General features: G+C 39.6%; 2 pseudogenes; one reads left to right on the top strand and one right to left on the bottom strand.

Moving 5' to 3' along the window:
- Window positions 1-31796: 31796 nt before the first annotated feature.
- Window positions 31797-44225, bottom strand: LOC102958846 (annotated as a pseudogene).
- A 3621-nt stretch (window positions 44226-47846) lies between these two features.
- Window positions 47847-48335, top strand: LOC102962665 (annotated as a pseudogene).
- The last annotated feature ends 23754 nt before the right edge of the window (window positions 48336-72089 follow it).

Genomic DNA, 72089 nt, shown 5'->3' with positions numbered 1-72089 from the left:
AGCTGTGGTGAAGACCTGCAGCACGTGATGATGAGGTATGTCTGTGGTGATGTGCAGGGTGAGGTGGTACAGTAAGGAGAGATTCTGGAAGCATTGCAGAAACACCAGCAGAAACACCAGGCAGGCAGGGCAGGTGGCTGATGAAATTTGGATAAAACACGTTTATAATTCAAAGCTGACTCCTAGCCTGTAATAGTAGAGCACATGAGTATGTCATACTCAGCATGGTGATGGCCAGTGCATGTCATCTTCTTTTGTTTGGGGCACCAAGGGACCATGTGGAATTGGCCAGATTAAGAAGGTAGGAAGCTGTTGCCTCCTTAGTCAATCCGAGATGGTGCCATTTCCACAGATAGCTCTTCCTCCACCACCCCACCCAACTCTCTAGCCATGATTTGCATTAACATTCAAGAAGATTCTGAGAGGAAATAGTAAAGAATTTTTGCCATTTGCTTTAGACACACACACGTCTGCACACACACACACACACACACACACACACACACACCAGCATTCTCACCCTAGACAAATCACACAGAGAGGCCTCTGTAGGCAGGGTATTGATTTTCCAAGGAAAACCTCTACCTCTTGCTTCTGCCTCAACAGTGTCTCACACTGAAACTGACCAGGCTATCTCCCCGCCTCACAAAGGATAGAACTGTGTGTGATCAGTATCTCTCACGTTCAACGCAGGCGTGCATGCATGAGCATGTACACACATGCCTCAGACATCCGGCATTTATCATTGTGAAGAAGTATCCTACAAAGTGCAGGAGGCTTTTAATATCTGTGGTCCACACCCCCTAAATGCCAGCAGCAGCCCCAGTTGCTGTAATAATCAAAACCACCCTGTTTCGCGATGTCCCCCCCTGCAGGGCTGTACCGCCCCAGAATAAGGACCACGAGCTGGCTCTGTGTCGGGTATTTGCCTTCACTCCTTAGTCAGCTGCTCTCAACCTTGGGGCAATTTCAACACCCCTCGTGGCTGGTTGCCTCCTCCAGCGACTTTGATGTGATTGGTCTAAACTGCATCTTACGCATCAGCATTTTTAAAAGAGCACCAGGTAATTCTAATGTTAGTGAGGTCAACCTTAACAGGGCTATATCCGCAGGCCTGGGACTCTGTGCCAGCAGTCTTGGCCAGCATCTCCTACTTGGGTACAGAGGGTGGCACAACATGAACCAAAGCAGCTGCTTTGAGTCAGGCTAACATTCCACTTCCTTCACCAGGCCCCAACACTGGGTCTCACATCTGCTTGGCTATTCTGTACCATGTCCCCTGCCTTCAGAATGATATATGGGTCAGTGAGAAGCCAACTACAACCCCTGGCTTGTCTTCTCCATGAGACACTGTAAAAGGGGAAAGGAAATATGTGTGTGCACTGCTTGGCCCAGAGAAAGAGAGCAACAGGGATGTCTGGTTTGGGAGCAGGAGTCCTTCAGGCTAACCCAGGCCTTCTGGAAGGGACTGTCACCAATAATCTGCCAGTAAATGTCTCTAGGTAGGTTTGCTTAATTATAGTGGCATTTAGCTACCCCCCATTGGGTTCTTTAATGAATGTCTCTTCCTTCATGGGTCCTGGGAGACTGTTCTCAATTATATGGCTGGAGTTTCCTGGGAAGCTTGTTTAGTAGGGCAACAAAGATTATTTGTCTCAGAAAAAATATGTTTTGTTTTGTTTAAACCCCACTATCTAAAGGTTTTTCTGTTGTTGTTTTAGGAGGTAGAAAAGCTTGGATTCTATAGAAGTGAGCCAATCTTTCAAGAAGACAGCTTGAGACAGCATCCTTCTGATTTGCTTTTGACTCAGAGTTCTCTCTTATCTGTAATATGTACCAGGAATGCCAGAAAATGGCTGATTTCAAGCTACCAATATTTTAAGAACTGACTGTCTTATTTCCCTTCCCATCTTCTCAAACATATACATGATTGGAAGCTCCTTACAATTAACCAGTTTATATCTTGAAGTCACATTATTGAAATACTGGAAATGCACCCTGTGAAAGAGTGATGGAGTCTCTGACCACAAGTTGGGAAGAAAGATTCTCAGTTTCCCTGAGAAGAGGCCCTGGGAAGACTGGATATGGCGTGCCAGCCAGCCATGACCAAAGATGTGCCCAACAGAGACTCAAAGGAAGGCATGGAGAGGGAAATCAAGATGCCATCCACAGAGCAAGTCACCAAGCTCTGATAAGGTCCTCAGTTTAATTAGCCCTTTTCTTCTCATTAGATATCTAGGAGGTAGAGAACAACATATTTCAAAAATAATCCAGGGAAAGAATCATGAAACTGTAGACAGAAGGACTGGAGATGGTACTTGTTGAGTCCCTGAACACCATGGCATGACCATGGGGGACCCACCTGTTCAGCTGCATGGGTTCAGGGGCCATTTGCAAGGACTGGAGCAGCACAGAGAACTTTGGCCTTTGTATATAGATATAAGAATTATTCAATTTTGAGAGATAGAGAGACAGAGCATGAATAGGGGAGGGGCAGAGAGAGAGGGAGATACAGAATCCGAAGCAGGCTCCAGGCTCCGAGTTGTCAGCACAGAGCCCAATGGGGGGCTCGAGCTCACAGACCATGGGATCATGACTTGAGCCAAAGTTGGGTGCTCAACCAACTGAGCCACCCAGGTACCCCCTTTGTGTGCCAATATAAACATGATCCTTATTGAATGTTATTTCTAAAGGTCCACTGCAATGTTATTTAGATAGCACTCCGTTTACAAAATGAGAGAGAAAAAAGAGAGAAAACAAAAATTCAGACACTATTGCTTTAGAGAGTGAGGGTTCTATAGTATATAAAACAAGTAGATATACACAAAATACCAAAAGATAATGTTTACTATGCACCAGACAATATTCTATGCATTTTCACATATCAACATTTAATCTTTAGGACTGTTCTGTGAGGTAGGTGTCGTTATTAATCCCATTTTACAAATAAGAAAAATGGAGCACAGACTAAGTAACTCATACAAGTTCACATGCTAGTAAGTGGCAGAGTGAGACTGAAGCTGCTGGCAGTGTGGCTCAGAGTATGGGCTCTACTGTGGACGAGATCTCCCTTCTTAATTAGGTGTTCCTGGGATTGGGCATTCTGAGAAGGTGCATGTTTTCCTGGTTTTCTTTTTGACTGCAAGTTCCTCCAGGGTGTCTGGCTCATCAAGAGTGTCGGGAGAAGCCAATTCTGACTCACTATAGGGTACTGTGAGGCAGAGGTACTGTTCGGTTGGGACTTCTGGACACTGATTCTTCTTTCTCCTCCCAGAGGAAGGGAGTTCTTGCCAACAAGAACCAGGAGGCAGACATTTATAATAGCCTCTGAAAGGAAACCAAATAGATTGACAGTTCAAATTCTTGATAATGAGACAAAAAGGGTAGCAACATGGCAAATATAGAGGTTTCCAGATCAGTCCAGATTTGGGCAGACCATTTCCTTGCAGTCAGAGTATTCCACCACAACTCAGGGGCCAAGGGTGCTCTGCTGAGGAATGCTGCTTCTGTGTTTATTTGCATGACCATCTCTCTTCTGGAGAAAATAAAAGTATGACCTTAGCTAATTAAGTGAGAGACTTTATCTAAACCTACATACCCACCAGAATATTGAAGTCATAAGTATTTGTTGGTGAAGGAATAAATAAATGAATGAATGCTGGGCTCCCTCTGCTGCCTGGTACTGTTGGGGAAAGTCACTGGGAGTGACTCACACCAGAGAGAAGCTCTCTCCTAGAATACATATCCACTTCCTCCAGAGCCCTAGGTCTCCTCAGCCTGCTGCTGGGTACTCTTGAGACACTGGCTCCTTGAGACTTTATCCTGTGACTTCGTCCCTCTCTCTGACCAGTGCCTGCATGAGAGGGGCAGAAATGTCACAGGCAGAGTGTGGCTGGGCCTCTCTCACATCTTTGAGGTTCTTCATTCCCAGCCAGGTAGTCACACCCTCTCCCCCAGCACAGGAGAGGAAGGCAGCCCCTCCCTACCCCTCACCCTACAGTGCTTCATTCAGTAAGGTTGGATTTGACATAATTCAGACTCACAGCTAAGGATTCATTTTTTCATGTGTCACCTTTAAGTCCAAAACAATATGTTTCCCCTCTTTTCTATAAAAGAGAAACTACTGTCTTTTTTATGTCCTGATCTTGTTGTGTTTGATTTTCCGTCAAAAAGAAGAACTAAAATGTAAATCCTTTGTAATAATGTATGATCAAAAGGCTCAAAGAGCTCACGGACATATTTTCTGAAGAAATAAGAGACATTACTGCATAGCCAGAAGAATTCCTGACACACTGTAACAGAAGGAGCCTTGGGGTGTCCAAATGCGAAATTATTACTGTAGTTTTTCTACTATTTGGCTGAACTATTTCCTGCCTCTATATCAAGGAATCCCATTAGCCTCCCGGTGCACTCCACTATTGTTTCAAACAAGTGCAATATTGCCCAGCTCAGAATTTGAAGCTGTTAGCATGCACCGATGGTCCAGAGCACAGCCCTGGCTGGGGGTGGTGTGCAGAAACAAAAGTTGTGTGAAACAGCTTACAAGATACCACAGATGCATTTCTTAAACCTCTCCAGTGACTAGTTATAAGAAATGTCCACAGAGCTATGCTCATTCTAGGGAAAACTTTTTAATTAAAGAAGAGATTTTCAATAGCTCCCATCTTGGGAAGGTCCACTGAGTGTAGGAATGGAAAGTTACTGGGCTGCCTCAACACGGGAGAGAAAAGGTAAAAATGGCTAAAAGTTCAAAATATGGCTTTATGAAAGCAGGCCTTGTGATAGACCACTCTGCTTGTGTTTAATTGGTCAGCTGCTAGGTGTCTCTGATGCTGTTTTCCCATCTAGCACATGGCACTAGACCAGCACATTGCCTAGCACATCACAGATACTCAAGTAATGATTGTGGCTGGGAGGAAGGGAGGGAGAGAAGGGGGAAGGGAGGGAGAGAGGGGGAAGGGAGGGAGAGAAGGGGGAAGAGAGGGAGGGAGGGAAGAAGGAAGGAAGGAAGAAATGGATTCTCAAGCATGCTACAGACTCAAACTAAAATAACATATAACCTCTCCTCACCATACTCACTTTCTAAAGCCCCAATATCCTAATGTAAGCCCTCACAAGAAGGGATAAGCGCACTGCCCTGGGAACAGTAGCTACATTGTGGCCCTTCAATAAGTTGGGGATAGAAGTATCCCAGATCACAAACCACTTATGGGAAAAGTAATTTTGGGGGCATCTGGGTGGCTAAGTCAGCTAAGTGTCCAACTTTGGCTCAGATCATGATCTCATGGTTTGTTATTTCAAGCCCCACATTGGGCTCTAGCCTGTCAGCGTGGAACCCACTTGGATCCTCTGTCCACCTTGCTCTCTGCCCCTCGCCTACTTGTGTACACTCTCTTCCAAAAATAAACATGAAAACAAAGAGTAAATGCATAGTCTCTCCTTCCCCAGTTAGCATGATGGAACTTAAGGCTTCTTCCAAGTCCTTTTGCTTTACCCCAGGTTATGCAATATTACCCATAGCCCCAAACGTCAGGCTGAGCGTGTCCCCTGCCCTCCCTATTACTTCTGAGTCAGATCAGAGCTATTTCTTGAAGAGTCTTTGGTCACCAGGAAAGCAATGACCTTGCTTCCTAATGCTCAAGTTCATCCCCACTTAGGAGGAATTGCGAGACAGTCTTACAACCTTCATTCGGAAGCTCCCTTCCTCCACGAAGCAGCCCAGCAGAAAGAAGCATGTCTTAGATTTTACACCTTTGTCCTTCCTCCCTGGCATCCTTTTGATCCCCACAGTTCCTCTAAGATTGATTCATACATCTTCCTCCTCTCAACATGATGAGACAAGAGCAAAAATTATGAGTATATGAAAATTAACAGCCTTTTCCTCCCTCCCTCCTCTTCCCTTCAATTACATGAGAGTCTAGTGTTGCCAGCCAGACATCTTCCTCTATTTCTCCTCCCACTTTTTGTAAACATTGATGTTGTGAGTAGAAGAAGATATGTAAAAGATTGACATTGCAAAGGAAAAGGGAAGAAAAAAATTTAATAGAAAAAGAAAAAAGAAAAACAGATCTAAAAGCGATGGGTAATGTGGAAGAAAGAAGAGTCATGCAGGTTTTAGGAAGTGTGGGTTTAAGAGTCCAGGAGTAGAAAAGGGAGTTTCAGGGACTAACTGTATCCTGTGTAGGATTAGGTGAGAGTGGCTGAGAGAGAGGGAGAGAGGGGGAGTGTGCTGCATTAAGAATATATTTCCTCCTGGGGCACGTGGGTGGCTCAGTCGGTTAAGCATCCGACTTTGGCTCAGGTCACGATCTCATGGCTCATGGGTTCAAGCCCCGCATTGTGCTCTGTGCTGACAGCTCAGAGCCTGGAGCCTGCTTCGGATTCTGTGTCTCCCTCCCTCTCTGTCCCTCCCCTGCTCGGTCTCTCTCTCTCATATATAAGTAAACATGTTTTTAAAAAATTTTTAAAAAGGATATACTTCCTCCAGAGAATGAGTGAAGGTCTGAATTACTGTTCATGACTTTATGATGGCTGCAGTGTGTGTCTCTGAATATGATCTACCACCAAGATGGGTCACAGACAGATTTGCTCATATATTGAGGACAGTTACTTCCTCCAGTGTGGCCTTTTTCCCAGGCTGGTTTCCTCCATGTTCCACCCCTGCCCTTGACCTATACAAGCACTTGCTACTGATCCACTTCTCATCCCCAAAAATATAAACCTAAGTCATTTGACCTTTCCCCAGGCATACCAGAGTTTTGCAAAGTCCTCATTACTTGGGAAGATGGGTGTTCTTTCGTACTTTTGGAAATCTCCTTCCCTCCCATCCAGTCCCAAATTCCTACCCTAGCAACCAGCCAGGGGAAGGCATACTGGTAAAGGATCGTGTGGCAGGAGATGCTAGAGACCAGGGTGGGAAGGGAAGTAACTAAATTGTTTTGGGGAGATTTTCTCAGTGTCAACATCAGTATCTGTAAGTGGACAGACTCAGAAGATTGTTTTGTCTTTAAAGTTGGGATAAGCAAGGGCAAATGTCACTCTGTAAAAGACTGGTTGTCCCGGAAGCCACAGGAAGAAAAAAGGTTTGGTAAACATACAAGTATGTGGTGTTCCACATGCTGCAAAGCCCTATTTCAAAGCATTTCCTATCTGTGAGGTTCTCAAACTCTCTTCCAGTTCTTAGCCAGCAATGTCGATTAAGTGGATAACTTGAAGACAGGCAGTCCCACACAATTTCCGTCAAAAGGCAATTTTCTGCTTTCAAAACAGCAAGGATAGCTACTAGTAGTTAGAAAGGCAGAAGTGGCTCATCTATCTTTGGGGATAATTTATATGACTTGGATGACATGCAATTTAACACAGGCCACCCAAAAGGATGGTGATTTAATGCCCCAGGTTTTTTTAAATGCTTCTTTGTTGCCATTAGGTGAGTTTCACTTCATACTTCTTTGTTTTCATTTGAAGAGAAATCTGTTTCTAAAAAAAAAGTTTAAAACATCATTTTTTCAACTACAGAGAATAAGAACCCCAAAGTCAAACATCTGACCTTGAACCCCAGAGTTAAGCCTCTGTGCTCTCAGTAAAAATAATAAAGATAGATTTGTGAATGTGAAACAACAAAGTGGATCCAAACAGCCCCCAGGAGATGAAGGTGGAAGGATGAATTTTTGTATTGTTTGCCTACAATGTCCAGATATGAGATGCAAATAATTTCCTTCCTGCAATTCTGTGAGAAAAAAGCTTGCTGTGGCAGCCAGCTTCTCATGAAGCTCATTACCTTTAGAAAGGACCCCAGCAACCCCCATTTGTTCCAGGAAATGGCTGACCACAGAAAACCCTCCAGCCCAATACTACACAATCCTTCCTCTTCTGCGATGTCCCCAGACTGCTCATTTGTCCCCTTGAAGCCAACCAAGACTGTCAAATGTACCTAAAGACTAACTAGAAAGTCTCTCTTGTGCTCAAAAATCCCATCTTAATAGAACACCTGTCAGTCAGATGTTGTCTCAGTGTTTCCTCTTTTAATAAAACTTACTCTCCTTTCTAACACCCTTGAACTCCTGCTGCAGTGAAAGGGCAGTAGATGAGTGGCCTTGCTGCAAGTTTATGAAAAAACCATACAAAAAAAATAGGCTTTGTTAATTTGTTGCCTCAGACTTAGTTTTAGGGAAACAGTATTATTTCCAGAGTGCTGACAAGAAATAGGAAGTTCAGTGGGACTTGTGATTAGCCCAAAGTCATACAGGAAAGCTGGAATTTCTACCTTGGAGGTCATGCATTTTTCCTCAGGCCTCCCCACTCCCCACCTTGGTTTGTACAATCCCTACTTCTGCAAACAGGTTGCTCCAGAAAACTGAGAGAGGGGAGGTCCAGAGGGAGGTACCTCTGGTGCCTGGGGCTCAGACAAGCAAATGGCCAACCAAACCTCAACGAAAAACAGCTCACAGCATGTGTTCATCTTACTGGCAAACCATGGCCACCAATGCCAAGTATATGGGTCTGGCATGCTCTCTGTGTGCATTAGACTATTTGCATCATTGGGGCTGCACACAATGCATTTTAACTTGATTTCACGTATGACAAAACATTGAGGTAACAAGCAAAGGGATATGGGACAGTGTTTGGTTTGTCCAATAGAAAGACTTGAAGGTCCTAGAGCTAATGCTGAGGCCTCACTCTTCCAGGGTGCTTCCCCCAAACTATTAGTGCTTCCCATAGGAATCACCTAGAAATCTCATGAAAATGCCAGTTCTAGGTTTGAGATCCTGCATGTCTGACAAAGTGCCCACATGAAGCCAATGGTGCTGGCCTGAAGTATCAGGTAGTCCTCAACCCTGGCCACAGGATTATGAGATAGAAGAACCACCTAGGAAGAAGAATCGCCAGGCACGAGAACCACTGAGCAAGAGCCTCAGGTAATTAGTTCTAGCAAGCCTCACCCAGATACAAGAGGATGAGATAGCTGCACCAGAACTGGGAAGCTTCATTAATGACTACCTTTCTTCACTTGAAGGCAGCCTTTCTTTTCAGTAATTCTTTTGAGTTTAAATGCTTTTTATGTATTAGTGACAATATTTTAAAATATGTCTCATCATCAGGAAGCTGGTTTCTCTCCATGGTCCCCGCAGCCATTAAGACTAAGTTAAAAGGGGGCACCTGTGTGGCTTAGTCGGTTAAGCATCTGACTTCAGCTCAGGTCACGATCTCACAGCTTGTGAGTTTGAGCCCTGCATGGGGCTCTGTGCTGACAGCTCAGAGCCTAGAGCCTGCTTTGGATTATGCATGTCCCTCTCTCTCTGCCCTTCCCCTGCTTGAGCTCTGTCTCTGTCTCTGTCTCTCCCTCTTAAAAATAAATAAACATTTTTAAAATGTTTTAAAAAATTAAAAAGACTGAGGCAAAAGGTTTCCTGTGCCATGAAGATGGGGATAGGAACTGCCCAAATCAGGGAAGGTGGCTCGCTAGGTACAGACAGTGACCTATACTGGGAGTAGGGTTGGGAGAGTGAAGAGAGACAGGAGGGCAGGAGAAGCCCGGCACTTGCAATAGAGAGCATTTCAGAGGAGAGTGAACAAGAGATGGGGCAGGAAACCACCTTTCCCTGACCACATCAACAGGAGCTTATGCCAGGGTGGACTTTTACAGCAGAAGCAACCGGATGTCCAGTAACTAAAGAGATGCAGGACATCCCTACAGAGTTAGAGACCCAGAGGACCACACAGAGACCAGCACCTGAGTCCAGCTTCTTTCATCAAAAGCTTCCTTTGGTATCTAGACATCATCTTGGCTGAAAAAAGGCAGAAGAGAGAAACCCACAAGACTGATATAGATCATTTACTAAAAGGAGACATTTTTGTGTCTCCTTTAAGTGGCAAATTTAAGTTTCCCTGGCTGTTTCCCCACCACCATCAGCAAGGAGAAGGCAAGTTTTTTCCCAGAGCAGTTACAGGAAATAAGAGAAACTGTTCTTTTGACCATGATTCAGTTGTTCTCTGCAAGTTGTTGACCCCATATACCTAAGTCATTCAAAGCAGAGAGATCCTGTTGGGTTTTTTCTTTAAAGTAGCCTAAGAGGAGGAGAACATGGAGTGATCCGAGTTTCTCAATGAGAACTTAAAGGAGGCAGAAGAAAGACCTAGCAAGAAAATACAAACAATTATTGTAGTATCTGCTGAGTACTGCACTCAAGTAAGGCTTATCCCATACCACAATGCTGTTTTAAATCTGGCCAGTTAGAAAAAGTGGTTTCTCAACTATCTGTAAATTTGGTAGAAAAGGGACTATTATGTCTCTTTATAGCCAAATCACATGTCATAAAGAAGTTCTTTTCAGACTTTCCATAGCTTCTCAGGCCACTATTTGGTGGTTATCTCTTCCTGCCTCCCCTGCATACTTGTCCAACTGCTTTCTAGGCCTCCAACCCATCCCAGGATAGGATCATTAAAGGGGGACTTCTCAAAAGGACACAGGCTCTTTAGCATATGCACGAGGTTGTGTTGAGAGGCCACCAATCTAAGCAGTAGAAATATTCACTTAAAGTGTTCCCTTGTATTAAGCATGTCCTGTTTTCTGTATTCAGATGCTTTGACGTGTATGGCCTCGCTGACCTTGGACAGACTGCCCCTCCCAGGCCTAGCCAATTCCTAATGATAATAAATGATTCACCTATGAGCATGCATGCCTTTCATTAGTAACCAACCAATCCAGAGCCCACACTTCCAACTACCTCCTCTGTTGGGCCCTCATACTCAGGGCCACTATTTCCCTGCCCTAATTGCCCCAGAGCCAAGTGCCAGATAACTAAGGACTGCTCCTGTGCCCCAGAGCCCTCTGAAATTATTCAAACTAGCCAGTCCTATATGTGCCTACCTGCTTCGCCCATTCCTTCCTGTGAAAACTAAAATGAAGGCTCTTGCCCATGTTTTTGCCTTACTCTGCTGCCTCCTACTGACCCTGGTAATTCCCTGTGTGGCCCTGTGTGGTTCTCCACACCTTCCATTTCTAAGGAACTGTGAGTAAATTTCTTCCTTCATGAGAATCATTTCTGCATCGATGTCTTACCACACCCAATTAACACAAATCGCAGATACCCTTACAGCACTTGTCCTGTTAATGGTCCAGCCCCAGGGCCAGACCAGGAAGGGTCACTTGCTCATTTCCCCTCCTTGAAGAAAGCATAGCCTCTCCACCTTCCACCCCAACACCAACCCCAGCCTCAACCCCATAGAGAAGGAAACAAAATTCAACAGGATAGCCAATGGCCTGAGAGAGAGAATAAGAGGAGTTAAGAAATGACAGGACTGAAGAGGGGAGACAAGAAATGCAGGCAAGAAAGGTGGCTGGCTAGGGGTGCCTGGATGGCTCAGTCAGTTAAACGTCCAACTCTTGATTTTGGCTCAGATCATGGTTGCACGGTTCATGAGTTTGAGCCCCACGTAGGATTCTGCACTGACAGCACAGAGCCTGCTTGGGATTCTGTGTCTCTCTCCCTCTCTCTGCCCCTCTCCCAGTCATTTTCTCTCTCTTTTTCCCTCTCTCTCCATCTCTCTCTCTCTCTCCCTCTCAGACTCTCTCAAAATAAACTTTAAAAAAAAAAAAGAAAAAAGGAAGGTAGCTGGTCTAGTGAATACTGAGAGGCAATTCAGAAAAGTAAAGAACTTTTTTGCCTTGTCCTTTTTTGTTCCCCATTCTGGTTTGATCCTATAACAGAAAAAAATCCCCCTGCCTCACCTCTCCTATGACCACCACCGCCTGGACGGCAAAGCATCAACAGTACTTTCCTGCCCTTCCAAAAGTCAAAAGCAAAAGGGGTCAATCATTTCGCTACCAGTGCAGTGGCTTTCCAAGTCCTCTGATATTTCCTCGCTAAATCCTCTGGTTGCTCACCACATGATTAAAGTTTAATCTAGTTATGTGGCATTTTCATGTGGCTTTTTACCATTTATTTACAAAGCACTTTTGCTCCCCTCACCTCATTGGATTCCCCCAACAATCCTGAGAGGTCAGCAGGAATTAGTTTTCCAATAAAATCCCTTCTCTGTTCATCAATCCCTCAATTTCAAAGGAAACCTCAGCAAAATTTCATTATCAGAACAGACTCAATACCAATGGGATTCAAGTCTTTTGAGGCCATTTCCACCAATCCTCATGATGAATCCCGACATGAAACTGGAGACAAGGGAAGTTATTCTAATACCATTTAAGACTCCAATACTTAAATCAAGACCACGAACAACAACAAAAAAATCCATATTCTACACATTCATTCACTTGGGAAAAACTCAGATGCAAGAGGTTCAGGAAAGAGATGTGGAAAAATGCATTTGAAATCTCATTACAGCTGAAGCCATAATTAGGAGCCTTGCACTCACTTGCCAGCTCCTAAGTGTAATCTCTAAGATGGTGCAGATATGCAGGAAAACTAATAAATCCCTATTAGTTCTATGCTTCTCCTTATAGCACATGAAAATGTGATTTTAAAAAAGTGCAAGTTGGGTAATAACTTACAGATACACCTTGCTTTGTACAAAAGATTTCTTTTTTAAAATGTGTGAGTTGTCTGTGAGTCAGACTGCATTTGATATGAAAGGATATGAGGAAGGGAGAAAGGGTGGATTTGCCTTTTAAAAGAACCCAACAGATATCTTTTATAACTGGAAGAATAATTGCCTTAAAAAAGCAATTATCTTCTCATTTCAATACTGTGTAAATGTGTGATTTTACATGTCATATTTGCTTAAAGTGGGATGCAGACAGATCTAGTTTGCAAAACACTTCATTTAAATTCCCTTAATTAGAAGACTTTTAATGTATGAAAACAAGGTTCATACATAATTGCTGGTAGCTGCACCTAGTATGGGGTCTGAATATCCTTTTCTATTTCCAGTTTTGTTACGAACTATTTGTATGACTTAAGGTAAGTTACTTATCTTGTCATGATTTGGTTTCTTTTTCTGTAAAATAAGAAGTTTGAAGTAAGTTATTTTTACTCACTGATTTTTCTTTATACACTCATTGGTTTAACTTTTGTATTTAATATATATCAAGATGTTAATGTATATCAAGATGAATTTTCTGAGAGCAATTTTTACATTTTTTCCCCTTGGCTTTAATGATATTAAGTTCAAGCCTGCTTAATGCTTCCATTAGCTTGCGATTTTGCAATATGTTTTATGTATCCAGCCTTGTTTACTCCTGTGAAGCAAGGAATATTATTGGAAAAAAAAAAACTATATGCTGTAATCCAATGGATAATCATTACATTTATTATCTTGAATTTCTATTGAATTTCTCTCTATGTGTTTATTATCCCATATTCAGAAAATTACCATATGTTCTCCTCTAGATAGCTATTATTATGTCAGATATATGCTTGTAAGATTTACTTTTTGTCATTATTTATCTTTTAATCATAGTTATGCTATGCCATAAATGAGAGAAGACAGATGGATCATTTCCCCAGTCCTGGCAGACAAAAAGGGGTATATTTAAAGTCAAATAAACAATGTAGCAAATACTCATTTCTTTTGCTTCAAAACAGACAGTGCTAGAATCAGGGCTGCTGCGTATGGTTGTGCAGGTTGCATACTGCACAACTCTCACATATACCATTAATATCATGTGAATGCTACCCTTGGCATTGTGCCAATACAACCTGCTGAGTCATATGCTGAGGCCCCTGCAGAAATTTATGCAAGACTTAGACCAGTCAGCGTATTTCCAGGAGAAAATGCAATTCTAACAGTAGTGTGTACAATACCATGAAGTTTATACTAGATCAGCTATAATCAGAGATAAGATAAATCAAACCGAGTCAACCACAAAGCATCCATAACTGATAAGTTTCTCTTTACTACTTAATTCTTACCATCTAAAGGGATACCTGCTCTATTTTCTCATTACCTTCAAGACTCTGCAGTACAGCTTCATCCAACTTACTGATCCAACTTACTGTGCCCTCTCAGGTTACCAGCAACATGATATGGACTTAATTTCTTTGGAGTCTCTCCAGCATTTATTTTTGCTGGTCACCCCCCTTTTTCTATGGCCTTTCTTGCTGAAATGGTTTCTTCCTTTAGGTTCAAAGATGGATGGTAAAGATCCTACCAGAAGAGCACACTGCCTGTATGGATAAGACCTGTGTTTTGTTACAAAAGTTGGAACTACATCCCAGGCAAGAAAAATAAATCATCTGGGTGCCCCTAAATGGCACCTCTCTTAGAGACACATGGAAAAGGATCTTCCATCTTAACAGAGGTATAGGTCATGATGGAGGGAAGAAGGATGTAGTATTGGGACCACACTCTGACCAGGACTCTGGTTTCTGCCTGGCCATATCAGGTGGCTTTATGTGAAACTTAGTGACTCTTGTCACCAATGGGAGTGCACTCATGATCCAGACTTCCAGGACTTGAACATCTCATAAAGGAGTGTGATTCTGGAAACTCACTCTGGATTCTCAAGGAACTGCTAAGAGAGGATTTGCCCCAGCACCAGCCACAGAAGGAAAGGACAAGCCCTCATCAGCGTAGTCTGAACCCTAATGACAGGACAGCTTTACCTGCAAAGATAGAGTCCTCGCTCTGTGTAGCCAAGGAACCCACTCCACCCTGAACTTCGGCCATGGAAGAGAGCCAGCACCCCTCTCCTCAGCGTCTCTAAATCATCTGGGATACTCATCCACTGTAGCTCAAACCCCCACAACCTCCTTATCCTGAGATATCAGGAATTGAAGAATGTTAACCCCATGGCCACTGTGGGAGCTGGGGCTTCACTCAGCTTCTGCTATTGAGACACACCTCCCTGAGATAATCTTCTACTTATTCTTAGCCAGAAAATGAGGTAGGACTGAGCCAGACTGGACATCCTCAGTCTGACAGTCTCAAGTCTCATAAGCCCTAGGGCACCCTGAACACTAACAGGGAAAGGATAAAGTCCTGGAAGGGAATAGTCAGGATGTGGAGACCTCTATTTTCAAAAGATAGGAATGCAGATAGGTCTCGAGTATTATTCCTCTGGGGAAAAACAGAGCACATTAGTCATAATACCAAAGTGTAGAGGCACCCCAGTCATAATGTTAAATGTAGACAACCCTTCTCCTTCCACTAAATAACTGCTCTTGTGCCCTTTCCCTGTCTTTTCTTTCTCATACCCCATCCCAAATATCCCTTAAGATTTAGGCTAAGGTGCACATGTCCACTCTGTGCTCTTCTTTCTCAAATATCTTTTTCTTACAGATCTAATGAACTTTCACAACTTCAACACTCTCCTAAGGCTATAGTTGGAAAAGCCCTTGATTTGGAAACAGCCAAGAAGAAGGAGTCCTGAAGACATCCTCACACGGCCAGTCCAAACCAAAGGCAGACTGCTCATGCAAAAGATCACAATAAAGATAAACCCACACACTGAGAAGAGAGAAGAGATCCCATCTGTGAATAATTAGAGGACCTGATTGACCTGATAGAGCCAGAAATGTAGAAACTACAACCAGAGAAATAAAGATGGTTTTGGTGATTTGAAAGACAGGCTAATCCTCACTAATAAGCAGAGACAGGTACAGAGTTTCCTGTCAAGAATAAGTCTCAAAGAAAGACTCCCTCCAGACAGAATAATCTTCCAAGTTTTAGACATTAAAGACAAATGACTACACTTACAAATCACAAAGAAGAAAGGATAATGTTTAAAGCAGAGAGAAGAACGATATCAAACACTGCCTCAAGTGAGAAGACAAGACTTCGAGAGGACACCTACATATCAGAAAACAGATGTGATCACAATGCACACCAACCCAGCTGACTCTTCTCTCTGCAAGAAGGAGCATATTCCAAGACCTCGTGACTGAATCCATTCAACAACAAATTCTTGATCTACAAAGACAGCTCCAAAAGGCTATGAAAAATTGAAAACAGATGAAAGCCATTCAAAGGAGACATTTGTGAGAGTAGAGACCAAGGTCGGGGTAATTATATGAGGCAAATCAAGGAGACAAAAATTATAAAAGAGTTTATGAAGCTGAACAATAGGTAATGCTGTAACAGGCATATGGGAAAATTTTAATGATAACCACAAACATTTTCAAGTATATCCTGAGAACTTGCATGGATCATGAAAAATGGATCATTTTGTAGGAGATCAGAATATACCATCCCAAAATATTCTACTTTGACATATGGATTATTGGGGGCTGAATAAAATTGAGAAACAGACAAAAGAAAAACCCTCTGCTCTCCCCCTCGTTGCTAGCAAGGGAGGATAATTCTTAATCACTAAAGATGACTTTAAACCATCATCTTAGAGATAGTAACAGAGGAATCTACATAACAGACTTTACTAAAATAACGCTTATTTTCTAATTTGCCCTATATTTAGCTTTCCAGTTTGCCACCCCTGAAAACCTAAATTCTTTCTCTTTGTCTTGTCACTTCCCTCCAAATTTATTGTCCTTCATGAAGATGCTATATAAGCCTGAAATTCAAACCACCTCTTTCTCCCACATATATGTACTCTGTATGTGTTAATAAACTTATTTGTATTTCTCTTATTAATCTGTCTTTTGTCAGTCTAATAGGTTGGATCCCAGGAGGAGAATCTAGAAGGGTAAAAGGAAAAGTGTTTCCTCCCTTATAATATTCTGGCATGTAATGTGTATTTAATAAAATCGAAAGTCAAAATTTAGTCTTCCATATTCTCCCATTATAGTGCAATAAAACTGAATTTCATGTCATGCATTAAAGTGTGCCTAGCTCCATGAACATTAAAAAAAGAGGTAGGAAAATTCTTAGACAGTATATGTACTCTTTCCCCTCTCCTTATAGTCTATGCTCAAATATTTTTAATTTGCCAAAAGCCCTATCCCAAATATCCTGATTGCTTCCTGACCCCTTCTCTTAAGCCAATTGAATTAAACATTTTTAGCACCAGGCTCTTAAGAAAGAAGCCTATTTCTCAGAGCCTCTTACGACATATTGACATCTGTCCACCCTATACTCCCCCACTTGGGTCTAGACTTTCTCTCTGGAATGAAATGGCAAGTGGTAGGGACTCTTCTTGGGCCATGGCCAGATCCCCTACCCTCAGTGACTTATTTGAGAGAAACTAAATAGCTGAGATAGGCCACCAAAAAAATACAAGGTTATTTTGCTTACTTTTCTAAGTACTTTAAGTACAGGAAACATGCTCAGCCCTTGATCTCTTTTCATACTTCCCTGTAGAATCACAAAGCTCAGGCTTTGTGTTTGCTATCCCCTGCCTGAAAAGACTGTCCCTCTCTCTGTTTCTTTGTCACCTGGCCAACTCCTACTTGGTTTTCTCATCTCAGATTAGACAACCTTTTCCTCTGGGAGCTTTCCTTGACTCCCTAAGACTGGGTTAAAACACTGCTTAGTGTTCCTCCACGCCGCTCCCTATCAATAGCCTAGCACTATGCATACTGTTCTGTAGTCGGGCACATTCACCTATATGGTCGTATAGACTGTAAGATTCTGGAAGGCAGGAAGTGCCCTTCAGATATCACCTTCTTTAATATCGTCAATGCCTAGCACAGAGCTGGGCACAGAGAAGGAACACAATAAATCTTACGTTGAAAAAAATGTAATATAGATCCAATATTACTTATAATATCTTGAGGTAAGTTCCAGCTAGGTTGAAAGACTTCAGCAATTAAGAAATGAAATAAAATTGAAGAAAGAATTTGGAATCTCTGTAAAGAAACTACTCTAAATACTGAAAATATTGAAGTTGTCATCAAAGATAGATATCTTTATAAATATAAAATGAAAACAAAATATGGTAAAAATCCATTTAAATAAGTAGGAATGCAACAGAGCAAGGGAAATGTGATAGACATAACTAAAGCTTAGCATTCAACATACATAAATATGATACAAATATATATAAGACCATATTCCATAATTGGAAAAGAGAGATCTATGCTAAAGCATACAAACTGTAAAAAAAATCCACTGCTTCAGTAACAATTCAAGAAATGGATATTTTAAAAGTCTGGAGGTGACATCATATATTAAAATAAATAAAAATAATAAACCCACATATTTATAATTCTGTGGGAAAATGCAATTATTACTGTTGACATTATAAGTTGCTTCAGCCTGGAGAGCAATCTGGCAAGATGAGAAAAAAAACTAGAATATGTTCATACATGATACTTTACAATTTCACTTTGAGGGGTACATCCTAAGGAATTAATCTCATTAGAAAGCCAAGGATGAGTTTTATAAAGAAGTTCGTAACTAAGCTATTTAGGGATTATAAAAACTGGATCAATCCAAGTGCCAGTTGATAGAATTATGGTATAACTGCACTGGGCATCTGTTAGAGTAGCATTAATATGGACTATGTCCCAATGTGGGAGCCTGATATAAAGTATGGAAAAGAGAAAAATGCAAAATCTAAAACATGTACACAGTGTTTGCTGCCACATAAAGGTCAGAAGGGTATTCAGAGATACTATATCCTGCTTAGCTTTTGATCTTCCCCAGCTTCTGTGATAAAACTGCTTTCCCCCACCTCAAGTATTTTAGGGGGAAAAGATAAGAAGGGTCTAAAAGGAAAATGTCTGTACAGGCATTTTAATTGGTATGCAATGTACATAAAGCTGATTGCTGGCTATTATGATTACAATCATTATTATTTAATGTACCATGCTAGAATTGTTTTATTAAGTAAAAGCCAACTAATTAAAAAAAAGAGGGGGTATTCAGTGGTTACAACAACACATCCTCCATCACACATTCTTTCCCAGCCACATGCACACACATCCCTCTCCCATCTCCCCTCACTCCTTGGCCAGTGGCCCACCACACCCCTCCTCTCACTAGTCATTTCTGCTACTGATTTATAATTAAGCAAGATTAGTTCAAAATTTGTAGGGATTATTAGGCCTTGATCTCTATGAAGTAGTGATACTTTTTTGAGTCTAGAAAGAAAACACCATGAACGATTTGAGGTAATGAGAATTGCAGAGACTCACTAAAAAGGTAGAGAGGTATGAGGAAAGATGACTAACCAAGAAGCCACATTCCAGGCTCAAGAACCAACTCAGCCCTAAAGTTTCCTTACCTCAGACAAGTTCCTCACTCTCTCTGAACTTCAGATTCCTCAAGTTTCATATGGTAGAGTTGAGCTACAAGATTTCTCAGTCCTTTCCTTCAATTTTATTCTTCTTAGTGAGGTGGGGAGTGTGGTCTGTTAAATGGCTGACACACAGTTGAGGAAGCATAATTTCTCTAAACTTTATTTCCCACCATTTGCCTTTTTCTCAATTCCTGGGGTGATTCTTTTATTGATTGTCTCAATTTCTTCCCCAAAGTATTGAAATGCCATTTTTCTTTGGCCATTATATTTTCATTTTTCTTCAAGTCCTCTGAGGCATTTTTAAAAATAAACCTTACTTTAAGAACAGTTTCAGGGGCACCTGAGTGGCTCAATCAGTTAAGCACCGACTTCAGCTTAGGTCATGATCTCACAGTTCACGAGTTCAAGCCCCATATCAGTCTCTCTGCTGACAGCTCGGAGTCTGGAGACTGTTATAGATTCTGTCTGTCTGTCTGTCTCTCTCTCTCTCTGTCTCTCTCTGTGCCTCTTCCATTCATGCTTTGTCTCTCCCTTTCTCTCTCACTCAGAAATACAATAAACATTTAAAAAAAAGAATCAGTTTCAGATTTATAGACTCTGAAGCACTTTGAGACATATACAAACAAAAAAGAGGGGTTTTTTAAAAACCTGTGTAAAACACAAAATATTCATAATTTTGGTTAAAATAGTTATTTTGTAAAGGCTAAAATATTCCTACATTTTCTTTTAGTAGAAAAATAATGGATAGGGGCACCTGGGTGGCTCAGTCAGGTAAGCGTCTGACTCTTGACTTTGGCTCAGGTCTTGATCTCACGGTTTGTGGGTTGGATCCCTGCCTCAGGTTCTGCACTGGCAACATAGAGCTTGCTTTGGATTCCTGTCTCCCCTGCACCCACCCCACCCCTGCCTGTCTCCTGCTTGCCTACCTATGTGTGTGCTCCCTCTCTCTCTCTCAAAATAAATAAATTAAACTTAAGACAAAAGAAAAAGAAAAAGAAAAAGAAAAAGAAAAAGAAAAAGAAAAAGAAAAAGAATGGAGATAAAGCATCTTGATTCTTAGCTAGTCTCTGGGCATAGTTAAGTAGCTAATCTGTTTCTTTTTTTTCTCCTTCTGCTTCTGCTTCTTCTTTCTAAAACATCATTGTTCTCATTTATGAGACAGAAAAATAGTATATAGCTAAGCTGTTAGAATTTTCATCATTTATAATTTAATGTCACATTTGAAATAGCAACAAATAGCATAAAGATCTGTATGCTGAAAACTATAGAAAGCTTATGAAAGAAATTGAAGAAGATATAAAGAAATGGAAAAACATTCCATGCTCATGGATTGGAAGAATAAATATTGTTAAAATGTCAATACTACCCAAAGCTATCCACACATTCAATGCAATCCCAATCAAAATTGCACCAGCATTCTTCTCGAAGCTAGAACAAGCAATCCTAAAATTTGTATGGCACCACAAAAGACTCCGAATAGCTAAAGGAATTTTGAAGACCAAAGTGGGAGGCATCACAATCCCAGACTTTAGCCTCTACTACAAAGCTGTAATCATCAAGACAGCATGGTATTGGGACAAAAACAGACACATAGACCAATGGAATAGAGACTCCAGAATTGGACCCACAAATGTATGGCCAACTAATCTCTGACAAAGCAGGAAAGAATATCCAATGGAAAAAAGACAGTCTCTTTAACAAAATGGTGCTGGGAGAGCTGGACAGCAACATGCAGAAGAATGAAACTAGACCACTTTCTTACACCATTCACAAAAATAAACTCAAAATGGATAAAGGACTGAATGTGAGACAGGAAACCATCAAAACCCTAGAGGAGAAAGCAGGAAAAAACCTCTCTGACCTCAGCCACAGCAATTTCTTACTTGACACATCTCCAAAGGCAAGGGAATTAAAAGCAAAAACGAACTATTGGGACCTCATAAAGACAAAAAGCTTCTGCAATGCAAAGGAAACAATCAACAAAACTAAAAGGCAACCAATGGAATGGGAAAAGATATTTGCAAATGACATATCAAAGGAATAGTATCCAAAATCTATAAAGAACTCACCAAACTCCACACCCGAAAAACAAATAACCCAGTGAAGAAATGAGCAGAAAACATGAATAGACACTTCTCTAAAGAAGACATCCAGATGGCCAACAGGCACATGAAAAGATGCTCAACATCGCTCCTCATCAGGGAAATACAAATCAAAACCACACTGAGATACCATCTCACGTCAGTCAAAGTGGCTAAAATGAACAAATCAGGAGACTATAGATGCTGGCGAGGATGTGGAGAAACAGGAACCCTCTTGCACTGTTGGTAGGAATGCAAACTGGTGCAGCCACTCTGGAAAACAGTGTGGAGGTTCCTCAAAAAATTAAAAATAGATCTACCCTATGATCTAGCAATAGCATTGCTAGGAATTTATCCAAGGGATACAGGAGTGCTGAGGTATAGGGGCACTTGTACCCCAATGTTTATAGCAGCACTTTCAACAATAGCCAAATTATGGAAAGAGCCTAAATGTCCACCAACTAATGAATGGATAAAGAAATTGTGGTTTATATACACAGTGGAGTACTACATGGCAAGGAGAAAGAATGAAATATGGCCTTTTGTAGCAACGTGGATGGAATTGGAGAGTGTTAGGCTAAATGAAATAAGTCATACAGAGAAAGACAGATACCATATATTTTCACTCTTATGTGAATCCTGAGAAACTTAACAGAAGACCATGGGGGAGGAGAAGGAAAAAAAAGTTAGAGAGGGAGGGAGCCAGACCATAAGAGACTCTTAAAAATTGAGAATAAACTGAGGGTTGATGGGGGGGTGGAAGGGAGGGGAGGGTGGGTGATGGGCATTGAGGAGGGCACCTGTTGGGATGAGCACTGGGTGTTGTATGGAAACCAATTTGACAATAAATTTCATATTAAAAAATAAATAAATAAAATAGAAAACAAAATGAAATAGCAACAAACATATTAAAATGTAAGTGATGAAATTATTTTTTTTAATGTTAACTTTTGTGGAAGAAGAGCCAATTATTCACCAGTCATATCTCTATTAGATGTTCCTGTAGGATTTTACTGCAGTATAGAAGTTTCTAGAGCTGGTCACTCTGTATAGTTTACATTTCTTAGAACTATTAGGGATTGACTCCTTAAAGAAATAGCTTAAGACTTAGGGACCCACTTGAGACATCAAGGCAACCTTGAGGAAACTGATAAAGTAGAGATTTATACATGAACCACAGAAAGGTCAAATGGTGTAAAGGTTTTAACTTGTCTGATTGTGGGTTGTGGACTTCAATGACAGATGGAATTGGTCTCTTTGTTATCACAGTATTTGCTTGCCAGCAATGAGGTTCAATTCCTGAGAAATCTCTTAGCAAGAGAATTCATGTTTGAGAAATTTATAACAAAATAGAAATAGTTTTATGAATAGTCCTTCTATTCTTGAAAGAAGGTATTAAGATGGGCAGAGCATAGAGGATTTTCAGAGCAGTGAGACGACTCTATATGGTACTATAAGTGGTGAACATATGTTACTATTTATGTGTCCAAACCCATAGAATGTACAACATCAAGAAGGAACACTAATGGAAAGTATGTACTTTGGTTGGTAAACTATGGACAATGTAAGTTCATCAACTGTAAAAAAAAAATGTTTTACTTGGGGAATGGGGTTGGTATAGGGGAGGCTATTCATGTGTGAGTACAGGGAGTATATAGGAAATCTCTGTATCTTCTGTTCAGTTTTGCTGTGAACCTAAAAATACTCTAAAATACAGTCTATTTTTTTAAATCTCCTAAAATAAAAAAATATGAATAATACTATCCAAACCTTAAATTAGCAACAGTAAGTACTGTATTACCAATTTCCAGGTACTATTTCTCACTGAAAACTTTTTTGCTTACTTTTCTTGGAGATTCAGTGTGATGTTTATAAATTCGTTTTGTTTTGTTGTAGAAATTTGCACAATAATGCGGATTATGACTCAGAGTTCCTACATCCTGCTTCTGGGAAATTGCCTCATTTCAAAAGGCCCAGAATAACCTGGCTATAAGACGTTTTGGATAACGCTGTTCAACCTATTTGTTGCATATCTCTCAGTTCCCTCTTCAACAATGTAGATTTAGCTCTATCCATAATAAATAACCTTTTGCCAAAACATCAACTGCGATTCTCCTCCCCCTTCCCTGACACACCATTCAGCTCCTCTCTCCTCTGATGTGCCCTGTTCAGTTCTGAGGTCTGCCTGAATCATCCTTAAGTTCTTCCGGAGCCTTATGAAACAAATATCTACTTCTCTACCATCTACTATTATCAACTTTGTATGACCATTCCCTAGTTTACTCATTTTCTAAGTATCCCCAACAAGACCTTATTTGCTTCCTGCCTACCTTCCTACATTCCTGATTTTCCTGGCTGTGTTCCTGCATTTCTAAATAATATAGTCTGAAAGCCATTATGTGGGCCAAGCAAGCCAGGCATCTGTGTTGAGGGTAGGGTGCTGTCAGGGTCAACTGCAGGCGTTGGAGCCTCAGTGGGATGGCAAGGGCTCCTAAACAGGTTGGGGAGTAATGATATAGCCTAATGTGCAGCACTGGAGCTGAGTGGGGTAAGGAAGGAGTGGTGGGAAGAGGGCTATGGCAGCCCAAAGTTGAGTATAAGAGCCAGAGAAGTACAGCAGCTGCTTGGGACAGGAGCGGGAGAAAGTGATGGCTATAGGAGACTGATTACACACAGGGAGAGTTAATCTAATTACTAAATGTGTTAAGGATGATTGGAACCAAGTTTCTTGCTGTTGGATAAAGGAATTACAAATGTGTTGGACTGAAACTGAAAGCATTAAGTTCATTTATTAGTTCACGAATATTGAACTCATAGGTCTCAGTATAGAGATGTAGGAATACAGATATTCCAGAAAACCTGGTTATCAGATCTTGGTTTTTAAATGTCATTGTCCTTAAAAGGAACCAGTGCTGGGGCGCCTGGGTGGCTCGGTCGGTTAAGCGTCCGACTTCGGCTCAGGTCATGATCTCACGGTCCGTGAGTTCGAGCCCCGCGTCGGGCTCTGTGCTGACAGCTCAGAGCCTGGAGCCCGTTTCGGATTCTGTGCCTCCCTCTCTCTCTAACCCTCCCCCATTCATGCTCTGTCTCTCTCTGTCTCAAAAATAAATAAACGTTAAAAAAAAATTTTTTTTTAATAAAAAAAAATTAAAAAAAGGAACCAGTGCTCCTTGGAGAAATGTTGGATTCCAGAGTTGAAGCAGGGCAAGAACAAGTTGGTCTGAAAAATCATATTAGGCTTGAAAGTAAGGATGAGTTCAAAGAATAATGGATACATGTCAAAGGGAAACAGGATCCAGCTTTAAGGGTATCTCACTGGCTAAATCTCGGACCATTTCAGAATCAAAATAAATAATTATATTAGTATATTATAATCCATTGACTACAACAGAAACCCATGATATAAACAAACAAACAAAAAAGCCAGGAGAAGAAAAAGTTATTCCTCCTAATACAATGCCAACTGATAAATGTAGAAGTAATGATAGAATTAGAAAAATCACCATATAACAATTATTATAGTAATAATTAACTAAGCAAAGAAGCATCAAGGGATACTTACAGTAGTGGATAACATTTTGGTGAGAAATAGAATATTTCATAATATCAAAGTGCCTACTCACAAAATTCTTATTAATTACAAGGAGAAAAAATAGTAACTTTATAGTGGAGAAGCCTGGCAAACAACAGCAAGTGACCAAAGATAATATTGCTAGTAATGGGTTAAATCAAAATCATGTACCACCTGGTGGGAGGCAATGAGAACACAGCATCATTTCTGTGATATTCCTGCTCACACGCAACACTCCCCGCCAAATGTATAATCTGAATCTAATCAGGAGGAAATATCAGACAAACCTAATTTAAAGGGCATTCTGCAAAACAATTGTTCTGTAATCTTCCCAAGTGTCAAGTCATGCTGGTCAAGGAAAGACTAGGAAACTGTCCCAGACTGAAAGTGGTTCAAAAGACATGACAGTAAATACAAGACAAGATCTCAGACTGAATTCTTTCGTAAGTAGGATAACATTAGGATAATTGGTAAAACCTGAAGAGAGTCCAATGGTTAGATAATAGTAATGAATAAATGTTAATTTCCTGATTTTGATGGTTCTATTATAGCTATGTGAGAGAATGTTCTAATAGGTAGCAACTATATGCTAGTGTATTCCAGGGTAATGGTACTAGGTATGCACCTTACAAATAATTCAGGGGAAAAAATGTTCTTGCAAGATTTCTGTAAGTTCAAAAAGATTTCAAACTAAAAAGGGGAAATGTGAAATAGAATATGCTGGTTGGGGATCATTGCCTGAACGCAAAGAAACTGATGGTGACCAACTTGAAAAATAAAGAAATGTATTTACTGGCAGGAGACTGGATAAGCATAAGGAAGCCTTGAATAAAAACACAGCTTCAGAGAAGAAACGCATAAGGCAACACTGAGAAATCTGGTTCAACCCTATCCTGAGGCCGGAGCTCTTTGGAGCCTCCTCTTAGAATCTCCACCTGGAAAGCCTCGAACATCCTTGGCCTCCCCAAGTTTAGGTTTGGCAGAATCAGTAGTTCCATTTTTCCAATTGCCTCTATGGGTTCCTGCTTTCCCTTGGTTTACCCTCTTGTCAGTTCTTCCATATTTTCAAGATTTGTTTTCAATGGGAGAGTTTGTCCAAATAATCTAGATGACCCTATTTCCATAAAGAGAAATTCCTGCTTTATTCTCTTCATAGCCCTTACCTCTTCTTAAAAAGCCTATATATTTCTTTACTTTCTGTCTCCCTGCACTAGACTGAAAATTGAGATGACAGGGCTCAAATGCCTTCGTCACCATTATATCCCATCCCAAGGAACCATTATATCCCATCCCAAGGAAAAAGCAAGCATGGCCACAAAGAACCTTTGCTACCAGAGGTCTGACAAATGATTGACCTAGGCACAACTCTTCAAATTAGCCTGAGACAATAAAAGCACATCCGTTCTTCCACATGTTATTGTTGAAACGATTTTTAAGATCTGGCTCTCCTGGGCTCACTGTCCCCAGCTGCTCCCTTTCAGATATACACCTTACCTCTTCGTCCTCCACCAAGTACATACTGAGAATGGCTCTTCTTGATTTGGCTGCTTATCTTTTCATAACCTGCTCAAATGTTACCTGCTCTATGAAACTTTCCCTTCATCCCTATGCAGAGCCCCATAGCCTCTTCTGCCTATCTCTACCATAGAGACCCTTACCATATTGTAATGAATTCTTTGGTTATATCTCTGGTCTTCTCACTATAATGTTCATGTTCATCACTGTATCCCCAATACCTAGCACAGTGCCTGGAACATATTAGAAGACCTTTATGTTGACAATACCCTAGGGCATCAGAGCCAATTGGTGCTCTCTGGTCAAACTTCTCTCAACTACGTGTTACTGACTCTCAATACCAGGGAAGTCAATAAAAACTCTTTTTAAATATTAAAAAATAAAATATCCTATTAGGCTTAGGATATTTTAATTCATTCATTTGACATTGTGGCCCAAAGATCTGCATTTTGAACAAACATCCCTTGTGATTCTGGGACAAATTTTGCAAAACACTGTTCCAGACCATTTTAAACTTTCACTACATTCCTCATCCATTCCAGTCTTGGCTAGTCTTCTCTAGCTAATCAGCCTCTATAAAACAAGGCAGACATCCCCTACAGTTCTGCTTTGCTGCTTCGGCATTTTGATGCAGATTGCCACTTTCTTAGTTGGATTTCCACAGAGACTTTGAGGCCTCAATTGTTTTGTTGAACTCTACTTTAGAATTTTATGTGATTTAATGTCCTGTGTCAACTCATTCTCATTTTGATTTTTAATTCCCATACTTTATGGTTTCTAATCCCAATTCTAAATCAGCTGAGACTCTCAGCAATATCTCTCTCCACCCATGTAATTTTCCATAATAAAACCACAGGACTTCCTGGACCTTGAAAGCCACTCTCTGCCCAAGGTTCCCAAAGGTCTCTTCTACATAAGTTTTTCCTCACATCCACAGTCCTTCCTAAAATGCTGTGTGGTAAGAAACAAAATGAATGCAAGCTTTGAAGAAAAATTCACCTCTTTTTTAGTTATAAAACTGACATTTTTGTTTCACTTGATGTTGGTTTAAGGGGCTGAAATATCTGAGTTCTCTAGCTTCATTAACCACTATCCCATTAAATGTCGTGTCAAGTGAAGAGGAATCCCAAGGCTCTGCTGCTTCCTGGGATGTGGCATGTTTTATCGTTATCCCCCTTGATGAATCCCACTAAATTTGTTTTCTTGTCTGGTTCCCCCAGGAACACAAGTAAGTTAGATCTAGCCTGTTTATACAATATCAAGATGGTCCCAGCAGAATGGCACTCCTAAGAGTTATTTTCAGGCCTCAGTGAATGTCAGTAAGTGATGTGATCAGATGTACATTATCATGTCCAGCCTGTAGAACATTAAAGAAACCCTGCTTATTATCACAGGATGTTATAGGAGTTTTCAACATGAAAAGAAAATAGATTGTTTCCAGGAGTAACAAACTCAAATGTCAACAGGAACCTGGAGGATAATATAAATGTGTGAATCTAGTAGATATAAGAAAATAGGGCTTGGTGGGAATTGTGGGGAAAGGAAAATATATTTCACCAAAAGGTATTCAAATTGAAAAATAAAATTGCTAGAAGTCCCTAAAATATAAAATCTGCTGAACTGCCATCCTGCCACATTAATCTATATTCTTAAAAAGATATATTTGATCCACCCAGTTTTTTTTTTCTTTTTCAACTAGGTATTTTAGTTAGGCTCTAGGTTAAGCTACTGTAACCAAAAAAACCTGAAAATTCAGCGGGTTAAATAAGACAGAACTTTATTTCTCTAAGAGACCAGAAGTAGGTAGACAGTCCACATCATTGGGCAGCTCTGCTCCATGAGCTCTCTCTGGTATCCAAGGTGGTAGAGCAGTTCAGCCATCCTACACACAGGCTTACATCTGTGTGTCAAAGTGTCTGTTCCAGTTGCCACCACTTCTCAAGAGGCAAAAGAAAGAGGGGGAGTAGATTGATTTTAAGAACATGTCCCAAAAGTTGTACAAATCACTTCCACTCAATTACACCACCTCTCCTGGGGCACCCATGAGCACTGATAAAACCCATAGAGGGAGTTGTAATACTAAAAGACAGCAGAGAGTAAGAAATACTGGGAGGTAGGAACAGTTTCTGTCAAGCTAGGTTTTCAGGTAAAGCCAAACCAAGTTTCATAAACCATAAACCTAAATCTTTACCTACTCTTTAAATATGTGTTTATTGGCAAATCAATTCTAAACCAATCAGCTTTTAATATTTGTCATTTAACTCTACATGAAATTCACTCTATAGGACTGAAGAGAACTACTCACAAATTCACTTGAGTAGTACAGTTGTAGAAAAGCAAGAATAACATAGAGAAGGCTGGACGGCATTGAGTCTTAAGAGCCTCATTTGATAGGTATAATGAAAACGACCAACTACAATTATTGCTAGAACATTACCTACTATGACAACAACTGCAAAGGAACAAAAGGTAAAAACTAGTCCAATTCAGGCCAAATGCAAAGGGTGAAAGTCTTATTCTCTATTATTTAAGTATCTAATTATTGTTGCTATTACTAACCCATCTTATTCCAAAAAGTAATGATGAAAACACAATGAGGATATATAAATACAGAAGGTAACAAATTAGACCTACGTAAGAAACTTTTTAAAAACAAAGGTAAGGGTATAAATGGGTCTAAGAAGAAGCTGGCACTGCTTTGATAAGTGACTTTTAGCAGGTGGCAGCTTAGGCCATCAAAAAGACTGATTAGCTGCAAAATTCACAGCATTACTAAGGTTATTTCCATTCAATTTCTATTCCTTCAGCTTAGTTCTCCGCGTGTATGTTGCATTTTCATGGTACATGACTATCCACGCTGTTGCCTCTGCCTGCACACCATCTGCTCTACCTTCTCTTGAGCACAGTCTCCCCTAGCCCAGGCCAGGCAGTCGCTGCCTTTGGAGGTCTTCCCAGATTTTCCCCAACAGAGTTAGTCATTCTCTTTCGTACTATCACAGTTATATGTACATTATAGCAGTCATAATCTAAACTTATGCTGAATTCCATTTATTTTGTGATGATATCCCCTTCAAAAAGGTGTACATTCATTAAGCATGCTCAATAAATGTTGCTGAATCTGTAAGGAAAAGTATGCATTGCTAGCTGCACACTCTACTGAAAAATGCTCCTCATTGCCCATTCATCCTCACCATCTCTTGAGCACCCCATACTGCACAAGGAGCCATGCATAAGGATGTTCACTGCAACTTTACTTACAACTGTAAAAACTAACAACCACCTAATTTGTCTACCAGTGAGTAGATATAGACATAAACTACTTAATTCATATGCTAGAATATAATATAGCAATTAAAATGAATAAATCAAAGCACATTTATTAGTCAATGGATTGTCTTTTCACTAAAAATCTAGGTAAATTTTTTTAAAGAAAAATAAATTTAAAAAATAATAAGGACTCTTCCCTTAACCCCAATTTACCTCTAACTTCTGTTCTGTCTTTATTTTTTTTAAGATTTTATTTTTAAGTAATCTCTACACCCAACATGGGGCTCACATTTACAACCTTGATATCAAGAGTTTCATGCTCTGACTATTGACCCAGCCAGACATCCCTGTACTGTCTTTGTATGGCTTATTCTGGTATGAAGCTCAGGAACTGTGAACAAATTTCCATAAGCAGGAAGACAAGAGCCCAGAGGTTCTGTCCCATACAGTTCTCAAGTTTCTATCACATGGAGAAGTTCAAACCCTACATCTAGATACCCCTGAAGAATGTCTAAGTAATTCTTTGACCACATGTTAGTGATGAAAAAAAGCAAAACTGAGAATAATGCTAATATGCTTTAGCTCCAAGAAACTACTCAGAGTACTCAGAGAAAATGGAATTTTAATATGTGGATTTAAAATCCTTAGCAGTTAACTATGCATTCATCCATTGGTGAGTGGAAAAGAATCCACAATGCAGAAAGGAAGACTAGAAAATCTCTACTCTTAAGAGAGAGGGTTCAGTGCTTCCTCCCCTTTAGGGGAGAACATTACACTCAACCCACTTTACCAAATTTCCAGAGTCTAAGGGAAAAATATGTTGGGAAGAATATTCAATGGGAAATCAGGAGATGTGGGCTTGTGATTATTCTCCATTTGCTCCCACCCCAGATTTATTCTCTGCCCTACTCCAAGTTCTGAGAGGCTGGACTCTCTGGATTATTCTACCCAGGCATCCAGTTGGGTTTGCCCAATGGGAGGCACTGACAGGAGATGGGAATAAGGAAAGCAAGAAATTGGGGAATTTCTCCCTCCTTTCCTTCCTGCATTGGTGCCACATTTGGGGCAGTGGCTGTGTCCCTCTACGACAGGTGTCAGGTAACATCTCCCCCAGACTGTGGCTCTCAGAGGATTTAAGGCCTCAGGGAGACAATAGCTTCCTGCTGTCACTAGTTTCTAGGTGCCTGCCATGTGGGTTTCCTTAAGTTTACCCACACCTCTATAAAAATGACCTCATGAAAGTCCCTTCAGTTGAATCATCAGACACTGCCCCTAACAAGCTGCAAGTGCCAAACCAAACCACTTCTCCATGAGCCTCAGTTTACTATTAAGTGAGGGAAAGACAGATGACATTCAAAGTTTCATCCACCTTGAAGATTCTTCAATCCACTTGAGCCTGAGACAGGGTGGAATCCTCAAGTTTTTTCAGCACATCTGTTTAAAGATGCTCCTTTTAAGAGAAAGCTACAGATGTTTGCCTTCCCATTTTCATTCCTTCTGAAGGAAATGTTTCAGCAGAATGAACTTGAGTTGACAGCCTGTTGGGCCAAACATTTTCTTAAATTTCATTTCCCTCCCCTGCTCTGAGTCTTTGCAGAGAGATGCAGGGTGATCAGCCCTACTTAGATAATACTCACTGACAGGGACAGCTCAGAGCACCAGAGCCACCAACAAGCTTTTGGAAGCCCAAACTGATTTCAAGTCCCGAAACAACTTTGCTTTCCTGCCCTCTTTGCTCTCCAGTTCTTTCCTCTTTTCCAAACTCACCTCCTACTTCCTCCTTCATTTACTACTTCTTATTGACTCCTGTCCTTTGTGTGTCACTTCCCAAAACTATTGGGGGTACAAGAAATACAGATGTCTTGGTCCTATAGCCTCAATTGTTTATTCAAAGACCCGAACAGCATCAAGGCTGATCAGCAGCTTCTGAGCCTAATGCCAAGAAGCCTCTGCCTCTGCAGGCTATCAGTACTCTACTGGAGTAAGACACCTCACAAAGCAGTCCACCTGGAATGGATGAGCAGCTGGCATAAAAGATATCTGGGGTTCTTCCAGCTAGGCACAAGGTAGAGATTGCCTGCCAGAACTGCTGACATGATCTGAATGTTTGCTTAGTTTCTATTTGAGCACTCATTCCAGGGCTGGCAGGAAACTTAATTTCAGTCTGTTTTGGCATCCTTCATATCTGTGTCTACAGAGAAGGCTATTTCTGGGTCACCAAGGCACTAGAAGACCTTCTGGTCATCAAGTCATACTTCATAGCCTGGCCTCTTCAGATCTGAGTGAGCCTCCTTGCTGCTTCTTCAAGGCTGTTCCTCAGACCTTGGATCTTTTTATAGGCCTCCTTGGATAAACCACAGAGGCATTGCCTTCTCAGCACACTTCCAGGAAGAGAGGGCCAGGTTCCTTCTTCAGGATTCACAGACTCCTCTGCTCTCATCCACTCTAAACAGGAATTACAGTCTTCAAAAGGGAGGAAATCCTTCTCCTTCCTGTTTCTGATCAAGACACATTATCCATGCCCTGAATCTTCTCCTCTCTTTGGGCTTAGGCTTTTAAAGGCAAAAGTCAGGATTTCTGTCTTCTGCCCTACCACCTGCTTCCCTGATTCAATAAGCACAGCACTAGCCCATTGCTTGAATAGGGGAAGGAAAAAGGAAGGGGCTGAGAGAGAAATATGAAAATAGATTACACATTCAAAGCTTCAGAGTAACACCATTCTTATCACAACTGATGTATACTTTCTTCAGTTCACATTTTAGCTAATGTCAACCTCCCAACCTCACCTCCACCACTACATAGCTTTAACAATAAGTGTTAAACACTTTCCTTACACAGATAACTTAACAACACAGGGACACATGTTTACTGAGTTTTGTGAGCATTTCCATCGTGCACCCATTCCCAACCGGCAGCCCACTGGGCCCTAGATACAATTGCCGGGGGTCTCTCAAAGCATCCTAGTGCTCTCTTAGACTGGTGCTAAGGAAATAATCCAAACAGCCTGGGAGTGCCACTGAAAGGGAGACAGGGAAAGAATCTTAAACAAAGCTCAAATCAAAAGCACAGGCTTTCCTGCAGGCAGGTTTTGAGTCCAAACTCCCACTTTGCCAACCATGAACAGTGTGATTTTAGGTCTCAGTTCCCTCTACTGTAAAATGTATATAGCAACAGTACCTACTTGCTGCCATGAAACATGAGAGTGTACACAATGCACCATCTTTAGCATTCGAGTGCTCAATAGGTTATCCTTGCCTTCATTAAGACTATCTAGAGGAGCCAAGATGGCAGAACAGCATGGAAGTTTTTTTGTGTCTCACATCCATGAAATACAGCCAGACCAACACTAAACCATACTGCACACCTAGAAAACTGATTGGAGGATTAACACAACAATATGCACAACCTGAACCGCAGAACTCAACAGGTACCTTGTGCAGAGAGGTGAACTGGGGGAGAGAGAAGCTGTGGAGGGCAGGGAGCCATTTTTGTGTGTGAAGAGAGAAGGGAGATGGGGGGAGAATATGGAAAAAACACCCCCCAACCCAAATGCAGCTGGAGAGAAAGTGGAAAGTGGAAACAGCTGCAGGGACTGAACTAAAAAGGGAGAAAGGAGAAAGGAGAGGGTTTAAATTCCATTAAGACTCTATAAACAGGGGGAGCGCAGAGTCTGAAACACCATAGCTCAGTACCTGGTGGTGTTCTGGTGGGAAGGGTGAATCCCAGGAGCAGAGTAAAGTCCAGGGGTCTTTGGGCCACACAAGAGAGGCGGTTCCCCTGCTGGGAGGACACCTGGTAGAGGTGGTGTGTCACCTCCATCCCCCTCTACAGGCAGAGACCCAGTGGATCTGGGAGAACAATCATATTTGCTGGTGCTGGAACAAAGTCGCTGGGGATGAAGCCTGGTGCCAGATGCGTGTTGTGATAGGCTACAATCCCAGAAACACTGCTGCTACATGATCGCATGAAATTTTTCTGGGGCATGCAGGCTGGCACCCGGCCACAGACTCTGGGCATTGGCAGCAGCACGGTCCTGCAAACGTTCCTGGGTGTGGCCATACCTGGCCATTGCTCAATAAGACTTTCCCACAGAGGGGCAGAACAGGTCAAATCCACAGTTCCTCAAAAATAAGGGGTCAGAAAAAACAGCCGCATCTGAGATAAAACTCAGGAGGGAGGCGCTGCATGGGGCTTGGACATGGACTGTGTAAAAGCAGAGAGTGGATGGAAGCCAAAAACAAAGGACAGGTGCTTGATTGCTGATCAGGGAGAACAGAGTTCCGATACTACAGTCTGGTTAGCTGGGTGATGCCATTATCACAGCTCCTGTGCATGCACATACACACCTACAAGCACCACAACAATCCACCCCAGTAAGCTAAGCAGCGCCATCTGCTGGAGAACAGAGCCGTTACACTAACCCCTGCGCAACTGGGCCAACCTCATTCTTCAGGAACAAGAGTCTCTCCACCTGCTTAGTTTATGGACTATAAAGCAGTTCATAGTTTGATTTCTAGGGGAAATGAAGTAATTTCAGTCGTATTTCAGTCTGTTTGCCAGTCCATCTATTTAATTTCTTTTTTTTCTTTTATCTCTTTTTCATTGGTTTTCTTTTTCTTAAATACAGAAAGAGAGAAAACTTATTTTTATCTTCAATTTTTATTAAAATATTTTTCTTTAATTTTTCTCAACTATATTTTTTACTTTTGTGTAAATTTTTCAAATTCTATTTTTCTTCCATCATTTCATTTTATTCTGCTTCAGTGTATTCATTTTTTCAAATTTTAAATGATTTCCTTTTTCTTTTCTTTCCCCTTTTTTCTCTAATCTATCAAGCCCCTTTCAACACCCAGACCAAAGCACACCTAGGAAATAACATCATTTATTTGATTTTGTGTGCATGTGTGTTTTTAATTTTTTAACTTTAACATTTTTTTTAATTTTTATTTTTTTTAATTTTTTTACCTCATTAATTCCTTTTCTCCCTTCAAAATGATGAAATGAAGGAATTCACTCCAAAAGAAAAAGCAGGAAGAAATGACAGCCAGGGACTTAACCAACACAGATACAAGCAAGATGTCTGATCCAGAATTTAGAATCACAATAATAAGAATACTAGCTGGAGCCTAAAATACATTAGAATCCTTTTCTGCAGAGATAAAAGAAGTAAAATCCAGTCAGGATTAAATAAAAAATGCTATAACTGAGCTGCAATCTCAAATGGATGCCGCAGCAGCAAGGATGCATTAGGCAGAACAGAGAATCAGTGATATAGAGGACAAACTATTGGAGGATAACAAAGCAGAAAAAAAAGAGAGAGACTAAGGCAAAAGAGCACGATTTAAGAATTAGAGAAATTAGTGACTCATTAAAAAGGAATAACATCAGAATCATAGGGGTCCCAGAAGAGGAAGAGAGAGAAATAGGGATGGAAGGATTATGTGAGCAAATCATAGCAGAAAACTTTCCTAACCTGGGGAGACATATACATCAAAATCCAGGAAGCACAGAGGACTCCCATTAGATTCAACAAAAACCGACCATCAGCAAGGCATATCATAGTCAAAGTCACAAAACACTCAGGCAAGGAGAGAATCATGAAAGTACCAAGGGAAAAAAAAGTCCCTAACATACAATGGAAGACAGATGAGGTTTGCAGCAGACCCATCCACAGAAACTTGGCAGGCCAGAAAGGAATGGCTGGATATATTCAACGTGCTGAATCAGAAAAATATGCAGGCAAGAATTCTTTATCCAGCAAGGCTGTCCTTCAAAATAGAAGGAGAGATTAAAAAGTTTCCCAGACAAACAAAAACTAAAGGAGTTTGTGACCACTACCCCAGTCCTGCAAGAAATTTTAAGGGTGACTCTCTAAGGGGAGAAAAGATGAATGAATGAATGAATGAATAAATACCAAAAGCAACAAATATTAGAAAGGACTAGAGAACACCACCAGAAATTCCAACTCTACAAGCAACATAATGGCAGTAAATTCATATCTTTCAGTACTCACTCTAAATGTCAATGGACTCAATGTTCCAATCAAAAGACATAGGGTAACAGAAAGGATAAGAAAACAAGATCCATTTATATGCTGTTTACAAGATACCCACTTTAGACATAAAGACACCTTCAGATTGAAAGTAAGGGATGGAGAACCATCTATGATGCTAATGGTCAACCAAAGAAAGCCAGAGTAGCCACTTAAATCAGACAATCTAGACTTTAAAATAAACGCTATATCAAGAGATGAAGAAGGGCATTATATCATAATGAAGGGGTCTATCCACGAAGAGGACCTAACAACTGTAAACATTTATAGGCTAAATGTGAAGGCAACCAAATATATAAATCAGTTAATCACAAACATAAAGAAACTCATCGATAGTAATACCATAATAGTAGGAGACTTCAACACCCCACTCACAGCAATTGACAGATCATCTAATCAAAAAATCAATAAGGAAACAATGGCTTTGAAGGACACACTGGACCAGATAGACTTACCAGATATTTTCAAAACATTTCGTCCTAAGGCAATGGTATATACATTCTTCTCCAGTGTACACATTCTCCAGAATAGACCACACACTGGGACACAAATCATCCCTCAGCAAGTACAAAAAGATCGAGATCATACGATGCATATTTTCAGAACACAATGCTATGAAACTCGAAATCAACCATAAGAAAAAATTTGGAAAGGTAACAAATACTTGAAGACTAAAGACCATCCTACTAAAGAATGAATGGGCTAACCAAGAAGTTAAAGATTAAATTAAAAAGTACATGGAAGCCAATGAAAATGATAACACCACAACCCAAAACCTCCGGGATGCAACAAAGGCAGTCATAAGAGGAAAGTATATAGCAATCCAGGCCTTACTAAAGAAGGAAGAAAGATCTCAAATACACAACATAACCTTACACCTTAAGGAGCTGGAAAATAAAAGCAAATAAAACCAAAAATCAGCAGAAGACAGGAACTAATAAATATTAGAGCAGAAATTAATGCTATTGAAGCAAACAAACAAAAAACAATAGAACAGATCAATGAAACCAGAAGCTGGTTCTTTGAAAGAATTAACAAAATTGATAAACCACTAGCCAGTTTGATCAAGAAGAAAAAGGAAAGGACCCAAATAAATAAAATCAAGAATGAAAGAGGAGAGATCACAACCAACACAGCAGAAATAAAAACAATAATAAGAGAATATTATGAGCTATTATATGCCAATAAAATAGGCAATTTGGAAGAAATGGACAAATTCCTAGAAACGTATACACTACCAAAACTGAAACAGGAAGAAAGAGAAAATTTGAACAGACTCCATAACCAGTAAGGAAATCGAATTAGTAATCAAAAATCTCCCAAAAAACAAGAGTCTGCGGCCAGATGGCATTCCAGGGGCATCTTTCTAAACATTTAAGGAAGAGTTAACACCTATTCTCTTGAAGCTGTTCCAAAAAATATAAATGGAAGGAAAACTTCCAAACTCTTTCTATGAAGCCAGTATTACCTTGATTCCAAAACCAGACAGAGACCCCACCAAAAAGCAGAATATTGACCAATTTCCCTGATGAACATGGATGCAAAAGTCCTCAACAAGATATTAGCCAACCGGATCCAACAATACATTTAAAAAATTATTCACCATGACCAAGTGGGATTTACACCTGGATGCAGGGCTGGCTCCATATCCATAAAAGACCAATGTGATTAATCACAACAATAAAAGAAAGGACAAGAACTTTATGATCCTCTCAATAGATGCAGAGAAAGCATGTGACAAAATACATCATCCTTTCTTACTAAAAACCCTCAAGAAAGTAGGGATAGAAGGAGCATACCTAGAGATCATAAAAGCCATATATGAATGACCCAATGCTAATATTATCCTCAATGGGGAAAAACTGAGACCTTTCCCCCTAAGGTCAGGAACAAGACAGGGATGTCCACTCTTGCCACTGTTATTCAACATAGTATTGGAAGTCTTAGCCTCTGCAGTCACACAACACAAAGAAATAAAAGCATCCAATTTGGTCCGGAGAAGGTCAAACTTCCACTCTTCGCAGATGACATGTTACTCTATATGGAAAACCCAAAAGATTCCACCAAAAAACTGCTAGAATTGATTCATGAATTCAGAAAAGTTGCAGGATATAAAATCAGTGCACAGAAATTGGTTGCATTCCTATACACCAACAATGAAGCGACAGAGAAATCAAGGAATCGATCCCATTTACAGTTGTACCAAAAACCATATACCTAGGAATAAATCTAGCCAAAGAGGTGAAAAAATCTACACACTGAAAAGTATAGAAAGCTTATGACAGGAATTGGAGAAGGCACAAAAACAATGGGAAAAGATTCCATGCTCCTTGATAGTGAGAACAAATATTGTTAAAATGTCGATACTACCCAAAGCAATCTACATATTCAATGCAATCCCTATCAGAATAACACCAGCATTCTTCACAGAGCAAGAACAAACAATCCTAAAATGTGTATGGAACCAGAAAAGACCCCAAATAGCCAAAGCAATCTTGAAAAAGAAAACCAAAGCAGGAGGCATCACAATCCCAGACTTCAAGCTATACTACACAGCTGTAATCATCCAGACAGTATGGTACTGGCACAAGAACAGACACTCAGATCAATGGAACAGAATAGAGAACCCAGAAATGGACCCACAAACGTATGGCCAACTCATCTTTGACAAAGCAGAAAAGAATATCCAATGGAATAAAGACAGTCTCTTCAGCAAGTGGTGCTGGGAAAACTGGACAGCGACACGCAGAAAAAAGAACCTGGACCTCTTTCTTACACCATACACAAAAATAAACTCAAAATGGATGAAAGACCTCAATATAAGGCAGGAAGCCATCAAAATCCTTGAAGAGAAAGCAGGCAAAAACCTCTTTCATCTTGGCCACAGCAACTTCTTACTCAACATGTCTCCGGAGGCAAGGGAAACAAAAGCAAAAATGAACTACTGGGACTGCATCAAAATAAAAAGCTTCTGCACAACGAAGGAAACAATCAGCAAAACTAAAAGGCAACTGACAGAATGAAAGAAGATATTTGCAAACGACATATCAGATAAAGAGTTAGTATCCAAAATCTATAAAGAACTTATCAAACTCAATACCCAAAAAACAAATAATCCAGCGAAGAAATGGGCAAAAGACATGAATAAACAGTTCTCCAAGGAAGACATCCAAATGGCCAACCGACACATGAAAAAAATGCTCAACATCACTTATCATCAGGGAAATACAAACCAAAACCGCCATGAGATACCACCTCACACCTTTCAGAATGGCTAGCATTAACAACTCAGGCAACAACAGATGTTGGCAAGGATGCGGAGAAAGAGGATCTCTTTTGCATTGTTGGTAGGAACGCAAGCTGGTGCAGCCACTCTGGAAAACAGTATGGAGGTTCCTCAAAAAATTTAAAATAGAACTACCCTACGACCTAGCAATTGTACTACTAGGCATTTATGCAGGGGATACAGGTGTGCTGTTTTGAAGGGGCACATGCACCCCAATGTTTATAGCAGCACTATCAAGAATAGACAATGTATGGAAAGAGCCCAAATGTCCATCAATGGATGAATGGGTAAAGAAGATGGATAGATAGATAGATAGATAGATAGATAGATAGATAGATAGATAGATACACACACACACAAAATGGAGTATTACTCGTCAATATATATACACACACAATGGAGTATCACTCAGCAATAAAAAAATGAAATCTTGCTATTTGCAACTATGTGGATGGAACTAGAGGGTATTATGCTAAGCAAAATTAGTCACAGAAAGACAAATATCATATGACTTCACTCATATGAGTACTTTAAGACACAGAAGAGATGAACACAAGGAAAGGAAAGCAAAATATAATATAAAAATAGAGAGGGGGACAAAACGTAAGAGACTCTTAAATATGCAGAACAAACAGAGGGCTACTGGGAGGTATTGTGGGAGGGGGGATAGGCCAAATGGGTAAGGGGCATTAAGGAATCTACTCCTGAAATCATTGTTGTACTATATGCTAACTAATTTGGATGTAAATCTTAAAAAATAAAACATTTAAAAAAAGATTATCTAGTATATGTGCCTCAAACTCTTCTGAAGCTCTTCTGGCCCCTTCCTGTCCATGGGGATCTAAAAAGACATATTGGTTACAAAAAAGACAAAGCAGACATATGGTTACAAAAAAGACAAAGCAGAGGTATCTAGGTGGCTCAGTCAGTTAAGTGACTCTTGGCTTCAGCTCAGGTCATGATCTCATAGTTCATGAGATCAAACCCCACACTGGGCTTTGTGCTGAAAGCACAGAGCCTGCTTGAGATTCTCTCTCTTCCTCTCTCTCTCTGCCCATCCCTCTATCTCACTCTCAAAATAAACAAACTTTAAAAAGGAAAAACAAGTAACATGGTGCCCATGATGCAATCTCAGGAACCAGGAATACTACATTTGGTCTCCCAATGACATGTCAGGTGATAATTCACTAGGCATTGCATTGGACGCTACTAATGCATGTACAGCTTCACCAGCATAATAGAAGCACTCGCAATCCCAACATGGAGGGTTGCAGAAGGCTCTTAGAAAGCATGATGCCTAAAACCAGTCTGGAAGAAAGAGTTGAAAGTTTCCAGGTGGGTTGGAGAGATGAGAATGAGGGAGATTCAAAACAGTAACTTTAGAGCATTCAAAGTAGAAAGTGAAAATGGAAGTCAGGTCATAAAGAGCCTTGCAGATCATACTGAGAACTTCAGACTTTATTCTGAAGCTACTAGGAAGTCACCAAAGGATGTTAAGAAGTGAAATAGTTAGATTTAATTTTAAAAATGAAATGTGGTGTTAGTGCGGGAAATGAGTAGGAAGCAGAAAGACCTGTAATAGGAAAACAGATAGGAAGCAATTGTAGTAATCCAGGTAAGAGGTGATAGTGCTCCAAACTAAGTCAGTGGTGATGGCAAAGAGAGGGTGCATAATAATAATTATAATAGATAATATTTTTGTTTCCTATATGTCAGACACTGTTCCCAGGCCTTTTTATGGGTTAAGTCATTTAAAGTTCATCTAAGCTCTTTCTGTCAGGTTTCTTTATTATTCCAAATTATCAGATGGGGAAAATGAGGCAGGGTCACACAGACAGCAAGCACACAGAGCCAGAATTCCAACTTGGGCAATCTTCTCCAAAGTTCTAACCATCATCCTGTGCTCCTAGGAGATTAATGGAAGGAATTACCAAATTGGTTGTGGAGTTTTGATAGAGGGAGAAGTCAAGGGTTATGTCTAGTCTTGGATAACTGAGTTGATAATGAAGAAAAAGGAATTGCAGAGGATGATGGACTTGTTTGGGAGAACGTGACTTTCACACGCCCACTAGACATCTAAGGAGAGATGTCAAATAGGCAGTCGGCACCTTGGCAACTGGAGGGAGACTGTGTCTTACTCACATTTAAGTCCTCAGCACCTCAACTGTTAGTAGGTACTTAATAAGTGTGCATTCGATGACTGGAAATTTGGGAGTCATCAACAGAAACTATGAGAGGACTTGTGATCACTCAGGAAAAGAATAGAATGTAAGAAGAGAAATGGATCAGTGGTAGATTCTATCTGAGAAAGAACCAACATCTGAGGAGTACACACAGGAAGATCAGCCACAAGGGTGTTCATTCAATGTATTTTAAATCCTCCATCTATAAAATATGGAAAGCAATACTTCCCTCCTTACCTGGTGGTGAGGAAAGGAGGGTGACAAGATAGGAAATAGAAAAATTATCAGCATTGATTAAAATTATCAACACTTAGTTTATAACTAAGCATCTAATCTGCTATGAGAAAATACCCAGCAAGACTTCTAAATAAAAGGATGACTTGGACAGTGAAGAACACGAATGAGGGAAGGATAGAGTCTGGCTGGCCAGTGCAAACCCTACCAGGCTCTGCCTATCACACAAGGCATGACTTGAATCCCACCCCTGTCAGAGACTTTTCCTGCCCACTTCACTTACTGATGGGACCTTGTACAGACACAGCATCCCTGAAAATGTACACTAGCTAGGTTCATTACAAAGAAAGCCAGGCTACTTCAAATCCATATTTAGCTGCAAAAATCCCAAACCAATGATTTCTGGGATACCAGAATTTAGGATAAAATGAAGATTATTGAAAAATATATATACATACATACATACATATTTAAATTTTTAAATGTTTATTTCTTTTTGAGAGACAGAGAGTGCAAGCGGGGCAGGGGCAGAGAGAGAGGGGGACAGAGGATCCAAAGCAGGCTCTGCACGGACAGCAACAAGTCCGATATAGAACTCAAACACATGAACTGCAAGATCATGACCTCAGCTGAAGTCAGACATGCAACCAACTGAGCCACCCAGATGCCTCTATTGAAATATATTTTTTAAAGGAGTTTGTATTATTTTTAATAATGTTTACTATCCATTCACTGATAAAAAGGTGAACCAGTACTTGATTTTTCCCACAGACACATAATACTTAGTGGCATTCCCACCAATATATAACATTTCTAGACATTTGATTTTATTATTCCTAAGCAGGTAAAGTTTATTACCATCATTTGGTTTTTGTTTTTGTTTTTGTTTTGGGGGGTGTTTTGTTTTGTTTTCCAGAAAGGCTGCTTTATTGGAAACTATTCTGACATCATTTTTCAGACTCCCTGGCAGTCTTGGGCCCAGGGATGGGAGTCCTCCTATGACCATGGGGGGGCAGGGGTAGGGTCTCCACACACCAGGGCTCATTTTCCTATAGCTCCTGTGAATGGCAGCTGAGGACTTGATGGAATAGGACTTGATGGTCCCAGGCCCTCCACCGCGGGAAAAGCTCAGGCCATTGCCCTGCATGGCTCCCCCAAAGGCCAACATGACCAGCCCACTGCCACCTCTGCCAGTGGAGTTCACCACAGAGATGTTCACACCTCACACACCATCTCTGGCCAAGTGGCTCTCCTTGCCCTCCAGCAGCTTGCAGTAGGTGGTGATCTCAATGTCCAGGGCCAACTTGACGTTCATGAGCTCCTGGTACTCACACAGCTACAGTGCCACGTCCTGCTTGGCTTGCTGCAGGGCAGCCTCTAGCTCCTCCTGCTTGGCATGTGCATCCTTGAGTGCCAGCGCCTCCCCCGCCATTCTTCCTCCTTAGCAACGGCAGCCTCCAACATAGCACATTGGTTCTTTATATTGTTGATATCAGTCTGCAGCCTCTGAATCTCACAGTTCATCTCCAGAGTCTCCATTGGGGTTTTCCAGAGGTCATCCTCGTGCTTCCTGGCCTGGGCCTGGAGGGTCTCAAACTCGGTATGGTACCAGGCCTCAGCCTCAGCCTGGGTGCATACTTGGCCTTTATCTCCGTTATGATGCCATCCAGGTCCATGGACAGCACCACAGATGTGCCCAAGATCTGGGAGTGCCTACTCTGGCTCAGACAAGGTCTTGAAGAAGTTGATCTCACCATTCAGGGCATCCACCTTGGCCTCCACCTCCACCTTGTTCATGCGGAAGGAGTTCACATCCTTTTCAGCAGCACGAACTCATTCTCAATAGTCATTCAACAGTTAAGTTCAACCTCCTACTTGTCTTAAAGTCTTCCACAACATCCTGCGTGTTTCAAAGATCTGCCTCCAGGTGGCCCCCGTCCAGCTGCAGCAACTCAAGCTGCCTCCACAGGCCAGCAATGTGGGCCTCAAAGGTATCATGGAGATGGCTGCTCTAGGCTGACTTCTGCTCCTACAGCAGGGCCTGCTTGGTCTCCAGCAGCTTGTTCTGCTGCTCCAGAAACCACACCTCATCAATGAAGGAGAAGAACTTGTTGTTGAGGGTCTTGATCTGCTTGTGCTCCTCCTGGTACATCTGCTGGATAGAGGGGCCTATGTCCACCTGCAGCAGAGCCAAGCAGACTCTTATTGATGGTGACCTCACAGATCTCAGTGCCAAATGGACACCTCTAGGCTGAGAACAGGCATGGCCAAGAGGCACCCAGACCATAAAGGTGGCTGTTGCTGAAGTTTCTGGGGCTAAGGAGCTCAGGTGCACCTGGGTGGCCCACCCCAATAAAGTGATGGAACTGGAGATGAAGACCTGGGAGCTTAAGTATGTAGACATGCTGGCTGGACCAGGCTGGACATAGTGGCAGGTACAAGGGAGCCAAACTCCCTTACCATCATTTGTAATGGGTCAGTCAGATGCAGAGTTGTCAGATATACCAAATAAAAAACAAAATGCCCAGTTAAATTTGAAATTTAAATAAATAATTTTTAGTACAAGTATGTCCCAAACGTTACATGGCCTGACATGTACATAGAACTAGACATCCTATTTTATTTGTATCTATTCTAATAGCTATGATCTTCTTTTTGTAGGATTCATAACATGAATCTGTCTCAGAAATTTGAAGCCCTCTGGTGTGGCAGATAAAAGAGTTCTATCCTTGCTGGTTAGGGACTAGGTCTGCTGAGGTGAGAGCAGGCTGGGTGGCAGGTTCATATATAAGATGCAGCCTGGATCTCTGGTTCTCCATACTCACTTCTCCTCTGAGCTCTCAAACCTACCAGGAAATCCCAAAACTCTGACAAAGAAATAGGTTGGACAACTTGAACATCAGCTCTGAGGGTAATAACAACTCCTTTTTTACATTTGTATTCCATGCTGAATTCCCCTCTTCTACTTTTAGCTTTATTTACCTTTATTTTCTGTTTTGCTTCAATTCTCTGAGAATTCCCTGAACTGGTGAAAAGTTCTCTAACTGTGGACCCAGCAGAGTGGCCATTGTGAAACTAAAGAGAAGCTGATCCTGTGCTCAGTCCACAGACAGACAAAACTTTGCTTCTCACTACACCCAGATGTAGATATATAGATATAGATATAGATATAGATATAGATATAGATATAGATATAGATATAGATATAGATAATTGTCAAGTTAGCTAACATACGAGGTATGCAGTGTGCTCTTGGCTTTGGGAATAGATTCCCACGATTCATCACTTACATTCAACACCCAGTGTTCATCCCCACAAGTGCCCTCCTCAATGACAATCACCCATATTCCCCACACTCACACCCTCATCAACCCTCAGTTTTTCTGTATTTAAGAGTCTCTCATGGTTTGCCTTCCTCCCTATTTGTAACTATTTTTTTCTTTCCCTTCCTCCAGGGTCTTCTGTTCAGTTTCTAAATTCCACATAGGAGTGAAAACATGATATGTCTTTCTCTGACTGATTTATCTCACTTAGCATAATACCCTCCCGTTTCATCCACGTTGTTGCAAATGGCAAGATTTCATTCTTTTTCGTTGCCAAGTAGTATTCCATTGTGTGCGTGTGTGTACATTTGTATACACATACACATACACACACATACATACCACATCTACTTTATCCATTCATCAGGTGATGGATATTAGGCTCTTTCCATAATTTGGCTATTGTTGAAAGTGCTGCTATAAACATTGGGGTACATCTGTGCCTATGAATCAGCACTCCTGTATCCTTAGGATAAATTCCTAGCAGTGCTATTCCTGGGTCATAGGGTAATTCTATTCTTAATTTTTTGAGGAACCTACACACTGTTTTCCAGAGTTACTGCACCAGTTTTTATTTCCACCAACAGTGTAAGAGCATTCCCATTTCTCCACATTCTGGCCAACATTTGTTGTTTCCTGAGTTGTTAATTTTAGCCATTCTGATTGGTCTCTACACCCAGATTAGAAGCAAGGAGACCATCTTTCAAACCATCATAATCATCCATATATGAATTATGCATTGTTCTAAGACATTTACAAAAGTATCCACGTGTCTATCCACCTCTTCACAAGTTCTACCAACAATTGATACTGATCACCTTATTTTACTAATAAAGCAAAACCAAACCCCACCTCCTGGAAAGGTACTGGTGTTGGAACAAGGTCAGAGTCCCACTTAGTGACAAGCAAAGACACAATAATTATTGTGGTTTTTGAACACTCAAGGCTTTATGCACCAGGCTGTTCATCCTCACTGAACATAAAAAGCCTGTGTTTGCTCTTTGTGTTATTATCAAGGTGTATTATCTTTGGGTATTATCAAGGTGCTCTTTAGTTCATAATGCTTTGAATAGAGAAAATTTTAAAATACTCTTTTTGCCCCTTCCATTCTCTATACTTCATATGGTTCCTTCCATTCCTTGTCCTTAGGATTTTATCACTATCTGTAAAGCCAAATCACATTCTTAAGATTTCCCAGGATGGTCTCAAGGACTCAGTTCTCAATGACTAGTAAAAGAATTCATTCTTACATCTGTTGACCATATGTCAACACCAAATCTATGCTAGGTGTTTCATATCATATAAGCATTTTATAATGCATATAGGACAGAAACTCCTATGTGCAAGGTACTGAACAAAGACAGTTAACACTTCACAAAACAAAATTAAAAATACATTATTGTACTAAAAATTAAAAAGACAATAAATGTTCCTTGAAGTTTAAGTTCAGTTTTATAAGTTCAGATAACTGCTAAATTGATAATCTTGATACAAATGAAAGAAGGAAACATGTTTTCTCTTCTCCCTGGAGAGGAAAATGCATTATCTTCTCTTCACAGCTTTCAGGTACCTGACACCTGAACTTGGCCTTGGGCCAGTGAGTGACTCACTTACTCAGTTACTGCCAAGGTAATGAAAGGGTCTTTTGTTCCATCAGTTGCAAGTTTTTGCAAGATGTTACACAGAAACACAGTTTAGAAATGTCAGTGGACACCACCCTCTCAGTAAGGGAGCCCAGAGTCCTGGGGCCCCATGGTGGCTCATACTTGGTCTCAGATAGTCTATCAAAGAGGCAGTGTGAAGAGATCCAGGCTCCAAGACTCCTAAGCCAAGTTGAGAAGAACTGCCCAGGTAATGGCTTTGGCTCTGCTGGAACATTCATCCAGGCAGAGATAGCACAGGGGAGCTTGATGGCACAAATCTTCATTTAGGCAGCAACTTGACTTAATTATGCAGTTTCAGTCAAATTATTCAGCATTTCTGAGCCTCCCTTCTTCTCCCTCAGGTGATAACAAAGATCCAGAACCACCGTCGCTCAGCTATTCTGAGGGATAGGTAACATAATCAAAGGATGTTCAAGAAGACATAAAATGATAGCCTTAAACTATTCAGCCTTCATTTTACCTACCACTATGTCCCTACGACCACATCAAATCCAGAGCACACGTTTGCTTCAGAAGACTTTTTTGGGAAAATTTCTGGGAACAGATGAAGTTCAGGTGAAAGAGGAGGTGAAGCATTTAGGATATATATTGATGTAGATAAGGGTTTTTGTTTTGCCTTCTTTTCTTCTATTTTGGTTTCTTAATGATATGACCTTAAACTAGGTGATTTTTTTTCACATTTCTTGGTCTCCATTTCAATATCTGTAACATAAGAAATTTCCACTTGAATGCTCGATGAGCTTCTTGAAGCTAACTGTACTGAATCAAATTCTCCAAACTAGCCCATGACAATGGCATCAGTAACTCCATGCTGTAATGGCTCATCCAGACACTTGGGTTCTGTCTCCCTTGACTCTGCTCTCTTATACCCCACATCCAATCCATTTACAAATCCTGTTGGCTCTACCCCCAAAACAACCACAATATCCAACCATGCTTCCCACTCTCATGAAATTCCTCTGTAATAACTGGAACTCATTATCCTCTATCACCTCTCCCTGAAGAATTGAATCATCTCTAATTGCTCTTTCCACTTTTCCCTTGTTTGTCGCTTTTTCCCAGTAATTTCCTAAACCCTCTGTATCTCTGCCTGAGGATCCTGATGGTAAAGTATGAGACAAAGGTTTCTGTGTCCCAGAGAGCAGAAGTAAGGAATAGACATTGAAATAGGAAAGGAGGTAGAGTCAACAAAAGAAAAGTGTAACTCAATCAACTGATGCTTTGTCCTCAGGGGAACTTGTAAGGGGCACCATGAATACATCTCAGAACCATGCACCTGGGAGAAGGGAAAAAGCATTAGCTTCTGTCTCCCAGTGATCAATGGATGCTCCAAAGGCCTGTTGTCTACCCACCCACCTGCCAAATTGGGTAGTACATGTGTGAGTCTAAGGGGATGTCCTATACAATAGCCTTAGAGGAGCCCAGGGCAGGACAGTAGGTATGTGGCACAAGCCAGCAGTGAGGCTTGGCTGGGAGCAACCCCAGTGTGGGTAATGGAGGCCTCACAGATGCATATTGGGCTCTTGGCTGGGCCCAGCTGCACCCAGGGTAGGGTCCCGCAGGTGATTGCAGCGACAGGGATGGATGTAGAGGAAGAGAGCTTTGCGCTGTCCTTCTCTTCCACCTCCAATGCAGAATTTGATGCTGTGATCAGATATTTACAGGACTTTATCATGGATGATGAGTTCCAGTTATTACAGAGGAAGTCTATGGACAAGTACTATCAGGAGTTTGAAGACATGGAAGAAAATAAACTCACTTAAGTGCCTATTTTTAACAAATGTATGTCTTTGCTAGAAAAGTATATTAAAGAACAGCTGCTGGAGCAGATTCCTGGATTTAACATGGTGACTTTCCCAACAACTCTATAGCACCATAAAGATGAAGTGGCTGGTGACACAGTTGACATGCTGCTCACATTTACAGATTTTCTGGCCTTTAGAGAAATGTTTCTGGACTATAGAGCAGAAACAGAAAAGTGGGAACTAGATTTAAGCAGTGGTTTAGTGGTGACTTCATTGTGCAAATCACCTTCTCTGCCACCTTCCCTGCGTGACCTGCAGCCCTAGGTCCCACCACCAGACAATGGGATCTTTCTGGACATTGCCAGCCCAATAGACTGGAAGAGGCTTTGGCTAATGTGACAGAATACATCTTGGAAATACTGACTCTGTTCCTCAACTCTTCATTAATTTTAAGTATTGACGGGTCAGAAGACAATCATCTAACCCTCCTGGGACCCTGAAGCACCTTCTTGTCTTCAGTAATCCTAGCATTCCTCCCCCAAGTAGACCCCTCTCTCAGGCCTCTGAGTCAGGCTCCTCTGGAGCAAGTCCAAAGCCAGCATTCCACCCTGGCCCCTTCCCCAACATACATATTGGTAGGTCAACAGCATTTGGAAGAACCCACCACTTCCAGCCCTCTTTGTCTCAGCAGGCTCCACATGTCCACCAGGCCTTTTGTGTGCTCACAGGTTTCTACGTGCATCAGTTTCAGTCCCACAGCCACAAAGGGGTTTTTGTCTGTTTGGGAACATTTCTCTAGGGTGTTACTCAAGCCAGCTGAGCTTTCTGAAGCAGCTCCCTTTCCAGCTAGTATTGGCTATAGGAATCAACAGAGAGAGAGATCCCTTACCTGAAGCTACATATGAAAATCAGTTCCTTGTCTTACACTTGTTAGTCCTTGCATCACTGTCTTCTGCTAGCCCTGATGTAGTCTGTTTCTAGAGTTCTCTTTAAAGAATTTTTAGAAAAATATTTTTATAGATGAATCCTCAGGCTAACCTAGTGAATATAATCTTGGAGCTTCCATGACTACCCACTTAAAGATCAAGTTATTATATGTTGTGTGCTTTTTAGCTGTTAGCTCTACGAAAGCAAAAATGCTTTCTGTGTTGGAATTCTTATTTCACTGGGTACCAGTGAGTGTGTGCTTATGCTAGAAGTATAAAAGATCTCTCTTTCTTACGGCATGTTACGTGTACAGGTTTGCTAAAATCCTTTCTGTATAATCAGTTAGTTTAGGTTTTCTGTTGGGGTAAAGGCTCTGTAGTTCCTTCCTCCTATCAAAATGTCCCTACCAAGTGTCCCCAATGTTCCACTGGGCTGGCTCAGCACAAGTAGGAAATAGCAAACAGCTTTGCTGGTCATCAATGCTTTTATTTAGCATAATGTTTCATAGAAATTACTGACCAGAAAACATGGATGTCACATCTCTAGAAAGAAAAAACATAGTATTTCAATTCTCAATGTGTACCTTCTATATCTTTCAAGTAGAAATAAGACTCTATACTGACTCCAATCAGCTCTTCTGGTTTTAAAGTATAAGCTATAGACTATATGTATTTCTGTAACTGATGTGTGGTGCTTGTTAAATACTTTTGTGCCATGAGTAAACTTTAAAAAAAGAAAAAGACAAATACCATATGATCTCACTCATATGTAGAATTTAAGAAACAAAACAAGCAAGCAAAGGAAAAGAGAGAAAGAGAAACCAAGAAACAGACTCTTAACTATAAAGAGCAAACTGATGGTTACCAGAGGGGAGATGGGTGAGGGATGGGTGAAGGGGAGTAAGTACACTTATCTTGATGACACTGAGTAATGTATACAATTGTTGAATCACTATATTGTACACCTGAAACTAATATAACATTGTATGCTAACAATATTGGAAATAAAATTAAAAACAATAAAAATAAATAATTTCTGTTTCAATAAAAAAAAGAAATGCAAAAACTAATTACTGGGGAAAGAGTAGTCATTTCTGGAACTACTAAATATCCACATGTAAAAGAACGAAGTTGGACCCCTACATCACACCATAAGTTAAAAATTAACTCAAAATGAGTGATAGACCTAAATGTAATAGTTAAAGCTAAAAAACTCTTGGAAGAAAGTAGAAATGAATCTTTATGACCTAGGAGTAAGCATTAGTTTTTTAGATATAGTACCAAAAGCACTAGCAACACAAGAAAAACAAATTGGACTTCATCAAAATTAAAAACTTTTGTGCTTCAAAGGATGCTATCAACATTGACATTGGTACAATCTATAGAGCTTATTCTGAGAGAAGGTAACCAACAGAATGAGAGAAAATGTAAATAAATATCTGATAAGGAACTTGTATTCAGAATATATAAAAACTCTTAGAAATCAATAATTTAAAACTTATGATGAGGGGCCTGTGTGGCTCAGTCAGTTGAGCGTCTGACTCTTGATTTCGGCTCAGGTCATGATCCCATGATTCATGGGTTTGAGCACTTTGTCAGGCTCTGTGCTGGCAGTTCAAAGCCCACTTGTGATTCTCTGTCTCCTTCTCTTTGCTCTCCCCCACTCTCTCTCTCTCTCTGTGTCTCTCAAAATAAATAAACTTTTAAAAAGATATAATACTGTACTAAAGTTATATAAGATGTCACATAACATATTTATAAAATGCACAGAAGACTTCAACTGACATTTCCCCAAAGAAGATATACAAATGGATAACATGTGCATGGAAAATCTGTTCAGTATCATTAGTCATTAGTCATTAAGATTATCAAATCAAAACCACAGTGAGATATGATTTTCACACTCACTGGTATTGCTATAATTAAAAAAATACATAGACAATAACAAATGTTTGCAAGGATGTAAAAAAAAAAATAAAACCAGAATCCTCATATACTGCTGGTGGAAAAATATAAGTGGGGTAAGCCACTTTGAAAAATGGCTTCTTTTGGAAAACATTTCCTCAAAATGCTAAACATAGAGTTACCATATGACCCATCAACTTCAATCCTAGGTATATGCCAAAGAATCATGAAAACACATATCCACACAAGAACTTGTACACTAATTTTCATAGCAGCATTGTGCATGATTACAAAAAATGTGGAAATGACCCAAATGTCTACCAACAGATGAATGGATAAACAAAATGTGGTACATCCACACAAAGGGATGTTATCCAACTATAAAAAGGAATGAAGTTTTTGATACATGTTACAACATTGATGAGCCTTGAAAGCATTTAGGCAAGTGCAAGAAACCAGACCCAAAGGCCATATTGTATAGTTCCATTTACATAAAATGTTCAGAATAGGAAAATTCATACAAACAGAAAGAAGATTAGCGGTAGCCCTAGGCTGGCGAGGAATAAGGGATGGAAAGTGACTGCTAATGAGTAAGGAGTTTCTTTTTGAATCATGAAAATTTTCTAAAATTAAATAGTGGTGATGGGTGCACAATTCCGTGAATATACTAAAAATGACTGAATTGTACACTTTAAAAGGAGAAATTTTATAATATGTGAATTATATCTCAATAAAGCTGGTATTGAGAAAATAGTGATGATGTGAAACATTTGCAAGGATGCAGAGAAACTGGAACTCACACACTGCTGATGAGAAAGTAAAATACTACAATTATTCCTGGAAGATAGATTGACAGTTTCTTTAAAAACTAAATGTATACTTATCATACCATCCAGCAATCACATACCTAGGCATTTCCTGCAGAGTGAAAATTTATGTCCACACAAAAATCTGTACAATTATTGTTTCTAGCAATTTTATTTGTAATAACCAAATACTGGAAAGAGCCAAAAGGTCTGACAAAGAATGAATAGTTGAACAAACTGATACAGACCATGAAATACTACTCAGCAATAAAAAGGAATGAATTTTTGATACATACAACAACCTGGATGGATCTTAGTTGATCTTAATGCTGAGTGAAAAATGCCAGTCTCAAAAGTTCATATACCATGTAATTCTAATTATATAACATTCTTGAAATGACAAAATTATAGAAATGGAAAACAAATTAGTGATTGCCAATGGTTAGGGATGGAGAGAGGGTAGGAGGAGGGTGTGACTATGAAGAGGTAGCACCATGGAGAGTTTTGTGGTGATGAGATCATTCTATGTCTTGAGTAAGTTGGTGGTTACATGAATCTAAATGTGATAAACTGACATAGGACCAAACACACACACACACACACACACACACACACACACACACACACACACACACACATATTGTAACAATGTCAATTTCCTAATTATAATATTGTACTAAAGTTATATAAGATGTAGCCACTGGTAGAAAGTAGGTAAGGGTACCCCTGTGCACTATCTTTGCAACTTCTTATGAATCTATGGTTATTTCAAAATAAAAGGTTAAAAAAATACCCAAAAATTCCCAAAACACTGTTCTAGAGGCTCTTTAAAAAGTTCCTGTATAAATATTCCAGGAAAGGAAAAATTGATAAATAGGACTTACTTCAGCAAATGAAAATCTTTGACTCTGCAAAAGACCCTGCCAAGAGGACAAAAAGACTAGCTAAAGAATGGAAAATAACATTACAAACAACATATCCAACAAAGGACTAATATCTATAATGCAGTAAAAACCCTCAAAACTCAAAAGTAAAAAAAAAATCCAATGAGAAAGTAAACAAAAAGTATGTACATTTCAAAGAGGGCATATGTATATACATATATATGTATATATATGTATATATGACAAACACATAAAAAGATATTCAATAGCATTAGGGGAATGCAAATTAAAACCATAATGACATCATTATGCATGTAGCAGAATGATTAAAATAAAAAATAGTAATAACACCAAATGCTGGCAAGGATGTGAAGAATCTGCATTACTCATTCATTGCTGGTTGGAATATAAAATGATATAGCCACTCTGGAAAATAGTTTAGCAATTTCCTTCCAAAACTAAAAATGATCTTACCACTTAGAAATTGCACTCTTGAGTATATATCCCAGCAGAATCAAAACTCATTTTCATGCAGAAACTTGTACAGCTTTTTTCATAATCTCTAAAACCTTCTAAGTACCCAAATGCTCCTCAACAGATAAATGGTTAAGTAAACCATGGTACATATATACCATGGAATATTACTCAGCAATTGAAAGGACCAACTATTGATACAGCAACTTAGATGAAAGTCAAGGAAATTTTGAATGGAAAAATCTCAAAAGGATACATACTGTATGATTACATTTATACATTCATGAAATAACATAATTATAGTGATAGAGAACAGATGAGTGGTTGCCAGGGGTTAGGGATTCAGGGAAGACGTATGATGGTAGCTATAAAGGGGTATCACAAGAGAGTCTTGTAATGAAGAATCTTGAATCAAGAATCAACAATCAAGAATCTTTATCCTACTGGTGGTTATATAGAGATGTGCCTGTGATAAATTATACAGATATACACACCCACAAATATGCACGCATGCACAAATGATACTTATATAATAGCTGAAATCAGAATAAGTTCTATAGGTTATACCAACGTCAGTCTCCAGGCATTGATACTGTATTACAGTTATATAGTATGTTAACACAAGGGGAGGCTAGTTTATTTTTTTTTATTTTTTTTAATGTTTTTATTTATTTTTGAAGGAGAGAGAGAGACAGAGCATGAGCGGGGGAGGAGCAGAGAGAGAGGGAGACACAGAATTTGAAGCAGGCTCCAGGCTCTAAGCCACCAGCACAGAGCCTGATGCGGGGCTCAAACCCACAAACTGTGAGATCATGACCTGAGCCGAAGTCAGACGCTTAACTGACTGAGCCACCCAGGCACCCCAAGGGGAGGCTAGTTTAGTGGTACACAGAAGCTCCCTGTACATTTCTTTGTACTTTGTTGTGAATAATTATTTAAAAATAAAAAGTTTAAAAAATAATTTAAATAAGTAAAGTTTTTTAAAAAGAAAGAAAACAACCCCTCTCCCCAACCCCTATCTGTATCTCCTACTCTTCCTTTTCACATAAAAGAAATTGAAAAGTAACTTCTTCAAATCTTCAATATCAAACAACAGAGGCCTATTTTTCTTGGTTTATAGACTTCCGTTTAGATTAAATTATGTATTAAATGAAAACATCTACTAATATAACAATAGGGGAAAATTAGCTCTATAAAATCTTCTGGTCCAAATTAAAATGTCTAAAATTTATATCATTGAAGAAAGCCAAGCATAACATAAGACTGTTAGACAAATTAAAGTTTCTAATAGTATTTTAAAAGAGATATTATATGGCAAACAACTGCTTCATTAACTCTAATACTGGCTACATTTAAAAATTTGCATATTAGTTCTCAGTCTAATTTGAACCAATTGTCCACAATTCAAATATACATTCTCTGGATTTCAAAACTCTCTAAATGTAAAGACCATATTCTCCCACTGGATACACACAGTGAGTTAAGAGTTCAGAAAATTTTCTCCTTCCCTTAGATCAAAGGAGTTAAGTGTCTGCTTGGATTCAGCTCCAACTTGGATAATTCAGGAAACTTTGATGATCTATAGAATGCATTATAGATAAAGTCTGGTAAAAAGCTCAGAAGGCAAAACATGCTGAGAGCACAAGGAACCTTCCAAGAATGGGTATTTGACTCTGACGAGAGAGCTAGTGAGAAAAACAGGAAATGTTGGAACTGCGAAGTAAATTAGGATAATGCAATAGGAATAAAGACCTTTTAGGCTCTCAGTGAATTATAAACATAAATACAGAATTCCCTAAAAGAGTAATGAAAATGAATTAGGAAAATAAGACTATCTGTAAGTGCTCCTATTTGCAAATATCCCCTGGGTATTTTAATTTCCTTCACATTAACATTAGCACAAATCTTCCTAAGTTAGTAGTCTGTGCTCTCATTTATTCAGCACAATTAATTTTGCCTCATCTTCTCAAGCTGTCATTTTCTGATGAGTTTTTCCTACTCTTCTTTGTTTTCTATTCCCCTTCCTTGAATTATGGGTTTCAAATCACTTCACTATAATAAAAGCAAACATGAAGCACTGGGACTTCATCAAGATAAAAAGCTTCTGCACAGAAAAATAAACAATCAAACCAAACTAAAAAGGCAGTTTATGGAATGGGAGAAGATATTTGTAAATTACATATCAGATAAAGGGTTAGTATCCAAAATCTATAAAAAACTTATCAAACTCAATACCCAAAAGATAAACAACCCAGTTGAGAAATGGGCAGAAGACATGAATAGACACTTTTTGAAAGAAGACATCCAGATGGCTAACAGACACATGAAAAGATGTTCAACATCACTCATCATCAGGGAAATACAAATCAAAACCACAATGAGACCTCATACCTGTCAGAATGGCTAAAATTAACAACACAAGAAACAAGAGGTGTTGGTGAGGATGCAGAGAAAAGGGAACCCTCTTGCACTGTTGGTAAGAATGCAAACTGGTGCAGCCACTCTGGAAAACAGTATGGAGGCTTCTCAAAAGTGCAAAATAGAACTACCCTATGACCCAGCAATCGCACTACTAGGTATTTACCCAAAGGATACAAAAATACACAAAGGGGTACATGCACCCCATTGTTTATAGCAGCAATATCAACAATAGCCAAACTTTGGAGAGAGTCCAAACATCCATCGACTGATGAATGGATAAAGAAGATATGGTATACAACAGAATATTACTCACCAATCAAAAAGAATGAAATATTGGTATTTACAACAATGTGGATGGAACCAGAATATATTATGCTAAGTGAATTAAATCAGTCAGAGAAAGACAAATACCATATTATTTCACTCACATGTGGAATTTAAGAAACAAAACACATGAACATATGGAAAGGGGGATAAGAGGAGAGAGGGAAGCAAACTACAAGAGGCTCTGAACAACAGAGAACAAACTGAGGGTTTATAGAGGGAGGTGGGTGGGAGACGGGCTAGATGGGTGATGGGTATTAAGGAGGGCACTTATTGTGATGAGCACTGGATATTGTATGTAAGTGATGAATCACTGAATTCTACTCCTGAAACCAATATTGCACTGTATGTTAACTAAAATTTAAAATATATATAATTATTTTAAAATATTAAAATATATAATATATATAATTATATATATATTTATATATATATAAATCACTGTATTCCCTGTGTGTAGAGAAAGCCTTTCACACAGATCCTTAAAGAAAATCAAATCCCACTCAAACCTAATCATGAAATCCTTACATTCCACCTGTGTTGAGCCCCAATGGATGAGTAAAAGCTTAAGACACAATACTCTCAACTTACAGCCCCTTCCAGGACAGAGCAGGCCCCAGGAACATGGAATTGAAGCTAGTTTCCCCATTTTCAACATCAAAGACTAAGAAGAAGGACTACCTTTCTTCTCTGGGATCCTACCTCTCTTCACAAGAAATTGCACATAGGAAAGTCAAGCTCCTTTCCCTGCCCCCATCTTTTCAGGGAGAACCACCTTCAGTAAGCTGTCCCTACTTTTACTGTGTCAAGAAAAAATCTATAGGTTAATTTATGATAGCCTCCCCCATCCCCAAATAATTTCTCTCAATGCAGGGGCACCTGGGTGGTTCAGTCAGTTAAGCATCTGACTTCGCTCAGGTCATGATCTCTCACTCTGTGAGGTCAAGCCCCACATTGGGCTCTGTGCTGATAGCTCAGAGCCTGAAGCCTGCTTCAGATTCTGTGTCTCCTTTCTCTGCCCCTCTGCCTCTCATGCTCACTCTCTGTCTCTCTCTCTCTCTCAAAAATAAATAAACATTACGATTTTTTTTAATTTCTCTCCAAGCATATATGAAAATATTCATGTAGAACATATTCAGAGCATTATTTGCCCCCTTCACTCCTGCCAAGTGGCGTCAACTTTTAGTATCTGGACTTAGTATCTGAGTGGCAAATAGATAATGTACAAAAAAGGGACTATGAATTTAGTCATTTCTAAGTTAATTTGTATCTTATTCACCACAGCAGCATAAAAGACTTATAAAGTATTGTTTAATTCATGTGTGAAGTCTATTATTTACTTCATTCACAGTCAATATGTGTAAGTGCTGATGGATCCTTTTCAATAATTCTTCATCCTGTTCTCAGTTTGGAAAACACGGTTCTGGGGAATGTTCTTGAAGCAGTGAGTTGAAAACTGTTTCCTGTGGCAGAAACACATTAGGCTGGGATTTTGAAAGCATGGCCATGGATAATGCATGGGAAATATAAAATATCATGAAAAGAAAACACAGTGTACAAGTGATTTGGAGGTTTCACTGAGATATCCTGGGGTGTCATTCATGAGCACCAACAAAATTGCATTGCCAGACAGGCATACCACACGTGAGAACCTATGTCAAGGCAAGTCTTCCAGCTCCTGGGGGGATATCTTGTGCCACAATACTGCTTTCAGTCTCACTCACTATTTCTCTTTTTCTGTTTCTTTTTTGATATCTTGTTTCTGGGTGAGTTTGCATTGCCCACCATTTTTTATGACTTTCATTGGAAGCATGGCATTGATTATATGGTCCAAGAATCTGGTCTCTTTTGACCGGAAGATGACAGAGAATCTGGTTTCTGTTCAATGAAAGATGAAAAGAAATCTTGTCGGTTCATATTTATTTGTTTGTCTGGAGGATTCTGACATCTCCTGGCTTTCTCTCTGTGTTTTGTCTTGTTTGTGCACCATTATGAGTTAAAATCACTTAAGAAGAAAATAAAGTTATTCCCACTAGAATGGAGAGTAGCCTGTGGATCAAAGAATAGCCAACTTGAGTGGCTTTGAGATCCACTGTATATTCTTAGTCATCCTGTTACCCAGCTGCAACCTACCAGTGAGTTTTGCAAACTCAGTGCTGTAGTTGTGACATAGAGGTCACTAGTCCTTTTACTATGTGTGTGTAGATGAATATTGTCTTTACCCTACTTCACAAAAGTAATTAGCCTTGTTAAATGATTTATGAATAATTATAGTTCTTTCTATATCTGTGTCCAGTAATAGTGGTTGTTCTTACTTTCTCTCAAAAATTTAGAAAATAAATGTGTACACACTATAGGGTATATAATTCAATCAGACAGATGTACCATCAAGGGGAAGAAAATGCACACAAAGACTTAAATTCATGACATTGGTTTTGTGTGGACTTGAAAACAGATAGCTCTGACCTCTGAAAGAGCTTCATGTAGTTTGTACAATTTTGAAATCAACTGTGGGAATAAGCCAGAATTTGAGTTAGAATGCACAAAGCAGGATCACTGCTAGCTTGTCTGGTATTTTATGACCTCCAGAGAAAACAGAAGGTTCTGAATACAGTAGCCTCCATTACCCATGGGGGATACATTCCAAGACTCCCAGCGGATGTCTGAAACCACAGATAATACTGAACCTTACATATACCACAATTTTTCCTATACGTACATACCTGTGATAACATTTAATTTATGAATTAGGCATAGTAAGAGATTAATAACAATAATAATTAAATAGAGCAATTATAACAATATACTGTAGTAAAAGTTATGTAAATATGGTTTCTCAAAATATCTTATTGTACTGTACTCACCCTTCTTCTAGTGATGATGTGAAATGATAAAATGGCTACATGATGAGATGGAGGGAGGTGAATGACACAGGCACTGTGACATAGTATTAAACTACTATTGGCCTCCTTTCTGACAATAAGTCAGAAGGAAGATCATCCACTTCTTGACCGAGGTTACCCTCAGGTAATGGAAACTGCAGAAAGTGAAAGGGCAGATGGGGGGTGGGGGGCTACTGTACACCACTTTTTCTCTTCTCGCTCAAAAGAAAATAATTACAGAGAAGTACCCAAATTAGACAAGTCAAGATATAAAGAAAAATAAACCTTAGAGTTCAGCCCTTAACTTCACTCACAGTCGGACGGAACAAGCACCACATGGTTTACAATAAAATAAAGAAAAATCCAGCTATAAACTCTAGCTTGCCCAGGAGTTGATCAGATTCCTCAGTTGTGTGAGTGGGAAGTATTTTCTGAGAAATATATCTTGGTATATCTTGTCTACCTCCAGTGCAAATTAATAAATTAGGTTATAGGAGCACCTGGCTGGCTCAGTCAGTTAAGCGTTGGACTTCGACTCAGGTCATGATCTCATGGTTCATGAGTTTGAACCCCGCATTGTCCAGGCTCTGGCTGACAGCTCAGAGCCTGGAGCCTGCTTGGGATTCTGTGTCTCCCTCTCTCTCTGCCCCTCCCCCCTCTCAAAAATAAATAAACATTAAAAAATTAAAAATAAATAAATAAATAAATAAATTAGGTTATAAATTCTCTAAAATTTATCAGTTCTCCTGTTTTGATTGGCTTATAAAGACTAATAAGCATACGTATGTTTAAAAGTAAAAGAAATGAGGAATTTCAGGAAAGAATATCCAATGGGAAAAAGACAGTCTCTAGCAAATGATTCTGGGAGAACTGGACAGCAACATGCTGAATGAAACTGGACCACTTTCTTATACCATACACACAAATTCAAAATGGATGAAAAATCTACATGTGAGACAGGAAACCATCAAAATCCTACAGAAGAAAACAGGCAACAACCTCTCTGACCTTGACTGAACCAAGTTCTTACTTGACATGTCTCCAGGGGCAAGGGAAATAAAAGCAAAAATGAACTATTGGGACCTCATCAAGATAAGAAGCTTCTGGACAGCAAAGGAAACAATCAACAAAACTAAAAGGCAACCAAGAGAATGAGAGAAGATATTTGCAAATGACATATTGAATAAAAGGTTAGTATACAATATCTATAAAGAACTTACCAAACTTAGCACACAATAAAAAAATAATCCAGTGAAGAAAGGGGCAGAAGACATGAATAGACCCTTTTCCAAAGAAGACATCCAGATAGCAAACAGACACATGAAAAGATGCTCAACATCACTCATCATCAGGAAATACAAAGCAAAACCACAATGAGATACAAATCAAAACCAGAATGGCTAAAATTAATAATTCAGGAAACAACAGATGTTGGCTAGGATGTGGAGAAAGGGGAACCCCTTTGCATTCTTGGTGGGAATGCAAACCGGTACAGTCAATCTGGAGAACAGTATGGAGGCTCCTCAAAAATTTAAAAATGGAACTACTGTAGGACCCAGAAATCTCACTACTAGGTATTTACCCAAAGGATAAAAAAATGCTGATTCGAAGGGGCACATGCACCCCAATGTTTATAGGAGCACTATCAACAATAGCCAAAGTATGGAAAGAGCCCAAATGTCCATTAACTGATAAATGGATAAAGAAGATGTAGTATACATATATAATGGAATATTGCTTAGTGATGAAAAAGAATGAAATCTTGTCATTTGCAACAATGTGGGTGGAACTGACTTATTATGCTAAGTGAAATAAGTCAGTCAGAGAAAGACAGATATCATATGTGGAATTTGAGAAACACAACAGATGAACATAGGGGAAGGGAAGGAAAAATAAGATAAAAACAGAGGATGGTAAACCATAAACGACTCTTAAATACCGAGAACAAATTGAGGGTTGCTAGAAGGGAGGGAGAGTGGCAGGGTGGGTTAAATGGGTGATGGGCATTAAGGAGGCCACTTTTCAGGATGGGCACTGGGTCTCATATTTAAGAGATGAATCACTGTGTTCTACTCCTGAAGCCAAGACCACATTTTATGTTAACAAACTTGAATATAAATAAAAAATAAAGTAAAATAAGAGTTTCCAGAAAATAATTATTTGAACTTCTAATGCTTTTAAATAAGCTAGTCCTTTGAGAAAGCTTCAGTCACTGAAAGAGTATTTCAAGAAAAAAAATAAAGGATGGGGGAGGGGAGGGGAATTTAGCTTTAAATTAAATCATTGCCCTTGGTTGCTAAGTTCCAAAATAAGATGCAAAGAAATATAAGTTGTTAGGGAAAAATAATTGTAAGAGAACTTCAGTACTTTTAAATAAAAGTTAAAAGAGTTTTTAAATATGTATACAACTATAAAATGACATTCAGACAGTATTGCTAACCAAGGTGAATCCTTGACAAAATAAACTTTTCTCAGCATGAAAAATGTTAACACAAATTTGGTTTAATTTTCCCATGAAAAGTCTAACCCTTTAAACTATCCAAATTCTCTAAAATAATTTTATGGGTCAAGTAAATCATCATTTCTGCAAAATATTTAGAATTATAGAAAACAAAAATCATAAATTCTAAATTAAATTATAATAAACCGTGTCTTTATTAAAAAGGATTAAATACTATGAAGCTGTACCAAAAAAAAATATTTTTTTAAATTTTATTTTAGGGAGAGAGAATCCAGGCAGACTTCACACTGCCAGCACACAGCCTGACATGGAGCTCAGAACTCACAAACTGTGAGATCATGACCTGAGCTGAAATCAAGAGTCTGACGCTTAACCAACTGAGCCACCCAGGCACCCATATACCAACAAATTTAAATGTCACCTCTCTGGTAAATTCATAATACCAAAAGGAACTGTGTTTTTCTGTATTGCATAAGCATAAATAATTTCCAAAATCCTCAGTTAATTATAAGAACTTTGACTAATAATAAACTGAGAAGTTTTTGGTTACTTGAACAATCCTTTAAAAGTTAAAATTCATAGAGGGGCACCTGGGTGGCTCAGTCGGTTAAGCGGCTGACTTCGGCTCAGGTCATGATCTGGCGGTCCGTGAGTTTGAGCTCCTCGTTGGGCTCTGTGCTGACAGCTCAGAGCCTGGAGCCTGTTTCAGATTCTGTGTCTCCCTCTCTCTGACCCTCCCCCATTCATGCTCTGTCTCTCTCTGTCTCAAAAATAAATAAACGTTAAAAAAAATTTTTTTTAATTTAAATTCATAGAAATAAAGACAATGCAAAAACACCAAGCATAGTTTATATACATGCCTCTTTTTATACATTAAAGAGAAGCTATCAATGAATAGGTGGACAAGGTCATGCAAATACCTTGGGGGCATATTAGCATACATGTTTCTTTTTCTTACCTTAAGAAGGGTGAAGTGAATGTAGGTGACCACAGGCAAATGCCTACCATGTGTGCCTACGAGGCACAGCAGCCCAAACTGGAGCTCTGATCTGAAAGGAGCTTGTGTTGACAACCTGTTCTCAACTACCTGTTTGTTTCCCAGAAGTCCCTATACCTGTGGAAGGAAGTCAATTACCTCAATTAAAGGTTGAAACCAATTAAGAAAAAGATCGAGACTACAGTAGGTATAATCATTACAAAGGAATATAAATGCATTTATAAAATAAAGGATGTGACTTCGCTGTTGCTTTATACAGGAAAAAATGAATTTTGTCTTAAAATTTGAGGGGCGCCTGGGTGGCTCAGTCGGTTGCGCTTCCGACTTCAGCCCAGGTCACGATCTCACCGTCTGTGAGTTCGAGCCCCGCATCGGGCTCTGTGCTGACAGCTCAGAGCCTGGAGCCTGCTTCGGATTCTGTGTTTCCCTCTCTCTCTAACCCTCCCCCACTCATGCTCTGTCTCTCTCTGTCTCAAAAATAAAATAAAACATAAAAAAAAAAATTTTTTTTTTAAATTTGGTCATGCAAGAATGTGAAAAGAAATAGTAAAAAACAAATTTTGAGAATATACAATGAGTTGTATAAGATCAGAGGGAAGTAAATTGTATTTTCCTTGGTCTTATATCTGTAAATAATGAGTTTGAAAGAAGTACTAACAAGTATTAAAATATTTAGCAAAATTGGCCTACTTTGAAGAACTAATTTATAAGGTAGAATCCAGGGATTGGTAACCTGGTTCTGTAAAGGGCCAGATAGTAAATACCTTCAGTTTTGTGAGCCATAGGTCGCTACGGCAACTATTCAATTCCTCTCTTGTAGCCACAAAAGCAGTTACAGACAACAAATAAACAAATGGATGTAGCCATTCTTGACCAGATGGCCCTAGTTGTGGAGCCCAGAGACAGATAAAAGGCTGTGATAACCACTGGGTGTGTATGAATAAGTGATGAATCACTAAATTCTACTCCTGAAACCAATATTATACTGTATGTTAACTAACTGGAATTTAATAAAAACTTCAACATACAAACAAAAAATGGCTGTGAATTCTTTAAAGAAAAATGTTACATGGGTGATATATAAAAAGAGTAAAACTAGAATTTGGTTTTCTTCCTATGAAAATGACAAATTGATCTTTGAGTAACAGTTTGCTCTTAAGAAATAGTAAAAATCATTCTATACCTTCTCTATACTCAGCAGCCTCTTAACTCTCTGTACTTCCTTTATTTGTTCTTGAATCAATTTTAACAAAAGTCCACTTTTGAAAAAGCTAGAACATCTAGTAATTATAGTTACAGGCTGCTGTGGTCTGAAGCTAATCATTTCTTGCCTTTAGGTGCCTGTGACTTAAGCTCATACTCTATTTCCTCTGACAAATATTTTGGATATTGCCTTTCCCAATTGAGTCCCACATTCAAAATAATTCACCCTTTATAACCTAATATTTGGGATTACCCAGACTGGATAATATCAAAGATTTGCTCCCACCCCACACCACCCCACCTTATAAAGAAGAATTGCTAGAAATAATTGGATATGTTGGAAAGTCTCCACAATTTTACTTACCTCCACAATATTTGTCAAAGCCCATAATAATGAATAAGCTACTATCAAAAGGGAAGTTCAACCTCCCTAAGTTAATTATATACAAGTAAAATGTTATTAACATAAATATGTTTTGGAATTGAGTATCTTTTAGATTGGATAGAAATATATTGACGGTCATGTACAAAGACTGGCACAATAACTCCCAACAAATGAAGTTTTTTAATTAAAATTGTTTCTAGGCTTAAATATCCTTGCTAATTAGTTCACAATACAGTATGACTTAAAAGGACCTGAAAATTTGTCAATGTCCACAACATATTTTTAGTCTACGGGTAATCACTGAGTAACTCTTTATAAATTCCATAATACATTATACATCAAGAGAGGAGTCCACCGTTCTTTGTGAGATTATTTGTCATAATAAATCAACTGAAGTCATTTCATCTTATCACTGACAGGTATTTTTTGCTTTTCCCTCAAAGTTGCCTAAAGGTTTCTGCTACAAAATTCAGAGCAGGAATTTGAGTCTTCTGGAAGAAATATCAAAAAAGCTTCAGTAAATTCTATGTTCTTTTAACTAGTTATATTAAAGTAATAGACTAATGGGCGTAGGCTTGCCAGGATAAGCTGACCTTGTCGTAACTAACAGACATCTATCAGTCTGTACCAAAGATGTAAATCAGTAATACCAGGACTCCTAATCCAGAAGCAGAAAAATTCATGAAAGCCGGCTGCTAACTAACCTAAGATCAGCAAAACAAGAATTGCCTGGAGACAAATGAAACTGACTCAGGTGTGATTAATGATGTAATTTTAACATGAGAAAATCCTTTCTTCTCAATCTGTCTTTATACCTCAATTTAATAGGGTATACATATGTACATATACATATATTAAACTAAAATAAAATACTCTTCAAATAGTACCTTGTTTCAATCAAACTCAAAATTCAGAAAAAAAATCTATGAAAGATCTTAAAATTATAAGCTAATAAATAATCAGAAAAAATCTAAGATCTATGATTCTGGAAAAAGTGACAAAAATTGATTGGCTTTTTTATAAAATAAAAAAGGGAAAACCATGATTAAATATTATGCAAAGTACTTTACTAAATCTTTTTACTTTCCCAGATCATGTTATTTACATAGATTTAATAAGAATGTGTCCTCATTTCTACTAGAATATAATTGAAAAAATCAAATTTATAACCTTTGCCATGCTAGAAATGTCACATAGAAAAACAAATGTCATTTAATTGGGTATAATAATAAGCATATGATTAAGGAGTAGAAACTATACATCATAGGTGAAAATGATGTCTATACATTTTATTGGGTTGGCACCTGTCTTGTGGCTTCTGAGATCCTAGCTTTATTGATGTTACAGAATGTAGTGTCCTGACTGGTGAGAACAATGAAAAATGGTAGGAAAGCCCTGGAGTTTATAAGTACTACAGGTACAACCTGGGAAAAGAGAATTGGACAATTCTTTGTACCTCAGAAGACAAACTAATAAGGGAGTAAACGTCATTCTTGCACATAAAAAGGATAAAAATTCAGCCCTGAAGCCTTCATAAAATTTTCAGAGAGAAACTAACTCCCAAGCCTTAGTATCCTATGGCTCTAGTTTTATTAATCACTTCAAAAGGAGATATTTGTGCATTAATCAACATTCCTTGTATACTTATAAAATCAGCCAAATAAAACATCAAATTAATTATGTTTTTCATAAAAGTTCTAAGCAAACATATGTGGTCAAACCAGCACCTTTAAGGAAGAAGGTGCTTTGAGGAGGGTCTATGAAAGCAAAATTGCCACCTTGCTTTGCATCTTTGATGAGTTACCGTAAACTATGCCATTGAGCACTTTGCACCTGAGAACAATGCTAGCAAGAAAACAACCAGGACTGCCCTGTCTAGCTCTGATTCTCAAAATAAATGAGACCTTGAGCCGCCAGGTCACTACTCCTTAAAAACAACAACAAAACTTTATTCATGACTTCTGAAATCCCGCTGTCCCCAGATACAGGATCCCTTGGAGTATATGATAATCAAGTAAGAAAAGTGTTGTTTTTCCACCATCAACATACTACAGTAGTCTTGGCAACTTTAATTTATTTTCTTTAAATTATTGTTATATATTTTATTTGGAGAGCAGTCTCTAAAAGCCTGGAATCCCGTGCAGAATCTCTTTGCAAGTAAGCTCCTTTTCTGTTCTAAATGCTTTTGTCTCTGTGGCTTCCTTCCACATTTAAACCCCCTGCTCTTCAACATGTAGCCCCTGCAAAGTAGCCTTGACAAACTCATTGTGAACTTGCTTTAGATACCCTGACCCTGGCACAGTTACAACTAGCAGGCAGCTGCCCCTTTACAGCCCATGGGATGTCTACCCCAAGGTCCTAGAAAGCCTTGAACAGCTCTAAGGATTTGTTTTTTGCATCTGGCAGTAACACACAGCCATCTCTCTGGCACCAGAGGGTTATCATCCCTTTTCAGCCCCACAAGCTTCTTTCAGCATGCTCCCCTTCCAGTTTAAAAATGACCCTGAGAGGGAGGAAAGAGAAGGCAGCCTCAGTCGAGGTCTTTGGACATTAAATCAGCCCAAGCATAGAAAATCCACCGTGCATAAATCTTCTATTTCCTTTCCATTATGAGCCGGTCTATATGAACATAGTCACCCTGCCTCTCAGCTGTTATCTGCCTCTTCAAAAAGTTAATGCAGCTCCCAATTAGATCTTTTTTTCCTCCTGTTAATCTTGGTTCTGAAACCAGACTGCTGCTCTTCCTTTGCTGTCATCCCAGTAAGCCAAGTCTCAATTAGCCAGCCTAGTGGTGATTACCATCTTGTCACTTCACTGTTCAGACATTCTTTAATTTCCGGGAGCATGCCAGCCCCCTTCCTCCTGTCTGCCCTCCCTCCAAAGCACTTTTGCTAAAACTGTAGCCCACAATGTCTCAAGCTGTATTATTCCACAGGGGGTGAAGGGCTGACAGGAAGGATGCCTTTTCCAGTTGGTCCAGACACATTTGCATGTTAGGAATGTTAGAAGATGAGGGTTTTCTCCTGTGCCACCAGGAGTCTCTAACTGTCCTAAGTGAGACAGTCCTAAGTGAGACCTAAGTGAGGTCAGGCCTCCTGACCCTGCAGGCCTAAGGAGTTTAGATGCAACTAGTCCTCAAAGCAGATTCTAGCTTTAAAAACAAAATATAAAAGAGAAGAGGGAGGAATCAGGTCCTCTTTTTCAATTATAAAAGACGACTAGTTGAACCCACTTTACTGAGATCAGTAAATCTCACCTCAGAAGTTAATTCAAAATTTCTAGAGTTCAGTTCTAGTTCTGCCAGTAACTGAGTGACTTTGAGTAAAGTCAAATCATATTTTGAGTGCAGTTTTTTGTTTGTTTGTTTATTTGTTTGTTTATAAGATTAGGGGTCTTCTGTTTAACTTAGAGCTACAAATACAAACTTATTCTCTTTATTCTATTCTAAAGGCACACTAAAATGAGTACATGGGAAAGGAAACAAAGAAAATAAAGGAAGAGCAGACAAGAGAGGTCCACAAAATTTAGAAGCTGAGATGTGGATCAAGGAATTAATAGAGAAGGTAAATCCCAAGTGAGGATTGCACCAGAGAGGGATGAAAGTGAGAACCAGTCATCTCACACTGCAGACCCTCAGAGGACTCATAAACTGAAGACAAATAGCCACAGAAGGTGGGGACAAGGCAGGAGGCTGAAAAGACAGAGGGGAAGGGAAGGGCATTGAAAGTCATCAGCAGGGGGGCACCTGCTGAGCTCAGTCAGTGGAGCATCTGGCTCTTGATCTTGGAGTCATGAGTTTGAGCCCCATGTTGGACATAGAGATTACTTAAAATAAAAACATATTTTAAAAAAGAATAAAAGGAAAAAAAGCAAGTCATCAGCAGAACGTTGAACCTCGGCCCCCTCCTGCCCACCAGCCAGTCTACATACCTACCCCCCTTCTGTCTTCCATTGCAGGACACTGAGCTTTATTCTGGGGTGGGGTGGGGAATTGAATTAGAGTGTCTCCAAACCCCAGTGCACCAGCTAGAGCAGAGGCATCTACTAAAAAGTACAGCGAAATAGATAATTGGAACTCTACCTACTGAACCAGAAGACCATCAGCCCCCTACTCAACTTCAAAACTTCCCAGCTAATCAGAGGGTAGCCAGGCAGAAGGACATTGGTAGATTCTTCTCTAGAGAAATAAAATGGTCCCAGAAAAATGACTGTAGGGGAGGAAAAAAATCCTCTACTCTCTTAGATTCAGTGCTTGGGTTTGTGAAACAAAGTGACAGGAAGACATATCAACAAAACAAAAACAGAATTTATTAATTTGTGTATCATGCATATGTGTGGGAGAACTCAGTGATGATCACTCAAAGCAGTGGTCAGAACGTGAGGTTTATGAAGCATCTTAACAAACAACAATAAATTTTGGAGAAGTGAGGGGACATAGGAAAAGAGGTTTAGGCTTTTAGAGATGGCAGACTGTGGGAAAGTAAATAAATGGGGGAAACTAATGGAAGATAAGAATTATCTAATTATCTGTTAGGTAGATTCTTCTTGGTGCCTGTCTGTGGGTTAATAAGAGTCTAGAGTTCTCTCCAGTGATTAAGAGTTCTTCCCTTCCTGATATAGGAAAAAGAGACAGCTTTACAAATATATGTCCAGTTCTTGGGCAAATAGAGGGAGGGTAGAGAGCTTTCCTTTTATCTGCTTCTTCCCAATTGCCTTCAGCCCAAAATAATCCTCATGCCAAAGTGTCATATTTGGGAATGGCCTATTCTGATACCCTATATAACCTATAAAAATGATCCATAAGTGCTGAGGATTTGGGTTTCCCGAAGAGATGGCCAATCATTCTATATGAACTCTATCAAATGGAAAGTTTACATAAACACAGCTTTCAGTTAACTTTTTAGGACCTTGCTCCTAAATATGAAAACATCAAAGCATCCTCAGATATTTGGGGATAGCCTAATATGAAAGACTAAGAACCAAACATACAAAGAGAAGAAAGAAACTCAAATGAAAGAGAGGCAATAACCAAAAAGTGAAATATGAATAACAGACCAACATAAACTATAATTAATATCAGAGCAGTAAGAGAAGATATTGGATCCCCAAAACAAGATCAGTGTGTGTAAGAAAGAGAAAAAGGAGAGAAGTAGAAAAAGGAAGGATAAAGGAAGGGAGGGTAAAGAGTAGAGAGGAGAATATACAAGAACAAGAAAAACTCTGACCAAAAAAAAAAGAAAAAAAATCCCCTGAAATTTTGAAAACTAGAAAGAATGTGTTGGAAGATGAAGTTGAGAAAATCTCTCAGAAAGTAGAAGCAAAAGACAAAGAAAAGGGAAATTGGGGTGGGGGTGGGGGAGAAGACTAGAAAAGTAGAGAATTTTTCCCATGACCAAATCTGATTCATAGTTAAAGAAAGAGAAAATAGAGAAAACAACAAATCACTATTAAATAATACAAGGAAATAACAAAAGAGCATAAATTTCCAGTGTAAAAGGGCCCGCTGAGTGCCCAGCACAATTAATGAAAAGAGATACCCTTTAGTACACATGACTGTGAAGTTTCTGAAATTAATTATAAAAGAAAGATTCTCCAAACAGAAACACTGAATTTTGCAGGCAATCAACCAACACCTTCAGAGGTTGTATAGAGTGATTTCTGTGACTCTACACCCATTTAAACTATCAGTCAGTTTGTATGGGGAAATAAGATCATTTCAGACCTACAATGTCTTTTTTTTTTTAGTTCATTTATTTATTTTGAGATACAGAAGAGAGGGCAGGGTCAGGGAAGAGAGAATCTCAAGCAGGATCCCCACCACCAGAGCAGAGCAGAGCCAACACAGGGCTCAAACCCACAAACCATGGGATTGTGACCTGAGCCAAAATCAAGAGTCAACTGCTCAACCGACTGAACCACCCAGGCACCCCTCAGACCTACAATGTCTTTTAAAAGTTATCTTGGGGCCCCTATGTGGCTCAGTTGGTTAAGCATCCAACTCTTGGTTTTGGCTCAGGTCATGAACTCAGGTTCGTGGAATCAAGCCCCAAGTCAGGCTTTGAGCTGAGCATGGAGACTACTTGAGATTCTCTCCTCTCCCTCTCTCTCTGCCCCTCCCCTATTCTCTCTCTCTCTCTCTCTCAAAATAATAAACATTTAAAAAAAGATATCCCAATGCACTTTCTCAGGAAGCAATTTTATCAGTCATGAATTATATAGTTACAATTGTATAGAACCAATTACTGTCAGATTAAACACATAAAGGTTTCTTTGTCTCTCTAGTGAAAGTAGGTCTAGAGATAGTCAAGCCAGCATGTGACTCCAAGAAATCATCAAGGACATACTATATTTTGTCTTTATGATTGCTATTATTAGTACATTCATCCTCATGGACACTATATAGCTATCAGAGCAGCAGCATCACATCCATATCCCAGGAAGAAGAAAGAAGAGAGCACAGAGGGGGAAAAAGCTAACTCAGAAATCCTACTATTTATGTTTCATTGACCACATCTATCCATAAAAGGGCCTAGGAAACATGGTTTTGTTACTTGCTGAACCTAATAATGTAATTCCATTAGGTGGCAAGAAGAGGATAATGAATATTGGTTAGGCAACTGGAAGTGTAATGAAAGATACACTCCACTAAATGAGGGAGAAAACCAAGAAAAAAGGAGGCATGGTATTTGAGACACAGATAAGCTAACACAGTGGGGGAGCTGATGGAAAGTCCCGTACAGAGAACAGCTAGTCTAGATGGGGGCCTCCAAGAGAGAGGTGTCTACAAGTGATTGCCATGCCTGATGTGTTTAACCAGATATGGAAGTTTTAAAGGGTTTAAAATTCTGTTGGTTAATGTGATAGAAAGCTAAGTAAAGGTGGGGGGTGGATTATACAAAAAAGGAAATGTAATCATAGCATACATCTTGGTTCATCAGTGGACAATACATTTTCATAATATGGAGAACATTGAATGTTTTTAATCAAAGACTACTATTATATTCATAGGATGTATGAAGTAGAAGCATGGGAGATAGAAGAGCTCTAATTCTTCTTCTTTTTAATTTTTAATGTTTATTTATTTCTGAGAGACAAAGCACAAGTGGGGGAAGGGCAGAGAGAGAGGGAGACACAGACTCTGAAGCAGGCTCCAGGCTCTGAGCTGTCAGCACAGAGCCCAACATGGGGCTCGAACCCATGAACCATGAGATCATGACGTGAGCCAAAGTTGGAAGCTCAACCTACTGAGCTACCCAGGCACCCCAAATTTTTCTTCTTTGTTTAATGTTTATTTATTTTGAGAGAGAGAGAGAGCACATGAGCAGTGGAGGAGCAGAGAGAGAGGGAGATCAAGGATCCCAAGCAGGCTCTGTGTTGTCAGTGTAGAGCCCTACACAAGGCTCAAACTCGCACCGTAAGATCATGACCTGAGCAGAAATCAAGAGTTGAGCACTTAACCGACTGAGCAACCCAGGCACTTTTTCTTCTTCTTTTATAACAGGAACTCATTAGACATGTTTAAAAGTGATAAATTAAGAAATAGTGTAAGCATACTGTTTTAAAGGTAATTACCAAAAGCAACAGCTAAAAGTTTGGGGAAGGGGACATACAGGGATGACCGATGTTCTTCCTCATAAGCCTTAAGTTACCACTTTAAATTTTAAATATACATGTATACATGGATAAAAATTTTAAATAATTTTTAAACATTTAATGACTAAGGAAAATATTCATAATATACTGCTCCAGAGAAAGTCAGGTTGCAAAAAATATAGCCTCGGGGTGCCTGGGTGGCTCAGTCGGTTAAGCGTCCGACTTCAGCTCAGGTCATGATCTCACAGTTCATGAGTTCAAGCCCCACTTCAGGCTCTGTGCTGACAGCTCAGAGCCTGGAACCTGCTTCAGATTCTGTGTCTTCCTCTCTCTCTGCCCCTCCCCAGCTCGCACTCTGTCTCTCTCTCAAAAATAATAAGTAAACATTTAAAAAATTAAAAAGAAAGTTTCCCAGGGCATTTGAGTCAACCCAGGAGGTGGGAAATGGGAATGGGAAGGAAGGATTAGATGGTGACAGAAGCATGTGCATGAAGTGACTTCAAAGGTCACTGCTGCTGCAGATGGAGAAAATCAGAATGGAAAAACACTATGATATTGGGTGCTTAGAATTTAAATTCAGTTCTACAGGGGCACCTGGGTGGCTCAGTCAGTTAAGCATCCAATTAGGCTCACAGTTTGTGGGTTCAAGCCCTGCATCGGGCTCCATGCTGACAGCTCAGAGTCTGGAGCCTGCTTTAGATTCTGTGTCTCCCTCTCTTTGCCCCTACCCCGTTCATACTCTGTCTCTCTTTCTCTCTCTCAAAATAATAAATTTTAAAAATTTTTAAATAAGTTCAGTTCTAGAAATTTAATACAC

Source organism: Panthera tigris, chromosome A2 (assembly GCF_018350195.1).
Source record: "Panthera tigris isolate Pti1 chromosome A2, P.tigris_Pti1_mat1.1, whole genome shotgun sequence".
NCBI classification, from domain to species: Eukaryota; Metazoa; Chordata; class Mammalia; order Carnivora; family Felidae; genus Panthera; species Panthera tigris.
The sequence above is the reverse complement of the archived record's forward strand: the minus strand, read 5'-3'. Positions and strand labels throughout refer to the sequence as shown.